Genomic DNA, 72,089 nt, shown 5'->3' on the forward strand with positions numbered 1-72,089 from the left:
AACAAATAGTCCAGTAAAGGAACTGATCTAAATGAGGGGTTTGGTGTGTTTGCTCACCAAGCCCTGAGTTCCTCAGAGCTGCAGCTCCCTGCTCTCTGTGCAGACAGAGGCTGGCTATGGGTGACAGTGCTGTGTCTGGCCTGGTGCACACCAGCTCCACACAGGAGCTAAGGGATTATCCTTGCACACTCCATCCTGGAAGAACCGAGTTCATTGATGAATCTGATACAATTTTATGGCATGGCAGCAAAAAAAAAAAAAGGTTAGAATTGATTCCATTCCAAACACTTTACATTTTGCTGTGTGTAATGCAGATAGGAACTACAAGTTTCCTATTCATGCACAATTTTCTCTCTGAGAGCCCACAGTCCTCAAAGTCGCAGGGCCTTGCAGAGCTGTGTGTGAGATGACTTTAAAAACAAAACCAACCTTTATATGCAATACCTGTCTTCAAAACTTGACAATCCAAATCACAAGCTGATTCCTACTGGTAACTGGAAAAAACCCCAACCAAATAACAAAACCAAAACTGTGACCCAACAAAACAGGCAAACAAAACAACCAGCAAGAAAAAATCCAAACCCATACAAAAACCCCCACAAATCCAGAAAAATATAAAAATCAGGTGAAGAAGGCAGCGATCAAAGAGCGACAAATGGCCAGAGGAACTACAGAAAGGACAGATAATTAGAAAGGACAGGTAATCAGTGGCTATGGCACCAAACTAGCCAGGGGATCTGAGATACAATTCTCACCCTTCTGAAAACAAAACAAACAGAAAATAAATGATGATGATTGTGAAATGGGACTCTGCCTGTTTAGCTTTAATATATCCATTGTGTGTAAATTCTGTTGCCTTGTTAAGTCACATCCTCTGGCAAAGTTGTTTTTCTGTTCAAAGAAAAACACTGCAGTGGAAGAAGAGGCCAGCTTGGAAAATATTAAAAGCAAGAGCTAAAAATAAAGTTTTTAATATGTTGTTTGGTTCTTTTCTGTTTGTTCATGGGGTTTTTTGTCTGTCTTTGAAAGCAACCCCTCGGATGTTAATGCAAGTAACAAGTCCTTTTTAAAGGGCTGTCTTTGCAAAACATCTGCCAATTTTGTGATGCAAGACAGAAACAGCTTCCCTTGGGCTACAGCTGGAAGGGCTTGAAAATGTGTTCCAGGAACTCGTGATATGACAGAGTCTGATTAACACAATTTACTGTCACGAAGTGCAAGATGTAAGTTATCAATAAAATACTCAGAGTGTACTCTAACTTTGGGGTCTGTGACTCGCACTGGTGCTGCTTGGGAACTGTTCCTCCTCCCCTCCTCCCTCATCTCCCTCATCTCCTCTTGGAGGCTCACAATTACAGCAGAGACATGAGCCTGCACTGGGCCATTGATCATACTCTCAAAATTTCTAAGCTTGTTGGTTGTTGGCAACAGAACCCACTGTCTCTGTTATTATCAGCATTAATTGTTGCAATGAAGGTGGTGTATTGAGATGGCCCCAGGTCTGTCAGATTCCACAACATCTGCCCTGTGCACCTGACCTTGTCAGGGTCATTGTCATGCTGTCCATCCCTCCCAAAGAGCACCTCCAGCACTGCCACTTCTCTCAGCTCTTGGATCCCTTCCTCAAGGGTCTTCCAAGGCATTCTATGATGGTGCTCCTGCATTCTCTCTCTGTGGACAAACCTCTCTCTCACACTCATTAAAAGCCACTCCCAGAGGGAAAGGGGCCCTGGCTCCCTTACAAATACCTGGTCCACACCTGAGTCCTGGGTCAAGAGTCCCAAATTCCTTGCCTCAGGACCATCCAGTTGCACACCTGTACCCATAAGGTCCCAGACCTGCAGTAACCAGGTGGTAAAAGCCTCACGGCCTCGTCACTCAATGTCTTTTTGCAGAGTATGGAGACTTTTGTACGACAGGGACTTGGTGATGATCTCAACCTCTGGCTCCCCTGCTGGTTGTGCGGGCCCTCCTTTCTTATCCTTATTATCTAGGTGCCTTGTTTTCATCTTAGACTTCTTTGTTTCCACAGGGCTGACTATTGCTGGCTACAAGTGCCCTTGCAGTTCAGCTGGAACCTGGACAGATGTAATGTCTGTGGGTTCCACTGCTGCACCATCAGACTCTCCCTCTTTAAGGCAGGGGGAGGGTTTCTCACCAGTTGGGGAAAGGTACTCCTTCAGCATCTGGCTCATCTCACACATCTCATTCACTGTAACCCCTACCCACTCTGGGTGGTTCCTTTTGGAAATGGGCTGTGGGGCAGGATCAAGCTCTGGGGCAGCAGCTCGATTTCCTGGGGTAGGTATCAGGGTTGTTATCCAAGTCAATGTCCCCTGATCTCTGACTGCTAAATAGAACAGGCATATCAGCAACACCAACCACTGTATGATATCATTAGCATTTAGAGTGGATCTCAAATCTTCAAAACTGGTGGAGAGGACTTTAAAAAGTGGGTGATGGGTTGGGAGTACATTTTCCCTGCTGACACTTCTTCACAGTAAGTACCATTATTGAAGTAAACCCCAAAACTACACTCTTAGAGAGCAAGAGCTCTGAATCCACGTGGCTGTCTTCCAGAGAAAGTTAAAAATCCATGAATTTCTCTGCTGATCAACCCACAGAATGAACTGGATAATAGCCACAGGAACCTCAGTGATAAGACCCATGTTCAAAAAAGGGCTTGCAAATGGGAGAGATATAGCAGTGACCACATGGAGCCCAAACCACGGTAAGCTGGACAGCATGGTGTCACCTACCACAAAACTTAGGTAACTCAAGAGAACTGTTATTCCTTTTTCACCCTCCTCTCAATGCCCTCAGGGCCAAATATCTCTTGGCTTGGAAGACAAGTATTTGCCAAAAGAGACAGCAGCCTCTCTTTGAAATGGAGAGTATAAACCCCCCTCCCTTCACTTTACTATAATTTTGAAATCAAGGGGCTCTCAGGCAAAGATATGGGGGGTAGGAATAGCAGTTCTTTACTAATATATCTAACAAGACAAACAAAAACAACAGCTATGAAATTAACAGCCAACAGAACAATAACTCAGTTCTAGTCCTTTTTTGGCCGCAGACACCCTCTCCTTGCCCTGCAGTTACCGGGGCTGTGGGCAGGTCCCGTCCCCGCAGCTGCGGGAGGACCGGGGCAATGGCTGCGGCCTCGTCCCGGGTGGGAGAGGGATGGGCAGAGACTTCTCTGCTCACGGTGTCGGTCACGGTGCCCAGCAGGGTGTCCGGAGCTGGGAGACCGAAAGCGGGAAAGGGAGCAGTGCGGTGTCCCACAGCAGAGAACGCGGCTCCCGGCGCTGGGATGGCGAGGGGGTGGCGACAGCAGCACCGGCGTCTTTCCTCCGACTCCACGAGCGAGAGAGAGAGAGCGACTCCCAAACCTCTCCTTTACCTGCTGCCTGCACATCGCGGTGTTTCCCCCTCTTCCCTCCCCCTCCCCTCGAGGGAAAACCAGCCGTCTGAGCCAGGGGGTAGCCACAGCTTCTTAGCATAACAATGGGGAAAATTCCACAGAGAGAAAAAGGGGAACACCCAACCTCCAACAAACAGTCATATTCACTTCATAATATTTGTATGTGTTATAGGGAAACAAAAGTATTTTGTCCATAGTTTAAAAAAAGAGAAATTTTAGTTCATGAGTTTTCTCCTTTCTTTATTTAGGATTTGACTTTTCTTTTTGTTTTATTTTGGTGTTTTTATATTGTTTCTGTGTGTATTACTATTTTGTCTTTGTTGTTGTTGTTGTTTTTTTCAATTTAGGAGCGAAAATAAAGTATCTCTAAAGTTTTATTCTGGGCATTGAAAGAGTTAATACCTTGCCCAGGCAGCAGAGGGATTTGTGATTTTTCCCAGGTGGGGCAGTCGGAGTTATTTAGGATAAAGAGTCTTTCAAGGCCACGCTGGGGGCTGGGTGAGGACTGTAGGGTTCAGTCAGAGGAGCCGTGATGAGTTTCTGGTTTCATGGCTGTTCTCCAGCGCCCACTGCACTCAATTCCAGCCAAGGGCTGGGGTTCTTCCTCCACCCTGCCCAGCAGGGCACCACCAGAAGATAGGATTGAACACAGAAGATTTTCTGGGGTTAAAAGTCAACAAATCCACTCTCCCTAAGGAGTTCCCAATGTCAGTTTGGGTCCCAATGGACGTTCCTGCCCCAGCATTCATCCAGGTGCCCACAGGGAGACAGGATGATGCAGAGCCCCCCCAGCCACGTGTCTTCCCAACACGGATCACCAGGACCACGGATCACCAGGGCTCTGCCCAACGGGGGTCACTGGGGATCATCCAACACCGATCCTCCCATGGGGGATGGAGCTGGAGCAGAGCACGAAGCTCTTCCCACACTCGGGGCACTCACAGGGCTTCCCTTAGTGGAGACTCCGTTGGTGTTTGGTCAAGGTTGAGCTCTGTGAGAAGCTCTTCCCACACTCAGGACACTCGTAGGGCCTCTCCCCAGTGTGGATGCGCCGGTGGACAGTGAGGGTGGAGTTTTGTTTGAATCCCTTCCCGCAGTCGGGGCAGTGGAAGGGCCTCTCCTCTGTGTGAATCCGCTCATGTCGGAGGAGATTGGACCTGGTCTGAAACCTCTTCCCACACTTGGGACACTCGTAGGGCCTCTCCCCAGCGTGGATGCGCCGGTGTTCCTTCAGGTAGGACATCCACCCAAAGTTCTTCCCACATTCCAAGCAGGTGTAGGGCCGTTCCCCTGCGTGGATCACCTGGTGCTGCATCAGATGAGAAATAGTCCTGAAGCTCTTCCTGCATTTCCCACACTCATAGGGCCGTTCTCCAGTGTGGATCCTCTGGTGCCGGATCAGGTGGGAGCTCCACCTGAAACCCTTCCCACATTCCGAGCACTCGTGGGGCTTCTCCACTCCATGAGGCTTCTCCACCAGCTCTGAGCTCTGCCTGGATCTCCAGCCGCCTTCCCGGCTCAGGGAGGGTCTTTGCTCCTTGCAGCTCCCGGGGCTGGGTTTGCAGTCCCTCCTCGAGAGGGATCTCCGGGGCTTTTCCTCGTCCTCCATCTGCCAATGCCTTGGGAATGAAAAATCCTGGTTTGAGGAAAGAACAAGAGAAGACAGCTCTTAGGACTGGGAGTTCCTCCTTGCCAAAGTGCAAATCACGAAGTCACTGTGCATCTTGTGTCTGTAAGAACCTCCAAAACATCAAGATTCAGCACAAAATCTCCAAACATCATGACAAAGATCAAAAACTCTCCAAACATCAAGACTCAGCCAAAACTCCCTGCAAAATATAAGGATTCAGGCCCAGCAAAAAAAACAAAGAATCAACTTTTAGGCTAAAAAAGCTCAGAAACACCAAGGTTCACCCCTCTGAAAATCGTGGATCCTCCACTCCAGTCACCTGCTGAATGCGTGTGTGGGGTGGGGGGCAATGCCCTGTGACTGGAGGGACGCTGTAGATACAGGGAGGTTTGGAATCTTCTGCTACTTCCCGTTTCAACTTCTCCTTCTCCTCCTGTGAACCTGCTCTTCCTCACATTCCTCTCCCTCCTATTCTTCTTCGACCTCCTGCACAATCCCACCTTCTCCTCCCTCGGGCATCGTTTGACCATTTGGTTCTTCAACCCTGCTTCTCCTTCCCTTCTGCTGCTGCCCCCAGGCCCAGCACCCACTGCCGGCTCCCTCTTCCCCCCAAATCCACAGCATCCCAGCGCAGGGGCAGCGATGGAGCTGGGGCAGCTCGGGCTGGGGCAGCGCTGGGCTCTCGGCCGCTCCCGCCCGCACTCGCTCCCCACTGCAGCCGCTGCCGCCACCACAGCGCGGGGGGGCCCGGCCTTGGCGCTCCCCCCCTCCCACCTCCCCAAATTCCCCTGCCGGGGGGCGCTGGGGCCAGGAGACAGACGAGTGACAGATCAGGGGGGCTGGGAAGAGTCGGCAGCCAGAGAGCACTGAAAATCTCAGCAGTGACTACAGTGGCATCTTCGGGGACTAAACATGGCAGGGCACCCGTGGAGGGTAGAAAGGGAAAGCCAGGAAGGGTTCCCGGAAAAAGGGATGATGATCCCAAAATATCTCTGAAGGGTCCCTGGGGAGCATGTGGAGGGAGTTTGCACATTCCCCAGAGGTAATCAAGGACATGGACACCCAGAGGGGCAATAAGGGAAGTCCATAAGGGATTTAGACAACAGGGGATAAATGGTGTTGGTGTGCTGGGAAGGGACTGGGTGAAGGGGAGAGTGTGCAGGAAGGAATATGGTTCAGGCAAGAAGCAGAAGGAGGAATCTATGTGGTAAGAAAATGGATAATGGAAAAGAGGAGAAAAATACTGAGGATGGGGATGTGTTTCAGCAGGCTCTCATCCTCAAGAGTTGCCAGCTGCTGCAGATCCTTTGTATCCCCGGTTGCCAGGACAGGCACACAAGGAGGTCAGGATTGCAGGGGGTTTCTCTGTGCTGGGCAGCGGCAGGAGCGGGCGCAGAGGGGCGGCACCGGGAGCACGGGCTGGGGGCCTGTGGGGAGCTGCGGGGCCGGGCCGGGGCTGTGGGGCAGCCGGGGCTCAGCGCCGGGCGCTGCCTGAGCCCAGCACCCCCCGGCAATTGCAGGCCCGGCAGTGGCCCCCGGCCCCCAGGAGGCTGCGGGACGCCCCGGCCGCTGCCCGGCCCCGTGGAGCTGCCGGCCCTGCCCGCCGGGGGGGCCGCGTTTGGACACTGCGGCAGGACAGGCACCGGCTCTGGGATACGGGCTGGCCACGGCAGCCACAGCACAAGGAGCAGCACGACAAAGGAACAGCTGGGAAATGGGCATTGGACGGGCAAGCATCGAAATCAGCTTTTAAGCATTTTCCTTGGGTCACTGCAGAAAGGAATGATTTAGCAGAAAGCTCAGCAGCTGTCAGAGGATGAGCACCCCCAGGCACTGAGGGGGCTGCAGGAGGGGCAGAAGAAGCCCCTGGAGCACTTGGTCACAAAGGCACAGCAGGGGAATGCAAGAAGGGATGAGGAAAAGGCCAAGGGGAAGGCAAAGGCCATGGCAGAGTTTCTACAGCCCCTGAGGGATGAACCCCAGGGCCCAAGGGGGCCCCAGCACCCAGGGGCTCTCACATCCTTACACCATCTTCAACCAGGTTCCCTCCTCACACTGACACCATTCAGTCCTTGATGGCAAAGATGCTTTCTGGGGATGCCCACTTACACAGGATGGTAAACTGGATTTTGCCTTTGAGTGGGAACAAGAGATAGAAGGGAAAATGGAAAAGACATGGACGGTCCTTCTGCAGGGATGCATGGAAGCACCGGCCTTATTGTGGCAAATCTTGCAGAAAATATCGTAAGAATTTTTCCCTAGGATTTACCTAGGAATTGGGTTAATGCAGGATGTGGATGACTTTCCCCAATCAGGAGGACAAGAAGTGGCAGAAGAAGCCTCTGTGAAATGGCTGAATGTTCAGGCTAAAAATAATCTTTGAGTATTTGAAATAAAAGAGGAAATGGTGGAGAAAAGGGTTAAAGATTTGGGACATATTTTAACTAAGGGTTTGAGGTGTATTGACCCAGAGAGGGACCAGGGAATCTCAGAAGTAATCCAGGACTAAAAAGCAGCTGTAAGAATTCTCAGGATTAATAGGAAATTGCAGGACCTGCATTGAAGATTCTCTGCTCTAGCCACAACATTGTATGACTTTTTAAACCCAAATATCCTCAGTGTTGTGCTATGGACAGGAGAAAAGTAAAAAAAACCTGAGAAAATGGAAAATAACAAAATGATTGGACCACCAGCTATGTCTCCTCCAGACTGCAAAAAAGAAATTTGAATTCTATGTGTGTTATAAGTGTACATTATACTATTGCCTTTTTGCAAATATTTAAATGAATGCTATATGTTGGAAAACATTGCTGTATGCATATAGTTTCTTTTAGTTCTGCAATTAAAAATACTTATAAATACTTGTGTGATAAATATATTTTTCTTGGAGTTTAATGTAAAAATCTTTTGTTCATGTAACTAACTCAGAAAATGGTAAAAAAGATAATCAGGAAATTCTTCACATTCCTGGATTATGGGACACCAAAACCCCAGGGAAGGAAAAAATAATGATTTACAGGTCAGAGGACAATGATTCTGAATAATGCATGAGGGTCTATGAATATGCAACATGTTGCTGCATTTAGGAAGTGTTTTCTGAGTCGGTGTGTGCCCTTGGCTGAAGGCCAAGCATCCGGCCATTATAACCTTTGGCCAGAGCCAGGGCAGATATTCAATTCTCTCCCTTGGAATTGATCTTTGCAATTCCTTACCCTGGGAATTCTCCACCTAGTGCGGGCTGGAGATAAGGGATGTATATTTCAAGCAGTCTGTGGCCAGAATCCTGTCTCTTGTGAAATCTCTGCCACAGGAAGCTGGGCTGGCACAGAGCCTGCCTTGGCACTTTGCTGTTCACAGCATCCACCCAGGACCCTGCCTCTCAATTACACTCACACACTGGGCTGCCTGCGATTCCATTGCTGGAAAATAGACCAAATTTAAATTTTTTTTATATTCCATTTTACTAGTCAGGCTCGGTTTGCCTTTCTCTCAGGAAAGAAATTTTAAAAGTTTTTTTTTAAGGGATGTGGCACCACTCAACAGAGATGAGTTTAACATCTCAACAGACTGGGAATAGCCCAAAAGATTCCCACAAAGATAACACATTCAACAAAACATCAAGGAAACATCAGCAAACATCAAGGAACACCCACCCCAGACACTGCCCCCGGCATAGATGGAGACACCTGGTCTGGAAAAGACTGAGAAGGAAATCCAGGAGCGGGACCTCATTAACATCACAGGAGTAGAAATCCAGGTCCAATCGGAAACCAAACACTAAAAACTACACAACCTGGAAGCAATAAACACTAAACCAATGGATTTCAATGGGTTCAGACTCTAAAACTTTTAGGAAAATTCTAGCAAAATTTACATCTCATGGAATGATTTTCTCTGCACACCCGGGCTATGTGTGGATGAAATTATTTCTGTTGCACATCCTGACCAGAATCAAGAAATGCCTTAACTCTCTAACACTAAAGATATTGTTGGAGAGATTTTTATTGTCCCTGCAGTTTCAGTGACAAGATTACACCATGAGAAAAATTTTTCACATTAATCCTACTTTTAGATTGTCAGTTAGGTTTGGGCCAGGGGTGTGACAAGCAATTTTTACTCCTAGGAGAAGAGGCAGAAAAGACTTGATTGCATTGGAATATTTTTCTATATATTTGTGGTGGCTTTTAATGACGGCAGAATTTCAGAATGGATCTTTAGAAGCTCAGCTTTAAGCTGCATTTTGCACACCTAGAAGAGTATTAATGGTGAGGCTTTAACGCATAAACTGTTAATAAAAAAGCGTTAAAAAAATAAAAAAGAAAAATAAAGCAGGTTGTGAGGGTGGACGTGTGAATCACCTAAAGGCTGCTCTGGAAGAAAATCCTAGTTCCAGGCAGCCAGGAGAGGAGTTTTAGAAATGCAAATTAACATTGCTCTGGAAAAGTGTGGACAATGCCCAAGGGCCTTCTTGCCAGGGGGAGGAATTTCCCTGAGTCCATCTGCCCCTCACCCCCAGCTCTGCCTGCTTGCACAGATGGAATTTGCACAACTAAAGGCAGAGCCCATAGTGAGGATATCTGACTGCAACAGAAACTGGTTAAGCTGCAAAGGGAAACAGCAAACGGAGAATATTGAGCAAATTTCATGAAAAAAAGTGGGGGGGGGGGGGGGGGAATCATCCCTCTCCCCAAAGCAATGAGGTGTTTTTGCTAGTCCAGAGAAATCAGTTGGGAATCCAAACATTTTATCATTTCATAAGATAAAAGTGGTCAATTGATGCAGCCGTGGCAGGAGGGAGCACCCAAAAAAGGGAAAAAGATGAACGGCCACCAGAACAAATCCTACAACACCATGGACCAGCCCCTGGGATCCCTAACGAATTCATATCAGGACACAGAAAACCCATCCATAATTTGAGTGGCATAATTAGGTTAAAAAGTATCCTTGAAATAATAACCAAGCAGACAGCTCCAGCTCCTGACCTTCCTGCTGACCAAGCCGCTGAAATGAGGAACGAGACATTTCACCACGGGATGGAATCAGATTATCTACTTACAGAAGAAGGAGGAGTTTGTGGAAAATTAAGTGCCGCAAACGGCTGTTTGCAAACACATGATAACCGAAAAGTGGTTAAACAGATAACAAAGGAAATATGAAAATATCTCGTATTCCGGAGAAACGATGGGAATGGGACAAATTTTCGTGGTTCCCTGGCAGACCATGGCTTAAACGAATGCTGCTCCTCCTCTGACGTGCTGCAGCAACTCTCAGCTTTTACCATGCACGACACCTTGCGCCAAAGAGGATGCAGGAAAAGAGATTGAGTCAATGGAAATTAAAAATTTGTAAAGGCAATTCTTGAGAAAATGAGAGAAGGAGGGATTGAAAGCAGTAAGATTAATATCGTAGTAGGAGTGAATATTAAGAGGGACATGCAGTAGGCGGATCGGGAACTCTGAACCTTCCAAGTACTTCAGCCAGTGGGGAAAGGGACAGGGAGATGCAGACGGGAAAATGAGGATGAAAAAGGAGGCTGCATTTTAGAGACCGCATGGCAAATGCCGCATGGCCTCTCTCTTTGTTCATCAATAAAGTCACTTTTACAGGACTCCTCTGTCTCCTTTGGGCACACAAGCCTCTGGCCACGGGAATTTTCCCGCACAGCCCCGGGCACAGGGCAGACACCTCTGTGCCACCCACAGCAACCGGGACGAGCCAGCGCTGCTCCGGCACCGGCTCCTGCCGAGGCCCCAGCGGGAAGGAGACCGCGGGCAGCCGCTCCCGCAGCGCCCTCAGCCCAGCGCCAACACGGGCCGGCACCGGCACAACCAACCCGCCAGAGCCCCCTGCCGCCCCCTCGGCCCGCAGCGAGCCCCGAGCCCCCGCACAACCCAGCGCGGCTCCCACCTGCGCTGGGGCCGCCTCCGAGCTCCGCCGCCGCCTGTGGCTGAGGAATTCGATGGGATGTGTTGCCTTAACCTTTCTGACCACTCCCAGCCCATCTATGCCAGCATTCAAGCCCTGAAAGAAGGTGTGAATAAACTTCGGGTAGATCATGGGTACGACTGGCTGAACTGGCTCTTAGGGAACTGGGGACTCACTGGCTGTGCTAGGAATTTAGTTAAAATAGGTTTGTATGTATTAGGCATCATATTATGCATTGTAGTAGTTATTCCTTGTATTTTACAGTGTGTTAAGAATTTAATAGACAAATCGCTTAAGAGTGTATTTTTAGTTAAAAGAAACGGGGAGATGTGGATATGGGTAATGCAAATGAGACTGATAGTACTGCAGATTTAATCAGCAAATGCAGCCTGACAACGAGGATGCCTGGCAAGAGCAAACAGAGATCTGACTGCAAGAGGACTGGATCAAGTCTGGGTTATGGGAAATAAGATTTTACTAAGTCCACGTGTAAAGTTTGTCTATGTGAGAGTTTGTCTATGTAAGGTTTGTCTATGTGATTGCAGGAAAATATTACCAGCCTTCCTGTAAATGGTATATAAGCACATGTAGTGCTCAGTAAAAATTGGATTTTGATCACCATTCAGTGTCCCCATCTCTCTCTCATAGTCGATAGTTCAAGTACTCCCAGTGGGTTCCTGGAAAGAGAATGGTGGCACATCTACTGCCTGCTACCCCCCTCTAGGCAATATTCAACTGTTTCGTTCACAGACTCATCTTCCAGCACTCTTAGTGGGGTCAGCAGAGCCACTTCCCACTGGTGGGGGCAAAGAGCACCCTCTGTGCCTTTGTGGTGGGAGCAGACAGTGTTGTCTCAAAGGAAAGGTCAAAGAGAGACCAAGCTGGACCTCTGCCTCCTGCCCCTCACCCCACAAGGGATGAAGGGCACAAAACTGAACACCTTTTTTTATTTTTTTCTGTCCTGTCTTTCCCAGCAGCTTGACTAGCTCGAAGGAGAGGATTAGAAAGATTTCTTGAGGATCACTGCCAGTGCACAGCACACATGGCATCCCTCACCCCTTACATCATCATGGCATGGAGGGGTAGGAACCAACAACAGCCCTACCCCACTGCTCCAGAGGCCAAAACCCCCATGCAAGCATTTCGTTATGGCCTTCTTAGAGAACCACATTCCCACCCAAATCTTCCCCTCTGCAGCAGCTCATTCCCACAGGAACTGGCAGAGCAGATGGGGTTTGGACATTGGCTGGCTTCCATTGCACTCCTTGCCCTGGAGCTGGCACGGCAGGAGAAGGGCTCTGGTGAACCTTCTCCTCCTCCCATGTAGGCTCTAACCCAGCTGCCAGAACTTCAAGTTCTCAGAGCACTTCTGGGCTCTGAGCAGCGGCCACGGGAGGAGGAGATGCAACTCCAAAGGCAGCAGTTCCCAGGCCCAGCTCCTGCCATCCCAGTGGGGCTGTTCGGTGGTTCAGGAGAGGAAGGGAAGGGCAAGTGCAGGTGGCAGTAGCTCATTTCAGACTGAACGAGGGAAAGGTAATTTATTCACTTGGAAATCACTGCATTCAAGCTCTGATCTTAACGTGAAAGAGAAGTAGCACCTGCTCGTGTTAAATTTGGGTGAAGAACAACTGTTGCACTTGATATGGTAAGCAGTTCAATTATCTGAGGGAAAATGTACAGCAAAAATTAGCATTCACAGAGAGACAGAAAACAGCAGGAGTTGGCAAAAGGGAGGAGGAAAAGAAAGCAAACCCCAAGCCAGTGTTTCACCCAAATCCAGGATTTTCTATTTGTAAGGAGTGGGGTCCCCCCAGGTCCTTCCCCAGTCCCTCTCCCCAATAAACGGGACCAGGGTGAACTGGGAAGCTTTATTGGGAACACTGGAGCAGCTGTGCTTGGGCAGAATGACAGCGGGGCTGGGCGTGGGACACAGGACTCCTCTAAAATCAGTGTGGGGATGTGTTGGAGTCAGTAAGTCAAGAGTTTCTCTGAATCCTTCAGAGAGCGATCATAGTGCAGGGATTGAATTAAAGTCTTGTGATGGATTGAAATATGTTAAGCCTCTCACACATAAAGCAGAGGTGAAGGTTTAGGTTGTAGCACAAGTGTTATTACACAACGGAGCAATAAGTAAGTAAATGGAATAAGTTTTAAGTGCTTTTAGTGAGTAAAAGGTCTTAGACGCCAGAGAAGTAGTACATGTTCTAGTGAAGGTTGAAAGACATGCTAGTGTTTCCTTCCAGGCTCCAAGAACCTCGCTTCAGACATAATAGAATTAGAGTTAAGAATATTGCTTGCATTTTTCAGTTAGAACAAGATAGGCCATGTACATAGTTTATATGTAGCCTGGCGTGCTAAGAAACTAGAATTCTAATAGGTTAAGAAGCAGTGGTCTGAGTTTGTGTCTTAGCTAGCTGGAAAGTTTCTATAAAAGAACATGCTTTAGGGAGAGCTGGTGCTCTATGCCATGGCTTTATGCCATTGCATTTTGCCACTTGCATTTTGCCATTGCCACTTGCTTTATGCCATTGCTTTTGCCATTGCTTTTAATGCCATGTGCTTTTTGCCATTGCTTTGCTTTGTTTTTGCCTTTGAGACTGATATGCTTCTGCAATAAACAGCTTTATAGTAACTATTAGCTGCTTGGCACATGACAGAAAATAACCCGACAGTTGGGTGCCTGAGAGCACCTGGAGGTTCAAAACCTCACAGTCCTCGAGCTCTGTGAGGACAGAGAAGAGAGAGAGCGCAGATGGGCAGGTCTGTCAGCAGGCGGGTTCCCCTTGGCTGCCCCTCGCCAGGCCTGGGTTGAGCCGGGAGCAGCTGAGCCGAGCTCCCCAGGCCCGTGCTGTGCCTGCCCTGCCCGTGTGGAAGCGCCTGCACCCATCAATAACCATCGATCCCGGCTGCGGCGGGCACTGCGGGCGCTGCGCCGCCTCTGCCGCTGCCCCTGCCTGGCTCCACTGCCCCAGCAGGAGGACTGGAAAAGGAGTGACAACAAGAAAAAAGAAAATGAAAGAAAAATAATAATAATAATAATTAGAATAAGAATAGGAAAAAGAATAGGAATTAAGAATAAGGAGAAAAACCCAAAAGTAATAAGAATAAGACTGTAAGAGTAAGAACAAGACTATAAAAATATAAGAATAAGAAATAGATGTAGAAATAGAAGAAGAAATAGAAGAAGCCCATAAGAAGAAATAGTTATAGTAAGAATTATAATAGGAAGAAGAATAATAAAAATCCTAAGTTGAAGAAGAAATAGTGGTAGCAGTAAATGTAATAATCATTATAAGTATAGACAGAAGAAAAAGAAGAAAAAGAGGAGGAATTGGAAGAAGAAGAAAGAGAGGAGGAGGAGGAGGAAGAAGTAATAGATGTAGTATTAAATAATAGAAGTTGTAGTAAATAGTTATAATAAAAATACAGTTATGATTATAATAATGATTTGTATTAATGTTATCAAGTTAAAATACATATCCAACATCTTCTAGAGTCAAAGCATAGTTTGGGTTGGGAAGGACCTCAAAAATCCTCTAGTGAATAAAGAGGCTGAGACCACCCCAGCCCAGCCCTCCTTCACCTGACTGCAGCTTTGGCCTGGGACTTGAGCGGCCTAACAGCACCTGAGGTACCATAAAGGTGACACAATTGATCAATTGCCTCTGGTCAAGGGACAAGGACACAAGACTGAGGCAGGAGAGTGTATCCAAAGAAAGCCAAAGCCAGCAGCTGTCCTGAAAATCAGCTTGGGCCAGGCTGGGGCTGGGGGAGGCCGTAGCCCACAGGCTCATCTGCTGAGGCCACGTTTGCACACACTGCCCACAGCCAGCCAGGGAGGAGGAGAGTTCTGGGGCTGTGGGGGAACCTCTGCCCACAGGCACTGAACACCCATCCTCCCTCACACAAACTGGCTCCGCTGGAAAATCCCCAGCCCGGGAAGGCCACATCCACGGCACATTGCCGTGAGGGGCAGCTGAGGAGGTGCCAGAATCCATCCAAGAGCCCCAAAGCGCTGCCCAGACTCACTGCTGAGGCCTTGCAGCAGAGCACTGCTCCTGATGCAAAGGGATGCAGCAGAGCCAGAGGCTGCTGCCAGAGCCTGTGTCAGACTTGTCCCTGCCAGGGGAGGAACCTGGGCCTTCCCACCTGCCCCCAGTGTGTATGGACGCCCTAAACTCCGTGTTTGTGGGGGACCCTGAGCACCAAGAAGACAAGAGATGTAGAGCATCCACAGGAAGCCACTGGGATCCACAGAGTGGTGAGGTTTTCTACTTAATGTATCTCTGTCACTCTCTTTCTCTCCCCACACCTCTATTCCATTTCTATTATTCTCTCTCTGTCATTCTCTCTGTCTCTCATTTACTCTTCAATAAAACCCAAACTATTGACTTTGCCACATGCTCTCATTTGCACCCTAATTGAGGCAGAGCCATTTCTGATCATTTTCATCAGTGGATCAGAACAAGGGGCTCGAAGCCCTCCAGGCTGGCTGCTGCTCCATGCCACTTCCAGGGGCTTGGGCTGCTGAAGGGCTGCTGGGCTGGGCCCTTTGTGACACAGGGCCGTTCTATCGGGTTCCTGGGTGCTGTTGGCCATTCTGTTGTCCTGGTGACATGGCACAGCCCCGCCCTGCAGGGGTATATACGGGGCACAGGGCCCTGCGCTGCCCAGGGCCAGGAGTGCCACTGGCTCAGGAGGAAGCAGCTCCTGGCACCTCTGTGCTCCAGACGACGTTACACATGGAGGAGGAAAAGGTGAACCCTGTTATAAATGAGAGACAAAAGTCTCGATATTCAGCAAAATTTAGATTGCTTTATTTGATATAGAAAGAGCGAGCAGCGCTGGGGAACGTGAGGGGTCACCGCCCACTCCACGCTCCACCCAACCTCGGTTTGCAGCCTCTTCTTATACTGTGGGTTCTCGTTGTACACAAATTCACAAAGCCTTTGGGTGATAATCAGTCACAGATAGCCATCCGGTCCTTGTAGTTAACCACCAGAGAAGTTCTGGGAGTCTGGTCCTTGAGATAGGCAGTATTGATTAGACAAAGGCAGGAAGGGCTTTTTGGGTAGTCCGATTTTGCAAGCTGGTAGTCGATACAACTTATTTGAAAAACATAACATAACATATTATAATGTAAGATAATACAACATAATATAACATAACAATGTGATTTTAAACAGAATTATGTTATCATATAATTTCCTTTATCTAGTGTCCATGCTTCATTTCAGAGCTTAGTATTCTGGTTTATAGAAACCCCTAATGCTTTTGTGATTAACACAAATCTTTTATCAATTGTCACAATTTCCCCACTTCTCTTTTATTATCCCATTGATTTGTGTTCTGGTTTCAAATTTTGTCAGTACCTCTTGTACTAGATTTAATTCATGTACTGTCATTAATTTTGTTGCCTTCTCAGGGTCTGTTGGTATTGTAGCAACTTGCATTTCTTGAACCACCGACTGGATTAGTCGAATGAAGCATGGAACAAGACAAGGGATGAACAGTAGTTCTAATAATGCACATGTTAACATAAACCCTAATTTCTTCCACCAAGCTCCCCCCCAACAGGTTATTCCACCAATTATCATTAATCATATTGTTTCAGTTTTGTACAGGTACATGGGCTATTCGTTTTATTTCTTCTGCAATTTTAGTAATTACTTCACTATTATCATAAATTTCTAATCAGTATTCAGAATTATTAAATTTCCCACACACTCCCCCTCGATATTTCTGTTTGATTTCACTCTAGCAACTGTTCTGGCCCTAATCCTTCACCCCACCTCCTTGGCCATTGTTCAGTCATCTGCATTCCTCTACAGATCCAACAGTGAGTTAAGATCAGTAGTAATTTCTTTCATTAATTCTACAAATAATTTTTTCCCGAGGTGGGTAATTCCCGTTCGCTGAGTTGTTGTTTTATTCTCTCATAGAGGTTAAAACTTCCCCCACGGTTTGTCCTTTTTCCCTTGAACATTTTAGTTTTTTTTTTTTAATCAATTCCTCCTTGTAGTGATCTTGCACTCCTCCCTGATCTGAATATCCCCACATACCTTCTTTTGTGAAGCAGAGGTGTGTCTCTCCTACTGGGCAACTTTGGTATGCCCATGGAGCCCACCCTCCTTTTCCCAAATTGGTGGCTACCCAATTTTTTCCATAATAGTCCATAATGTGTTTATTACAGCAGGCCGAATTGATGTGTGTGTGGAAGGCAAGGGTGGATACCGTGCATCCCCGTACCCAATTGTCTGGTGACACTTGGAACAAGCATCAGCATTATTTCCTTTTATCATCATTAGCAATGGGATGACTCCCATGACCATTTTCATCCCTCTGCCTCCCTCAAGGCCTACGGGGTTGCTGCCAGTAGCCGAGGTTTGTTTGATCTTCTGGCAGCAGGGAATATGTCCTGGGGTCTCCTACATCATCTTTCTCTTTTGGTAGTGTTTCTTAATTTTGTCCCAGCTTTTAGCTTTAACATTCCAGTATGAGGTACAGCAGTAACAGCACAGTATACACAACCCTTCTGACACTTTCTTGTCAATACCTCTGCTCTGGCTCTCTTTTTTCCTTATTCCTCCCACCAGTTATGATCATCAATTTCGATTTCTCCTTGTGCTGATAGGGTATTAATACTTTAATAGTTTCCTTATATTCATTTCTTCTACACTGGACACATAATGGGAATGGGGGATACCCACCCTAGGAATAACACCACAACAACTCAGTACAATATGGACACCTTTTCTTGATGAACAGGCTACACCCGGGTTTGGGGCAGGTGACTTTCAGTCCTGATTAGGAGACCTTTGAGACGAATTGATCCGATATTGACATCAAGTCTTCCCAATTCGCCCTTTGAGGTCTCCAGGCTCAGATGTCACTGTCCAACCTGCAGTAGGAGGGGTTACAGGACCCTTGACTCTACTCACATGTGTCCATCCCTTTCCAGCTGTCCTCACAGCTGTTTCAGTTGTTAACAGAACTAAATACGGTCCTTCCCATTTTGGATCTAGATTTTCTTCTTTCCATACTTTAATTAACACATGTTGTCCTCGCTTAATTTTATGTATGGCAAATCCTAGAGGGACAGTTTGAGCTAAAATCCCCTTCTCTCTTAATTCTTCCAAGTTTTTGCTGATTGTTATTATGTAATTCTGAAGAGAAGGGTCCTGAACTAAGGTCGGATCAAGGTGTACTCCTTTAGGGTCAGGCATACCATACAGCATTTCATATGGTGAAATCCCTGTTCTTGAATTTGGCATTGTTCGTATATTAGACAGGGCTAGTGGGAGGCACTTTGTCCATGGCATTTTAGTCTCAATCATTAATTTTGACAGCTGTTGTTTCAATGTTTGATTCATCCTTTCAACCCTGCCAGAACTCTGAGGGTGCCAAGGTGTGTGATACTCCCAGCTGATGCCCAGGGCCGGGGTCAGTGACTGCAGCACCTTTGATGTAAAGTGCGTCCCCTGCTCTGAGTCTATTGCTCGAACCAGGCCATACCTTGGGATTATGTGTTCCAACAATATTTTGGCTACCACTTGTGATGTGGCTCTAGCTGCAGGGTATGCCTCTACCCAGTGGGTTAATTGGTCTACTATCACTAGTAAGTATTTCCACCTTCCTATTTTTGGTAATTCTGTAAAACCTACTTGTATTCTTTTAAAGTGTCTGTAAGCAGTTTTCCATCCTCCTGACGGACCTTGTCACATACCTTTTTTATTAATTTTCTGACAAGTTAAACAACCTTGTACGCTCTGCTTTGCAATATCAAAAATGCCGATGCATCCAAAAAATTTTAAAAATTGGTCTGCTAGTGCTCTGGTTCCCCAATGTGTTTGTTGGAGTAATTGTTCAATAATTTGTCTGGCCTGGGTCTTAGGTAAAATTTCCCTGCCATCTGGTAAAACCCATTTGTTCTCATGCTGTTCTGCCTTTATTTTTTTATCGCTTCTTTTTCCTGAGGAGTAAATAGCTTCTGTAATTCCTGGTTGGGGCTGAGATCTTTAACTGTAGTACTTAATACAGAAACAGGTTTTTGCTCCAATGCTGCTTTTTTTGCTTCTTTGTCAGACAGATTATTCCCCCTTGTATGGCAGCTTGTTCCTTTTTGGTGCCCTCTTATATGGACCACAGCAATTTCAGTGGGGCCCCTAAGAGCCTCTAGTATTCTAACAATTAATTCTTGATGTATCAACCCCCGTCCTTGAGTGTTAATTAACCCCCTTTCTTCCCAAATTTTACCAAATGTGTGGACTATGCCATAGGCATACTTAGAATCCGTATATATCGTTCCTTTTTTACCTTCTAAATAAGACAATGCCCTATAAAGAGCAAATAGTTCACAAGCCTGAGCAGACCATGCTGCGTTTAAGGGTCCAGATTCTACTAATTTCAATTCTTCTCCTCCTACTATGGCATATCCCGATTTTTGTTTTCCTTCCACCACTCGAGAAGATCCATCTATAAACAATTTTACTCCATCCTTAAATTCAACTTCTCCCAAGTCAGGTCTAATTTTTGTTTGTAATTCTATAACATCCAAACAATCATGTTCTAAATTTTCTCCTGGTTCCCCATATAGGAATTGTGCAGGACTTTGAGCAGTTGTTGCTTTTAGCTCCAAATCTGGGGAAGTGATTAGAATAGCTTCATATTTTAATATTCGAGCATCAGTTAACCATTTCTCAGCTTTTTGATTCAGAATTCCCCTTACGTTATGAGGGGTGTGGACCACTAGGGCTGCCCCAAAGGTAATTTTTCGGGCTTCTTCAATTAAAAGTGCTGTGGCCACTGGGGCCTGGAGGCATGTGGGCCAACCCCGACTGACAGGGTCGAGCAGTTTAGAATAAAATCCCACTGGCTTTCGACTGCCTGCCCATTCCTGGGTGAGTACCCCATGTGCTGTTTGATCAGAGGTGTTTACAAATAACTGAAATGGTCTCTCCAAGTCTGGGAGACTGAGTACAGGGGCTTGAATTAAAGCAGGTTTGACCTTTTCAAAACTTTTATCATCCTCTTCTGTCCATTTTAGGCGATTAGTGGTAAGTTTTTCATATAGAAATTTTACTTTCTCACTAAATCCCCTCTATCTATTGATGACAATATCCCAGCAATCCCAAAATTTTCCTCACTTCTTTTTTGGTTTTTGGAGGTCCCAGACTTAAAATTCCAGAGATTCTATTAGGATCCAATTTCTTTTTCCCTTTACTTAGCCAATGTCCCAAATATTTTACTTCTGGTTCTGTGAACTGTAATTTGGCTTTGGATACCTTCAATCCCTATTGTCCCAAAAAGTTTAAAAGTTTTATAGTCCCATTTCTAGTAGATTTCTCGTCTTTTCCTGCTATTAATAGATCATCTACATATTGTAACAATATTGTAAGGTCTGGTGACTCAAAAGATTGCATTAATTCTTTTAGGGCTTGTCCAAAGAGATTAGGGAATTCTGTAAAGCCCTGAGGCAATAGTGTCCAACGCAGTTGCTGTTTCCTGCCCTTATCACGATCTTCCCATTCAAAGGCAAAGCAATCTCTGCTACTTTCCTCTAATGGGCATGCCCAGAAGGCATCTTTTAGATCTATTACACTATACCAAGTGTAGTCAGGGGACAACTGGTTTAAGAGAGTGTAAGAGTTTGCTACTACAGGAAATTTGGTAACAGTTCGCTGATTTATAGCCCTCAAATCCTGTACCAATCTGTAATTCCCGTCTGTCTTTCTGACAGGCAGAATAGGAGGATTATGTGGGGACATACATGGTTCCAAAGCCCCCTGTTGCAAAAGGTTTTCGATGAGAGGCTTAAGGCCCCGTCTCCCTTCCAGAGATATTGGATATTGACAAACTCGGATTGGCAAATCGGGATCAGTGATTTTCACTTTGATAGGTTTCATTTTTAACTTCCCTATTTCCCCAGGGGTGTACCACACCTCAGGACATATTTGCTCCTCGTCCTTTTGGGTTAAAGCAAAAATTTTAAGCTACCCTTGGGATACTTCAATTTTCAAATCCTATGCTATTATTAAATCCCTCCCCAATAAATTATTTTCTGCCTCTGGCTGTAACAGCAGATCTTTTAATTCAATTTTGATTTGGGTCTCAATTTGCACATTTTTAATAATAGGGACCCGAAATGGTTCATCTTTTGCTCCAACCACTCTCTACTAGGTTTACAGCCTTTTGGTAGGTGTTTAATTGTGGATTTTTCGGTTTCTGTATCTACTAAAAATTCCACCTCCTCTCCCTGGGGACCGATCCTTAATTTTATCAAGGGCTCTTTAGATGGTATGGTCCCTAATACATACAGCCCCTGACACCCCTATTCATCTTCCTGTAACTTTTTTTTTTCATCCTGTATCTGTTCCTTACAATTTTTCCTTATTTGACCTTTCTTGTTACATTAAAAGCAGGTTCGCCTTGGTGAATTATTTCCTGCTTCATTTCCTTGTTTTGGTGGGGGTTTCCGTGGTTTCCCTCCCCCTTTCTGCTGGGTTTCTTTCTGTGTTTCACGAACTGCAGCTATAAAGATTTTAGCTTTTGCTTTCTGCTTCTCTTAGCAATTCTTGTAACCCCCGATCTTGCCAATTGTCTAACTTTTCTAATTTCTTTCTAATATCTCCCCATAACCGAGCAACAAATTGGGTTTTGAGGAGTGCCTGACCCACTTGTGTGTCAGGGTCTATCCCGGAGTACATTTGGAGATCTTTCCTCAGCCGCTCCAACCACTCAGATGGGGATTCGTCCTTTTTTTTTTGTTTTTGTTCACTAAAGGCTTTATTAATATTTTGTCCTTTAGGAACTGATTCTCGGACACCTTTAACGAGTATCCATCTTAAGTCCATCATATTCTGGCGATGGACATCATTTTTATTATCCCAATTAGGATTATTTAACGGCCATTTCTGGTCTCCCCTAGGTCCAATCGGATGCTCCTGGTCCCATACCCTCATTCCAGCCTGTCTGATCATTTCCCGTTCCTCCGTGGTGAATAGGATACTTAATATAGATTGTAATTCCATCCAAGTATACATACTTGGTCCGAGGAATTGATCTAGTCTCTCTCTGACACTCCTATAGGATCTTCTAATAGTTTTCCCATTTCTTTTTTAAAGTTTCTCACTTCCCCTGTGTTCAAGGGAACATTTACAAATCCAATTAATCCAGCCTGTTGTCCTGCTAATGGCACTTCCCTCAGGGGGTAAAGGCGAGCCTTTGTGTTTATCTCCCTCCTCTCTGGTGATACCATCTCTCCTGGTATTCCTTTGACTGGAGCGAGTTCTTAGAGCTATGGGAGTACCAGGAGGAGAAGTGGGTGCGTGGGGGGGTCTCCTGTATTTTCTGTATTATACGGAGGTGGGAGATTATCAAGGGGTTCCCAGGTAACCTTATTTTTATCTTCATCCTCTTTTTCTTTTAAAGTATATATCAAGGATGGCTTGGACTGTTTTGCCCCCAGGGCAGCATACTCACATTTCTCTCTGTTAAATGGTTCTTTATGAGCCACATATGTGTTTAATGCCCGACAAATCCAACCTTCAAATGATCTGAACATGGGCCAGTATAGGTTATCTTTATGGATCATTTCTCTGGTCCATTCCACCATGCAATATTGAATCAATTTTTCTTTACTTTTTCTTCTGTATACCGCCCCTGTGTCCCAACATTTTAATATTACTCCCAAAGGGCTGCCTGGTGCTATTTCTGGCAACCTACTTGTCTTGTCTTTATTTTCCCGGTCTCCTTGTGGACCAAATGAACTTGAACCTCTTCGTGGGTCCTTGGGACTCAGAATCTTACTCCCTCTTTTGTCCCATTTTTACCTCAAGGGACTGTCTTGAGGTGTTTGTACTCCCCGATGTGTTCTGTCCGAACCCCTGTCTCTCCTCGGGTCAGGATGGACTGGAACCCGCCTCTACCTGGGCTGGGATGGGAAAAGCAGCTTTTCCCTTCTCCCTCCGTGACTGGTGTGTTGCCATCGGCTTTTCTTTTCCTCTCCCTTCCCCCTTCCCGGGTCCTGCCTCTGCCTGGGCTAGGATGGGAAGGACCCAGCCTCTACCTGGGCTAGGACAAGAAAAGCAGTCTCTCCCTTTGTGCTCACTCGCTTCGTCCGGTCACCGGCCAGGTCCCTCGCGGGATGCTGGAAACGCGGATAGAAGGACTCCACTCTCGCTTCGCAGCCAAGGCCACGTCTCATTCAGGCAAGCACACAGTCATCCCCACCAAACCACACAGATACTCACAGTCCGATGCTCCTGTCTGGCTCTTCGTGCACGAGAATTCCAGGTGATTTTGCCGCGGTCTCCCGGGGAGATTTTCCTTGCTCAGTCTCTATGGTGCGGGACGTCGATGGGTCCCGAGAATCACTGACGAACCGGGGCCACAGCAGTGGGGCGCCTCCCCGAAATCGCAGTGCCTCTCAGGGCTCCAAGGACGTCCCGGGTATCGGCACCAAATTGTTATAAATGAGAGACAAAAGTCTCGATATTCAGCAAAATTTAGATTGCTTTATTTGATATAGAAAGAGCAAGCAGCACGCTGGGGAACGTGAGGGGTCACCGCCCACTCCACGCTCCACCCAACCTTGGTTTGCAGCCTCTTCTTATACTGTGGTTTCTCATTGAAATCAATAATTTTTGGTTTTTTGTTGTCATAAGCTGTGGTGGTTGAATAAACATCCTTACACAAAGCCTTTGGGTGATAATCAGTCACAGATAGCCATCCGGTCCTTCTAGATAACCACCAGAGAAGTTCTGGGAGTCTGGTCCTTGAGATAAGCAGTATTGATCAGACAAAGGCAGGAAGGGCTATTGGGAAGTCTGATTTTGTAAGCTGGTAGCCGATACAACTTATTTACAAAATATAGCATAACATATTATAATGTAACATAATACTGCATAATATAACATAATAATGTGATTTTAAACAGAATTATTTAATCATATAATTTCCTTTATCTAGTGTCCATGCTTCACTTCAGAGCTTAGTATTCTGGTTTATACAAACCCCAATGCTTTTGTGATTAACATGAATCTTTTCTCAGTTATCACATACCACACTTAAAGGGTTAAAACACCTTTCCACGGCTACAAATGCTCAGTCGAAAAGAGGTGTGAAACTAATTTCAATGTGAAGCTGGGATAGGCAATGCATATGTATTAGGTGTATTGTGTAGTCCTAGTTTGTAGAGAATAAAAGGAGAGGCCAGGTCGCCAAAGGTGTGCATGTTTTTGGAAGAGCTATCCACCATGCACCTCAGCACGGAATAAATACACATCTACTCTCATAACTCATTTTGTGGGTTATTGAGTGTTTTTCCACGCTTCAATGGGGCCATGGTCAGTTCATCCCCAGTGGCTTCTCCCTCTGCTCAGGGACAGGAGTCGTTCCCCTGCTGCACCTTGGGGTGTCTCCCACAGGAGACTTCTCCTGGACTTCTCCAACCTGAGTCCATCCCATGGGTACCAGCCCCCTTCACTCTGCTGCAGCGTGGGTCACTCTGCCACGGGCTCAGTCCTTCAAGGACAGGCTGCTCCAGCGGGGGCCCCTCTGTCTGCGGGGTCACAGCCTCCTCTCAGGGGTCCCCGCGCTCCTGCGTGGCTCCTCCAGGGGCTGTGGGGGGATCTCTGCATCCCCATGGATCTCCAGAGGCTGCAGGGGGATCTCTGCATCTGGAACTGCTGTGTTTGGAGGCAGCAGGAATAGGCTGAGCTCTGCCTGAAGCTCTTCTCACAGCCCCCACACTCGTAGGGCCAATCCCCAGTGTGGATGTTCTGATGTTTCCTCAGCTTGTAGCTCCACCTGAAGCCTTCCCACATTCCAAGCACCCGTGGGGCTTCTCCATGGCCTGAGGCTTCTCCACCAGTTGCAAGATCTGGCCGGATCTCCCATTGCCTTCCTGGCACAGGGAGGGTCTTTCCTCCTCACAGCTCCCTGGGCTCAGTTTGCAGCCCCTCCTTGTGTGGGATCTCTGGGACTTTTCCTTCCCGTTGCATTTCAGTGCCACGAAGCCACTCAAAACGGCCTCTTCCACAAGGTTCTGTGCCAGGGATTTGTTGTCCCTGGTCTCTGTCTGCAGCTCAGTATCTGGGGGAGGAAGGACAAGGAGAGGGAGGGACAGCGAGAAGGGAAAAGGAAAAGGCAGGAGAGGAAAGAACAAGAAGGAGTAAGGGAGGAAGGAGAAGGGAAAGGAACGTGGATGGATGAAGGACAGAAAGAGGAGAGGAAGGAAGGTGGACAAGGAGAGGATGGGATTTGCCTCCATTGCAGATGGAAGGGGAAGGAGATCCCCCCCAATCCGTCCCTGGCAGGAGGTGTCGGCAGCGGGGTTGTCCTGCAGCCGGGGGTGATGCTGGGCTGGGAGATGGAGCAGAGGAGAGGAGGAAAGGGGCACCTGCCCCTTCACCTGCCTCCTACCCAGGGCATCTTCCTTTTCCTCGCAGCCTCCTCCTCCAACATCTGAACAAAGTTTGGGATTGACAGATCCTGGCTTGGGGGGGAAAGAAAGTGGTGAGCACCTTGGGTTTTGTGAGGAACCAGCCTCACTCTTTAAAATTTTTAAAAGTTTAATAAGAGATAAAAGGGACAATAACAGTGCTGGGTGCGTAGCCACAGCCAGAGGCACACTGGTTAACCATAACAACTTTTTCATTGCATTGGTCAAATACATATTTATAGGGATTATACATATTCAAACATTGCTTTGAATTAGTTTACATCTGGCAATTCTTTAGCTTGGTTCGACCCCTGTCCCCCCTTCTGTGCAGTTTAGAGGGTCCTGTGTCACTTGCTCACAAGGGTCCCCTGTTTGGTAATTTCAGTGACAGTTATTGACAGCCAGCAGCAGAGTCCTCCTTACATCTGTTCTCTCAATGTTATCTGCATGGTTCTTTCAATGATGTCTGAACATGCAGACGGTTTCAGCTATTTCCACTACTCTAAGTTTATTATAAGTACTTGGAATCAACATAGACATTTCACAAATATATTTGAGTTATTCTAAATATCGTCAGTTAGTTATAAAAATAAAAGTGTTATTTATTATTTCACAACTACATTTATTTCTGCAAATATTAATATTATAGTGCACAATACAAAGCCTCTACTTAAATATTTTGTGAAAGATTTAACTATAATAAACATTTATCATGTATTAGTGTGTCTCGACCCCCTAAACTCCGAGTTTTTGGGGGACTCTCAGCACCAAGAAAATGGAGATGTAGAGCATCCACAGTATGCCACTGGGATCCATCTCCAAGACATCTGTGGATGCTCTCCATCAGAGAGCAGAATTCCATTGGGATCCACAGAGTGGTGAGGTTTTCTACTTAATCTGGCTCTGTCACTCTCTTTCTCTCCCCCACCTCTATTCCATTTCTATTTTTCTCTTTTTTTTTGTTCTCTCTGACACTTGTTTACTCTACAATAAAATCCATACTGCTGACTTTGGCACATGCTCTCATTTGCACCCTAATTGAGGCAGAGCCATTTCTGATCATTTTCATCAGTGGATCAGAACAAGGGGCTCGAAGCCCTCCAGGCTGGCTGCTGCTCCATGCCACTTCCAGGGGCTTGGGCTGCTGAAGGGGTGCTGGGCTGGGCCCTTTGTGACACAGGGCCGTTCTATCGGGTTCCTGGGTGCTGTTGGCCATTCTGTTGTCCTGGTGACATGGCACAGCCCCGCCCTGCAGGGGTATATACGGGGCACAGGGCCCTGCGCTGCCCAGGGCCAGGAGTGCCACTGGCTCAGGAGGAAGCAGCTCCCGGGATCTCTGTGCTCCAGACGACGTTACACATGGAGGAGGAAAAGGTGAACCCTGTTATAAATGAGAGACAAAAGTCTCGATATTCAGCAAAATTTAGATTGCTTTATTTGATATAGAAAGAGCAAGCAGCGCTGGGGAACGTGAGGGGTCACCGCCCACTCCACGCTCCACCCAACCTTGGTTTGCAGCCTCTTCTTATACTGTGGGTTCTCGTTGTACACAAATTCACAAAGCCTTTGGGTGATAATCAGTCACAGATAGCCATCCGGTCCTTCTAGATAAGCACCAGAGAAGTTCTGGGAGTCTGGTCCTTGAGATAGGCAGTATTGATTAGACAAAGGCAGGAAGGGCTTTTTGGGAAGTCCGATTTTGCAAGCTGGTAGTCGATACAACTTATTTGAAAAACATAACATAATATATTATAATGTTGGGTAATACAACATAATATAACATAACAATGTGATTTTAAACAGAATTATGTTATCATATAATTTCCTTTATCTAGTGTCCATGCTTCATTTCAGAGCTTTGTATTCTGGTTTATGCAAACCCCAATGCTTTTGTGATTAACACGAATCTTTTGTCAATTGTCACAATTTCCCCACTTCTCTTTTTTTATCCCATTGATTCGTGTTCTGGTTTCAAATTTTGTCAGTACCTCTTGTACTAGATTTAATTCATGTACTGCCATTAATTTTGTTGCCTTCTCAGGGTCTATTGGTATTGTAGCAACTTGCATTCCTTGAACCACCGACTGGATTAGTCGAATGAAGCATGGAACAAGACAAGGGATGAACAGTAGCCCTAATAATGCACATGTTAACATAAACCCTAATTTCTTCCACCAAGCTCCCCCCCAACAGTTTATTCCACCAATTATCATTAAGCATAGAGTTTCAGTTTTGTACAGGTACATGGGTTAATCGTTTTATTTCTTCTGCAATTTTAGTAATTACTTGACCATTATCATCAATTTCTAAGCAGCATTCAGAATTATTAAACTTCCCACACACTCCCCCTCGATATTTCTGTTTGATTTCACTGTAACAACTGCTCTGGCCCTAATCCCTCCCCACCTCCATGGCCATTGTTCAGTCATCTGCATTCCTCTACAGATCCAACAATGAGTTAAGTTCAGTAGTAATTTCTTTCATTAATTCTACAAATAAATTTTTTCCCGAGGTCGGTAATTCCCGTTCACTGAGTTGTTGTTTTATTCTCTCATAGAAGTTAAAACTTCCCCCACGGTTTGTCCTTTTCCCTTGAACATTTTAGTTTTGTTTTTTTTTTTTTAATCAATTCCTGCTTGTAGTGATCTTGCACTCCTCCCTGATCTGAATATCCCCACATACCTTCTTTTGTGAATCAGAGCTGTGTCTCTCCTACTGGGCAACTTTGGTATGCTGATGGAGCCCACCCTCCTTTTCCCAAATTGGTGGCCACTTCTTTCCATAATAGTGCATCATGTGTTTATTACAGCAGGCCGAATTGATGTGTGTGTGGAAGGCAAGGGTGGATACCGTGCATCCCCGTACCCAATTGTCTGGTGACACTTGGAACAAGCATCAGCATTATTTCCTTTTATCATCATTAGCAATAGGATGACTCCCATGACCATTTTCATCCCTCTGCCTCCCTCAAGGCCTACGGGGTTGCTGCCAGTAGCCGAGGTTTGTTTCATCTTCTCAGCAGCAGGGAATATGTCCTGGGCTCTCCCACTTTGTCTTTCTCTTTTGGTAGTGTTTCTTAATTTTGTCCCAAATTTAGCTTTAACATTCCAGTACGAGGTACAGCAGTAACAGCTCGGTATACACAACCCTCTGACACTCTTTTGTCAACACCTCTGCTCTGGCTTGCTTTTTTTATCTCGTTCCATTCTCAAATAACTTCCACCAGTTATGATCATCAATTTTAATTTCTCCTTGTGCTGATAGGGTATTAAGTACCTTAATAGTTTCCTTACATTCATTTCTTCTACATATGACACATAATGGGAATGGGGGATACCCACCATAGGAATGACACCACCACAACTCAGTACAGTATGGGCACCCTTTTTTTTTTTTTTAATGAACGGGCTACAATTACATCCTTTTTGATGACTCAAAAGACTGCATTAATTATTTTAGGGCTTGTCCAAAGAGATTGGGGGATTCTGTAAAGCCCTGAGGCAATACTGTCCAACGCAGTTGTTGTTTCCTGCCCTTATCAGGATATTCCCATTCAAAGGCAAAGCAATCTCTGCTGCTTTCCTCTAACGGGCATGCCCAGAAGGCATCTTTTAGATCTATTACACTATACCAAGTGTAGTCAGGGGACAAATCCTTTAAGAGTGTGTAAGGGTTTGCTACTACAGGAAATTTGGTAACAGTTCGCTGATTTATAGCCCTCAAATCCTGTACCAATCTGTAATTCCCGTCTGTCTTTCTGACAGGCAGAATAGGAGTATTATGTGGGGACATCCATGGTTCCAAAGCCCCCTGTTGCAAAAGGTTTTCTATGACTTAAGGCCCCGTCTCCCTTCCAGTGATATTGGATATTGACGAACTCGGATAGGTAAATCGGGATCAGTGATTTTCACTTTGATAGGTTTCATTTTTAACTTCCCTATTTCCCCAGGGGTGTACCACACCTCAGGACATATTTGCTCGTCATCCTTTTGGGTTAAAGCAAAAATTTTATGCTGCCTTTGGGATACTTCAATTTTCAAATCCAATGCTATTATTAAATCCCTCCCCGGTAAATTATTTTCTGCCTCTAGTAGTAACAGCAAATCTTTTAATTCAATTTTGTTCTGGGTCTCAATTTGCACACTTTTAATAATAGGGACCCGAAATGGTTCACCTTTTGCTCCAACCACGAGTGCCGTTTCTCTACTAGGTTTACACCCTTTTGGTAGGTGTTTAATTGTGGATTTTTCGGCTCCTGTATCTACTAAAATTCCACCTCCTCTCCCTGGGGACCGATATTTAATTTTATCAAGGGCTCTTTAGCTGGTATGGTCCCCAGTACATACAGCCCCTGACACCCCTATTCGTCTTCCTGGAACTTTCTTTTTTTTTTTCATCGTGTATCAATTTTTTTAAATTTTTCTTTATATGACCTTTCTTGTTACAATAAAATCAGGTTCGCCTTGGTGAATTCTTTCCTGCTTCATTTCCTTGTTTCGGGGGGGTTTTCCGTGGTTTCCATCCCCCTTTCTGCTGGGTTTCTTTCTGTGTTTCACGAACTTAAGCTATAAAGATTTTAGCTACTGCTTTCTGCTTCTCTTAGCAATTCTTGTAACCCCCGATCTTGCCAATCGTCTAACTTTTCTAATTTCTTTCTAATATCTCCCCATAATCGAGCAATAATTTGGGTTTTGAGGAGTGCCTGACCCACTTGTGTGTCAGGGTCTATCCCGGAGTACATTTGGAGATTTTTCCTCAGCCGCTCCAACCAGTCAGTCGGGGATTTGTCCTTTTTTTGTTGTTCACTAAAGGCGTTTTTAATATTTTGTCCTTTAGGAACTGATTCTCGGATACCTTTAACGAGTATCCATCTTAAGTCCATCATATTCTGGCGATGGACATAATTTTTATTATCCCAGTTAGGATTATTTAATGGCCATTTCTGGTCTCCCCTAGGTCCAATCTGATGCTCCCGGTCCCACACCCTCATTCCAGCCTGTCTGATCATTTCCCGTTCCTCCGTGGTGAATAGGATACTTAATATAGATTGTAATTCCATCCAAGTATACATACTTGGTCCGAGGAATTGATCTGGTCCTCCGATACCCCTATAGGATCTTCTAGGAGTTTTCCCATTTCTTTTTTAAAGTTCCTCACTTCCCCTGTGTTCAAGGGAACATTTACAAATCCAATTAATCCAGCCTGTTGTCCTGCTAATGGCACTTCCCTCAGGGGGTAAAGGCGAGCCTTTGTGTCGTTATCTCCCTCCTCTCTGGTGATACCATCTCTCCTGGTATTCCTTTGACTGGAGCGAGTTCTCAGAGCTATGGGAGTACCAGGAGGAGAAGTGGGTGCGTGGGGAGGGTCTCCTGTATTTTCTGTATTATACGGAGGTGGGAGATTATCGAGGGGTTCCCAGGTAACCTTTTTTTTATTTTCATCCTCTTTTTCTTTTAGAGTATATATCAAGGATGGCTTGGACTGTTTTGCCCACAGGGCAGCATAATCAAATTCCTCTCTGTTAAATGGTTCTTTATGAGCCACATATGTGTTTAATGCCCGACAAATCCAACCCTCAAATGATCCGAACATGGGCCAGTATAGGTTATCTTTACGGATCATTTCTCTGGTCCATTCCACCATGCAATATTGAATTAATTTTTCTTTACTTTTTCCTCTGTATACCACCCCTGTGTTCCAACATTTTAATATTACTCCCAAAGGGCTGCCTGGTGGTATTTCTGGCAACCTACTTGTCTTGTCTTTATTTTCCCAGTCTCCTTGTGGACCAAATGAATTTGAACCTCTTCGTGGGTCCTTGGGACTCAGAATCTTACTTCCTCTTTGTCCCGTTTTTACCTCAAGGGACTGTCTTGAGGTGTTTGTACTCCCCGATGTGTTCTGTCCGAACCCCTGTCTCTCCTTGGGTCAGGATGGACTGGAACCCGCCTCTACCTGGGCTGGGATGGGAAAAGCAGCTTTTCCCTTCTCCCTCCGTGACTGGTGTGTTGCAATCTGCTTTTCTTTTCCTCCCCCTCTCCCCCCCGCCCCCTTCCCGGGTCCTGCCTTTGCCTGGGCTAGGATGGGAAGGACCCAGCCTCTGCCTGGGCTAGGACAAGAAAAGCAGTCTCTCCCTTTGTGCTCACTCGCTTCGTCCGGTCACCGGCCAGGTCCCTCGCGGGATGCTGGAAACGCGGATAGAAGGACTCCACTCTCGCTTCGCAGCAAAGGCCACGTCTCATTCAGGCAAGCACACAGTCATCCCCACCAAACCACACAGATACTCACAGCCCGATGCTCCTGTCTGGCTCTTCGTGCACGAGAATTACAGGTGATTTTGCCGCGGTCTTCCGGGGAGATTTTCCTTGCTCAGTCTCTATGGTGCGGGACGTCGATGGGTCCCGAGAATCACTGACGAACTGGGGCCACAGCAGTGGGGCCCCTCCCCAAAATCGCAGCGCCTCTCAGGGCTCCAAGGACGTCCCGGGTTTCGGCACCAAATTGTTATAAATGAGAGACAAAAGTCTCGATATTCAGCAAAATTTAGATTGCTTTATTTGATATAGAAAGAGCAAGCAGCGCTGGGGAACGTGAGGGGTCACCGCCCACTCCACGCTCCACCCAACCTTGGTTTGCAGCCTCTTCTTATACTGTGGGTTCTCGTTGTAATCAATAATTTTTTGGATTTTTGTTGTCATAAGCAGTGGTGGTTGAATAAACATCCTTATACAAAGCCTTTGGGTGATAGTCAGTCACAGATAGCCATCTGGTCCTGGTAGATAACCACCAGAGAAGTTCTGGGAGTCTGGTGCTTGAGATAGGCAGCATTGATCAGACAAAGGCCAGATGGGCTTTTTGGGAAGTCTGATTTTGCAAGGTGGTAGCTGATACAACTCATTTGGAAAACATAACATATTATATAATGTAACATAATACAACATAATATAACATAACAAGGTGATTTTAAACAGAATTATTTAATCATATAATTTCCATTATCTAGTGTCCATGCTTCACTTCAGAGCTTAGTATTCTGGTTTATAGAAACCCCAATGCTTTTGTGATTAACACGAATCTTTTATCAATTATCATACTGAGAACCCCAAAACTCCCCCTGGACCCTCACCTGGGAAACCCCAAATCCTTGGAAATTCTCACATGGGAAACCCCAAATCCTTGGGAATGCTCACCTGGGATCCCCCCCAAAAATCTCATTTGGGTACCTGGGAACTCCAAAACCCCCTGGAGCCTCATCTGGGAAACCCCAAATCCTTGAGAATTCTCACTTGGAACCACCCACACCCCACCCAAACCCTCCCCAGAACTCCCCAACTCCTCCCCCGCCCCCTAACCCCCATTTCCTGTCCCCAGCTGTCCCCCCCTGCCCTCCCCCCCGAGCTGGCCCAGGTGGACACCGCGTGGCACTGAGCCCTGGTGGCCCTGGTGGCCCTGGTGGCCCTGGCCAAGGCCTTGAGGACACCGAGCACCGTCCCCGCGGCACTGGCTGAAGCCAAGGTCACGCTGTATCAGGCCCAAGTGGCCCTGGAAGAGCTGAAGGAGGCCAGAAAGGCCGAGGTGGCCCCGGCAGTGGCCCGGGGGACACTGGGGGACGAGGACGAGCAGGAGCTGCGGGGCTCCAAGGGGTCCTGGCTGAGGCAGCAGTGATGATGATGCTGGAGCAGGAGGAGGAAGGGGCACAGCAGTGCCAGAGCTGGCTATGGGCTGGGCACAGGCTGGCCATGGGGCTGATGGTGCTGTGCACTGCTGTGTGTGAGTAAAAACCAGTATGGACCAGTATAAACCGGTATAGACCAGTATAAACCAGTATGGACCAGTATAGACTAGTTTGGGTGAACTGGGCTCTGGGCCAGGCACAGGCTGGCCATAGGGCTGATGATACTGTGTGTCAGTAAAAACCAGTATAAACCAGTACAGACCAGTAAAATCCCATATAGACCACTATAAACCAGTATGGACCAGTATAAACCAGTATAGAGCAGTACAGACCAGTTTGCGTGAGCTGAGCTCCAGGCTGGGCATGGGCTGGCCATGGGGCTGATGGTGCTGTGTGTGAGTAAAACCCTGTATAAACCAGTATAGACCAGTATAAACCAGTATAGAGTAGTATGGGCCAGTACAGACCTGTACAGACCAGTTTGGACCAGTAGAGACCTTCCCCTGTCCCAGGATGGGGACACTGGGCTGGCACTGGGAGCACTGGGAGGGAACTGGTTTGGTGACATTGAGATGGTGACATTGTTTTGGGGACAATGAGTTGGTGACACTGGGATGGGACTGGGATGGAACTGGTGACACTGGGACACAACTGGGAGCACTGGGACAGGGACACTGGGACAGGATGGGGGATACTGGGATGGGACAGGGACACAGGAATGGAACTGGGAGCACTGGGCTGGTGACACTGGGACAGGACTGAGGACACTGAGACTGAACTGGGGACACTGGGGTGGTGCCATGGGTGGCACTGGTGACGCTGAGATGGCACTGGGGACGCTGGGATGGAACTGGGAACACTGGGAGGGGACATTGGGATGGGGACATTAGGAAGGGACTGGTGACACTGGGGTGGTGACACTGGGATGGAACTGGGGACACTGGGATGGTGACACTGAGCTGGCACTGGGAACACTGGGCTAGTGGCACTGGGACAGGACTGGTGGCACTGGGCCGATGACACTGGTATGGGTCAATGATGGGGTGGCACTGGGCTGGCACGGAGACACAACTGGGAGGACTGGGACAAGAACACTGGGACAGGATGGGGGACACTGGGCTGGCACTGGGGACACTGGGCTGGTGATGACATTGGTATGGGGACACTGGGGATGTGGTACTGGGACAGGACTGGTGGCACTGGGATAGGACTGGGGACACTGGGCTGTAACTGGGTTAGTGATAGCAGGCTGGTGACACTTGGGTGGTGACAGAACTGGTGGCACTGGGTTGGTGACACTGGTATGGTGACAATGGGGCGGTGACACTGGAACAAAACTGGTAGCACTGAGACAAGAACACTGGGACAGGATGGGGGACACTGGGCTGGCACTGGGAGCACTGGGAAGGAACTGGATTGGTGACATTGGGCTGGTGGCACTGGGCTGACACGGGGGACATTGAGATGGAGACATTGGTATGGGGACAATGGGGTGGTGACACTGGGACACAACTGGTGGCACTGGGACACAACTAGGAGCACTGGGACAGGGACACTGGGACAGGATGGGGGACATTAGGATGGGACTGGAGACACTGGGAGGGAACTGGGAGCACTGGGATGGTGAAATTGGTATGGTGGCAATGGGGCAGTGACACTGGGCTGGCACTGGGAGCACTGGGAAGGAACTGGGAGCACTGAGCTGGTGACACTGGGACAGGACTGGGGACACTGGGATGGGAGTGGCTTGGTGGCACTGGGTTGGTGACATCTGGGTAGCCCTGGTGCCACTGGCCTGGTGCCACAGGGACAGGTCTGAGGACACTGGGATGACACTGGCTTGGTCACACTGGGCTGGTGGCACTGGGACTGAACAGGTGATACTGGGATGGTGACACTGGGGCAGCCCTGGAGACACTGGGCTGGTGGCTCTGAGGTGTCCCCAGTGCCACTGCTCAGGTGCCACTGTGCTGGTTGCCCTGCTGCCGTGTCCCCGGTGCCACCTGTGCGGTGTCCCCATGCCCCCGCAGTGTCCCTGGACTCGGCGCACGCTGCTCTGGGGGTGGCCGAGGACAGTCACCTGCTGCTGGCCCTGGGCACGGTGGCCATGTCCTGCCAGGTGGCCCTTGGCGACATCGTGGTGACACCTGGCCACCACCACCTGTGAGCACTGGGCCATGGCCCAGCACCTGTGCGACCGCGCCCAGCGGGTGGCGATGGCCAGGGCCAGCACTGAGGCCACCGCGGCCACCAGCAAGAAGACCAAAATGTCCAGGGGCGGCTGGACACGGTGACATGGCACCTGGGGTACTTGGTGAATGCTGTTAACCGGGACTTGGTGGTGACACGTGGGGGACACGGCGACAGGGGTTCCCCAGAACTGGCCGGGCCCTTGGGGACATCATGGTGGCCTTGGGGACAATGCTGGAGGGACACAAGGAGGTGATGCGAAAGCTGGAGGCGGCCCGGGATGCAGGCACAGGGTGGGGACACGGAAGTGACACTGTCACCCCGAGGGACACTGAGGACCTTGGTGTCCTTGCCTTGGGGACATCGAGGCCACCCTGAGGTGGCCTGTCCTGTTTTAGGTCACTACAATGTCCCTGCAGTGTCCCCACGTGACCACAGTTTGTCCCCTTGAGTCATTAAAAACCGGAATAATCACGGACAAAGGCGCTGTAACTAATTAAAGTTACAAAGTGGTGTGTTTATTCACCGGCACGGGAGTCACCTCCCAAAGGCGTGACCGCCCCGAACAAGGTTCTTTGCCCTCTATTTATTGCCCCAGATCTTACATACAATACATGTGCATAACCCCAGCACCTCCCATCCCCACCCCATATTAAAATGAGCCCATTCGTCCTTCACCCGTGCGCAGTTCTTCTCTTGAATTGGGTCGGTGGTCTCGAAATGGGTCAGTGGTCTCAAAGGATGAAGTCAGGAGAGTCTTCATCAGGTCTCTGTGATCCTCTGGCACGATCCAAGGCCTCGTGCTTCATGATTAACGCATTATTATTTTATTTATTATTTATGTTCTTCTATACCTAAGTTCATAATAGCAGATAATTATACCAATTAGCTCTTCCCTAAGCATCAAGTAATTACCTACCTAACTTACATCTTGGCCATGGAAACTCCTTCTACCCTTAGCAAAAATCTTAACTCTTTGAAACCATGATTCAACTCTCCATGTCTGTGCCCCACCATGTCTTTGTCCCTCTGTATCCACACCCATGTCTCAGTTCAGTGTCTTTATTTTCACCCGTGTTGGTTGTTTTAAAAGGATGAAGAGAAATGAAAAGCAAATCGAGTCTAAAAGAAAAGGATTTCCTTGTCTGTGTGAGCTGAGGACCAATGTGCTTGAGTGGGAGGGAAAAACATTTTTTGGAGGACTTTCCACCCCACTGGCTCCAAAATCTTGGTCATTGCCTCAGTTCATCACCATTTGGCTGCGGAAGACAACCTTGGGCAATAGGAAATGAAAATCCTGGAATCAGTGAGGTTGGAAAAGATCTCCAAGACCGTTCCTGGATATTCCTGGATACCACCAGGAGATAGGATTGAACACAGAATATTTTCTGAGCTTGAAAGTCAACAAATCTGCTCTCCTCAAAGAATTCCCAATGTCAGTTTGGGCCCTGATGGACGTTCCTGCCCCTGTGTTCATCCAGGTGCCCACAGGGAGACAGGATGATGCAGACCCCCCCAGCCAGGTGTCTTCCCAACACGGATCACCAGAACCAAAGACCACCAGGACTCTGCCCAACGGGGGTCACTGGGGATCATCCAACACCAATCCTCCCATGGGGGATGGAGCTGGAGCAGAGCACGAAGCTCTTCCCACACTCGGGGCACTCACAGGGCTTCCCTTAGTGGTGACTCCGTTGGTGTCGGGTCAAGTGAGAGCTCCTGGAGAAGCTCTTCCCACACTCAGGACACTCGTAGGGCCTCTCCCCAGTGTGGATGTGCTGGTGTTTTCTCAGGGCAGAGCTCCATCCAAAGCTCTTCCCACATTCCAAGCAGGTGTAGGGCCGTTCCTCTGTGTGAATCACTTGGTGCTGCATCAGGTAGTTGCTGTCCCTGAAGCTTTTCCCACATTTCCCACACTCGCAGGGCTTTTCGCCAGTGTGGATCCTCTGATGCCGGATCAGCTGGGACCTGTAGCTGAAACCCTTCCCACAATCCAAGCAGTTGTGGGGCTTCTCCCCTCCAGGAGGCTTCTCCATCAGCTCTGAGCTCTGCCTGGATCTCCGGCCGCCTTCCCGGCTCAGGGAGGGTCTTTCCTCCTCGCAGCTCCCTGGGCTCGGTTTGCAGCCCCTCCTCGTGAGGGATCTCCCCGGCTTTTCCTCCTCTTCGCTCTGCCAACGCCTAGGGAATGAAAAATCCTGGTTTGGGGAAAAAACAAGAGGGTAGTGCCTTGAGCTGGCGGTTCCCCCTTGCCCAAGTTCATCTCAGAAAATCATTGGGCATGTTGTGTCTGTAAGAACCGCTAAAGCACCAAGATTCAGTCCAAAAATCCTCCAAACCTCAAGATACACATCAAAAACACCCCAAAAAGCAAGATTCAGACAAAACCCCCTCAAAATACAAAGTTTCAGCCCCTGAAAAAAAATAAAGCACCAAGTTTTACCCCAATAAAGCTTTCAAACACCAAGATTCACCCTTCAGAAAATCATAGATCCCCCTCTCTGGTCACCTGCTGCATTTGGAGAGGGGCAATGCACCTGGGGTTGAGGGGGGAAGGCTGTAGGTACAGGGAGGGATGGAAACTTCTATTGCTTCTCCTTTCGGCTCCTCCTTCTCCCGTGTCCATGCTTTTCCTCACATTTCTCTTCCTCCTATTCTTCCTTCTCATGCACAATCCCACCTTCTCCTCCGATATGCATCGTTTGATCATTTTGTTCTTCAACTCTGCTTGTCCCTCCCTTCTCCTGCTGCCCCCAGGCCCAGCACCCACTGCCGGCTCCCTCTTCCCCCCAAACCCACAGCATCCCAGCGCAGGGGCAGCGATGGAGCTGGGGCAGCTCGGGCTGGGGCAGCGCTGGGCTCTCGGCCGCTCCCGCCCGCACTCGCTCCCCACTGCAGCCGCTGCCGCCACCACAGCGCGGGGGGGCCCGGCCTTGGCGCTCCCCCCCTCCCACCTCCCCAAATTCCCCTGCCGGGGGGCGCTGGGGCCAGGAGACAGACGAGTGACAGATCAGGGGGGCTGGGAAGAGTCGGCAGCCAGAGAGCACTGAAAATCTCAGCAGGGACTACAGTGGGATCTTCGGGGACTAAACATGGCAGGGCACCCATGCAGGGTAGAAAGGGAAAGCCAGGAAGGGCTCCTGGCAAAAGGGATGATGATCCCAAAATATCTCTGAAGGGTCCCTTGGGAGCATGTTGAGGGAGTATGCACATTCTACCAGAGGTAATCAAGGACATAGAAACCCAGCAGCACAATAAGGGAAGTCCAGAAGGGATTTAGACAACAGGGGATGGATGGTGTTGGTGTGATGAGAAGGGATTGGGTGAAGGACAGTGTGCAGGAATATGGTTCAGGCAAGAAGAAGCAGGAAGAATCTTGTGGTAAGAAAATGGAAGATGGAAAAGAGGAGGAAAGGAAAACACTGAGGATGGGGTTGTTTTTCAGCAGGGTTTGATTCTCAAAAGTTGCCAGCTGCTGCAGATCCTTTGTATCCCCGGTTGCCAGGACAGGCACACAAGGAGGTCAGGATTGCAGGGGGTTTCTCTGTGCTGGGCAGCGGCAGGAGCGGGCGCAGAGGGGCGGCACCGGGAGCACGGGCTGGGGGCCTGTGGGGAGCTGCGGGGCCGGGCCGGGGCTGTGGGGCAGCCGGGGCTCAGCGCCGGGCGCTGCCTGAGCCCAGCACCCCCCGGCAATTGCAGGCCCGGCAGTGGCCCCCGGCCCCCAGGAGGCTTCGGGACGCCCCGGCCGCTGCCCGGCCCCGTGGAGCTGCCGGCCCTGCCCGCCGGGGGGGCCGCGTTTGGACACTGCGGCAGGACAGGCACCGGCTCTGGGATACGGGCTGGCCACGGCAGCCACAGCACAAGGAGCAGCAGGACAAAGGAACAGCTGGGAAATGGGCACTGGACGTGCAAGGATCCAGATTCGCTTTTAAGCATTTTCCTTGGGTCACTGCAGAAAGGAATGATTTAGCAGAAAGCTCAGCAGCTGTCAGAGGATGAGCACCCCCAGGCACTGAGGGGGCTGCAGGAGGGGCAGAAGAAGCCCCTGGAGCACTTGGTCACAAAGGCACAGCAGGGGAATGCAAGAAGGGATGAGGAGAAGGCCAAGGGGAAGGCAAAGGCCATGGCAGAGTTTCTACAGCCCCTGAGGGATGAACCCCAGGGTCCAAGGGAGCCCCAGCACCCAGGGGCTCTCACATCCTTACACCATCTTCAACCAGGTGCCCTCCTCACACTGACACCATTCAGTCATTGATGGCAAAGATGCTTTCTGGGGATGCCCACTCACACAGGATGGTAAACTGGATTTTGCCTTTGAGTGGGAACAAGAGGTAGAAGGGAAAATGGAAACGACATGGACGGTCCTTCTGCAGGGATGCAGGGAAGCACCAGCCTTATTGGGGCAAGCCTTGCAGAAAATATCACAAGAATTTACCCCATGCCCAGGGATTGGGTTAATGCAGGATGTGGATGACTTGCTGCAGTCAGGAGGACAAGAAGTGGTAGAAGAAGCCTCTGTGAAATGGCTGAATGTTCAGGCTAAAAAGCATCTTTGAGTATTTGAAAAAAAAAGAGGAAATGGTGGAGAAAAAGGTTAAATATTTGGTACATATTTTTGACTGAATATTTGTGGTGTATTGACCCAGAGAGGGTCTGGAGAAGCTCAGAAGTAATCCAGGACTGAAAAGGAAGTGCAAGAATTCTGAGCATTAATAGGAAATTTCAAGACCTGGATTGAGGATTCTTTCTTCTACCCATAACATTGTATCACTTTCTAAACCCCAACAGCCTCAAGGCTGTGGTATGGCAGGACGAAAGGAAGAAAACCTGAGAAAATGAAAAATAACAAAATGATTGGTGCCCCAGCTATGGCTCTTCCCGACTCAGAAAATAAATTTGAATCCTAGGTGTGTTTTAAGTACATATTATATTATTGGCTTTTTCAAATATTAAAATGAATGCTATATGTTGGAAAACTTTGCTGCATGAACACAGTTTCTTTTAGCTTTGCTATTAACAGAACTTATAAATAATAGTGATAAATACAGTTTTTGGACTACAAAATTTTGATGTAAAAAGCTTTTCTTCATGTAACTAACTCAGAGAATGGTAAAAAAGATAATCAGGAAATTCTTCACATTTTTGGACTCTGGGACACCAGAACCCCAGGGAGGGAAAAATTAATGATTTACAGGTTGGGGAGAATGATTCTGAATAATGCATGAAGGTCTATGAATATGCAACATGTTGCTGCATTTAGGAAGTGTTTTCTGAGTCAGTGTGTGCCCTTGGCTGAAGGCCAAGCATCCGGCCATTATAACCTTTGGCCAGAGCCAGGGCAGATATTCAATTATCTCCCTTGGAATTGATCTTTGCAATTCCTTACCCTGGGAATTCTCCACCTAGTGCGGGCTGGAGATAAGGGATGTATATTTCAAGCAGTCTGTGGCCAGAATCCTGTCTCTTGTGAAATCTCTGCCACAGGAAGCTGGGCTGGCACAGAGCCTGCCTTGGCACTTTGCTGTTCACAGCATCCACCCAGGACTCTGCCTCTCAATTACACTCACACACTGGGCTGCCTGCGATTCCATTGCTGGAAAGTATACCAAATTTAAATTTTTTTTACATTTCATTTTACTAGTCAGGCTCGGTTTGCCTTTCTCTCAGGAAAGAAATTTTTAAAGGTTTTTTTTAAGAGATGTTGCACCACTCAACAGAGATGAGTTGAACATCTCAACAGACTGGGAATAGCCAAAAAGATTCCCACAAAGAGAACGACATTCAACAAAACATCAACGAAACATCAGCAAACATCAAGGAACACCCACCCCAGACACTGCCCCGGCCCAGATGGAGACACCTGGTCTGGAAAGGAAATCCAGGAATGCGGACCTCATTAACATCAGAAGAGGAGAAATCCATTTGCAATAGGAAACCAAATACTAAGAACTACACAACCTGGAAGCAATAAACACTAAGCCAATGGATTTCAATGGGTTCAGACTCTAAAACGTTTAGGAAAAATCTACTAAAATTCACGTGTAATCGAATGATTTCTCTGCACACCCGGGCTATGTGTGGATGAAATTATTTCTGTTGCTCATCCTGACCAGAATCAAGTAATGCCTTGACTCTAACACTAAAGACATTATTGAAGTTTTTGTTTTTCCTGCAGTTTCAGTGACAAGATTACATCATTAGAAAATTTTTTCACATTAATCCTACTTTTATTTTATCAGTTAGGTTTGGAGCAGGAGTGTGACAACCAATTTTTACTCCTAGGAGAAGAAGTAGAAAAGACTTCATTGCACTGGAATATATTTCTATATATTTGTGGCTGGCTCTTAATGATGGCAGAATTTCGGAATGGATTTTTCAAAGCTCACCTTTAAGTTGCATTTTGCAAACCTAGAAGAGTATTAATGGTGAGGCTTTAACACATAAACAGTTAGTACAAAACCGTAAAAAAAAAAAAAAAAGGAAAAGAAAAAATAAGCAGATTGTGAGGGCGCACATATGAATCATCTAATGGCTGCTCTGGGAGAAAATCCCCAGTTTGGGGAGCTCTTTGTGTCACCCAGAGGAATTTTGGGGCTCCTCGTGTCACTGAGAGCCCCGCGAGTGTCACCAAGAGCTCCTCGAGTGCCACCAGGAGGAACGGGGGGATTCCTCGTGTCACCGAGAGGCCTGCGAGTGACACCGAGAGCCCTGTGTCACCAAGAGCCCCTCAAGTGCCCCCAGCTCTTTGTGCCACCAGGAGCCCCTGGAGTGCCACCAGCTCCTCGTATCACCGAGAGCACCAAGAGCCCCTCGTGCCACCAGGACCTCGTGCCAGAGAATTTGGGCAGAGTGTCTGTGCCACCCGGAACCCCTGAGTGTCACCAGCCCCGTGCCAGGGTCCCCAGTGTCACCGGGGTCACTCTCTGTGTCACACACCAGGAACCGACCCCCCCTCCGAGCACCAGGACCCCCGAATTTAACCGTCCTCGTGCACCGGGACCCCCTCAGGACCCTCGAGTTTCCTCTCTCCCCTCCTCGTGCACCGGCATCACCGGACCGCCCCCCCCCCTTCCCCGAGGAATCGCCGGAGACCCCCTCCATCAATCACCGGGCACCGGGACCACCAGAGGACCTCCCCCATCAATCAGCACCGTCACCGTGCACCGGGACTCCCCCCACCCATCGAGCAGTGACACCCCCTCATCGTGCACCGGCACCGCCGGACCCCCCCTCAAACATCGCCAGCCTCGGGCACCGAGATCACCGGAGACCCCTCCATGAGTCACCGGGACCCCCCCGTCATGCACCAGGACCACCGGAGACCTCCCCAGGAATCACCGGACACCCCCTCACGAGTCACCGGGTACCGGGACGCCCCCTCGGGCACCGGGACTGGACCCCCCCCTCGTGTACCGACCACCCTCTGGTGCACAGGGCCCGGACCCCCCTTTGTGCCCCCCCTGCCCATCCCGGGGATTCCGCCCCTCCCCTTTGACTTCCCCCGGGAACAGGAGCGGGAATGGGGGGGGGGGGGGGGGGGCCGTGCGCTGGGGGGACACCGGGGTGTCCCCAGCACCGGGGGGCGTCCCTTGGGGCTCGCTCCTTTCCCTCCTCTACTCCTCCGGTTATCACCAGGGACCCCCCCAATTTACCGGGGCTCCCCCTATTCACTGCCCCCCCGTTCACCGACCGCCCCAAAGCGCTGGGACCCCCCCGGATACTTGGGACCACCCCAGGGCGCCAGGACCCCCCCTCACTCACCGCCCCTCCCCCATCCATGGGACCCCCCCACTCACCGCTCCCCCCCGTCACCAGGACCCCAAAATCCATGGGACTCCCCCCACACTCATCAAGACTCCCCCCAAATCCATGGGACCCCTCCCTCCCCCCCACTCCCCACCCCCTTCTCAGCACTCCCCGGGCCCTCCCCATTGATCGAACGCCCCCATGGCCCCCCCAGCCCCTCGCCCTCGCATTGGGCCCCCCCGGGGCCGAGGCAGAGCCCTCCCTGAGGGACACCCCTCATCCCCGGCCTGCAGCCGCCCATGGAGCCGCTGACCACAACTCCCTGCCTGCGTCCATCCGGCCAATTCCTCTGGCCCCGCACAGCCCAGCCTGCAAAGCCAGCACCTGCTGGGCACCTGCTCCATGACACTTCCAGGGGCTTGGGCTGCTGAAGGGCTGCTGGGCTGGGCCCTTTGTGACACAGGGCCGTTCTATCGGGTTCCTGGGTGCTGTTGGCCATTCTGTTGTCCTGGTGACATGGCACAGCCCCGCCCTGCAGGGGTATATACGGGGCACAGGGCCCTGCGCTGCCCAGGGCCAGGAGTGCCACTGGCTCAGGAGGAAGCAGCTCCTGGGACCTCTGTGCTCTAGACGACGTTACACATGGAGGAGGAAAAGGTGAACCCTGTTATAAATGAGAGACAAAAGTCTCGATTTTCAGCAAAATTTAGATTGCTTTATTTGATATAGAAAGAGCAAGCAGCGCTGGGGAATGTGAGGGGTCACCGCCCACTCCACGCTCCACCCAACCTCGGTTTGCAGCCTCTTCTTATACTGTGGGTTCTCGTTGTAATCAATAATTTTTGGTTTTTTGTTGTCATAAGCAGTGGTAGTTGAATAAACATCCTTACACAAATTCACAAAGCCTTTGGGTGATAATCAGTCACAGATAGCCATCTGGTCCTCGTAGATAACCACCAGAGAAGTTCTGGAATTCTGGTCCTTGAGATAAGCAGCATTGATCAGACAAAGGCAGGAAGGGCTATTGGGAAGTCTGATTTTGCAAGCTGGTAGCCGATACAACTTATTTGGAAAACATAACATAATATAATGTAACATAATACAACATACCATAACAAGGTGATTTTAAACAGTGATTTTATCATATAATTTCCTTTATCTAGTGTCCATGCTTCACTTCAGAGTTTAGTATTCTGGTTTATACAAACCCCAATGCTTTTGTGATTAACACGAATCTTTTATCAATTATCACACTGGGAACTCCAAAACTCCTCCTGGACCCTCACCTGGGAAACCCCAAATCCTTGAGAATTTTCACTTGGAACCACCCAAACCCCACCCAAACCCTCCCCAGAACTCCCCAACCCCTCCCCCACCCCCTAACCACCCTTTCCTGTCCCCAGCTGTCCCCCCCTGCCCTCCCCCCCGAGCTGGACTAGGCGGATACCATGTGGCACCGAGTCCTGGTGGCCCTGGTGGCCCTGGTGGCCCTGGTGGCCCTGGCCAAGGCCTTGAGGACACCAAGCACCGTCCCTGCAGCACTGGCTGAAGCCAAGGTCACGCTGTATCAGGCCCAAGTGGCCCTGGAAGAGCTGAAGGACTCCAGAAAGGCCGAGGTGGCCCCGGCAGTGGCCCAGGGGACCCTGGGGGATGAGGACGAGCAGGAGCTGCGGCACCAAGGGGTCCTGGCTGAGGCAGCAGTGATGATGATGCTGGAGCGGGAGGAGGAAGGGGCACAGCAGTGCCAGAGCTGGCTATGGGCTGGGCACAGGCTGGCTGTGGGGCTGATGGTGCTGTGCACTGCTGTGTGTGAGTAAAAACCAGTATGGACCAGTATAAACCAGTATAGACCAGTATGGACCAGTATAGAGCAGTTTGGGTGAACTGGGCTCTGGGCCAGGCACAGGCCGGCCATAGGGCTGATGACACTGTGTGTCAGTAAAAACCACTATAAACCAGTATGGACCAGTATAAACCAGTATAGAGCAGTACAGACCAGTACAGACCAGTTTGGGTGAGATGAGCTCCAGGCTGGGCATGGGCTGGCCATGGGGCTGATGGTGCTGTGTGTGAGTAAAACCCTGTATAAACCAGTATAGACCAGTATAAACCAGTATAGAGCAGTATGGACCAGTATAGAGCAGTATGGGCCAGTACAGACCTGTACAGACCAGTATGGACCAGTAGAGACCTTCCCCTGTCCCATGATGGGGACACTGGGCTGGCACTGGGAGCACTGGGAGGGAACTGGTTTGGTGACATTGAGATGGTGACATTGTTTTGGGGACAATGAGTTGGTGACACTGGGATGGGACTGGGATGGAACTGGTGACACTGGGACACAACTGGGAGCACTGGGACAGGGACACTGGGACAGGATGGAGGATACTGGGATGGGACAGGGACACTGGAATGGGACTGGGAGCAGTGGCCTGGTTACACTGGGACAGGACTGAGGACACTGAGACTGAACTGGGGACACGGGGGTGGTGCCATGGGTGGCACTGGTGACGCTGAGATGGCACTGGGGACACTGGGATGGAACTGGGAACACTGAAAGGGGACGTTGGGATGGGGACATTAGGAAGGGACTGGTGACACTGAGGTGGTGACACTGGGACAGAACTGGTGGCACTGGGATGGAACTGGGAACACTGGGATGGTGACACTGGGACAGGACTGGTGGCACTGGGCTGGTGACACTGGTACGGGTCAATGACGGGGTGGCACTGGGCTGGCACAGGGACACAACTGGGACAACTGGGACAAGAACACTGGGACAGGAAGGGGGACACTGGGATGGCACTAGGGACACTGGGCTGGTGATGACATTGGTATGGGGACACTGGGGATGTGGTACTGGGACAGGACTGGTGGCACTGGGATAGGACTGGGGACACTGGGCTGGAACTGGGTTAGTGACACCAGGCTGGTGGCACTTGGGTGGTGACAGAACTGGTGGCACTGGGTTGGTGACACTGGTATGGTGACAATGGGGGGGTAGCACTGGGATGGGACTGGGAGCACTGGGATGGTGACACTGAGAGGGAACTGGTGGCACTGGGACACAACTGGGAGCACTGGGACAAGAGCACTGGGACAGGATGGGGGACACTGGGCTGGCACTGGGAGCACTGGGAGGGAACTGGTTTGGTGACATTGAGATGGTGACATTGTTTTGGGGACAATGAGTTGGTGACACTGGGAGGGAACTGGAGACACAGATTGAACTGGGAGCACTGGGATGGTGACACTGGGACACAACTGGTGGCATTGGGATGGAACTGGTGACACTGGGACACAACTAGGAGCACTGGGACAGGGACACTGGGACAGGATGGGGGACACTGGGATGGACTGGAGACACTGGACACTGGGATGGACTGGAGACACTGGGAGGGAACTGGGAGCACTGGGATGGTGAAATTGGTATGGTGGCAATGGGGCAGTGACACTGGGCTGGGAAGGAACTGGGAACAGTGAGCTGGTGACACTGGGACAGGACTGGGGACACTGGGGCAGCTCTGGTGGCGCTGGGGTTGAACTGGGGACACTGGGATTGAACTGGGGACACTGGGCTGGTGACACTGAGACTGAACGGGTGGCACTGGGATGCTGACACTGGGGCAGCCCTGGGCTGGTGGCTCTGGGGTGTTCTTGGTGCCACTGCTCAGGTGCCACTGTGCTGGTTGCCCTGCTGCCGTGTCCCTGGTGCCACCTGTGCAGTGTCCCCATGTCCCCGCAGTGTTCCTGGACTCGGCGCGCGCTGCCCTGGGGGTGACTGAGGACAGTCACCTGCTGCTGGCCCTGGGCACAGTGGCCGTGTCCTGCCAGGTGACCCTGCAGGCCTCGGTGACATTGTGGTGACACCTGGCCAGCAGTGCCCGTGAGCACCGGGCCATGGCCCAGCGCCTGCATGACTGTGCCCAGCGGGTGGTGAACACCAGGGTCAGCGCCGAGGCCACCGCAGCCACCAGCAAGGTCACCACAATGTCCAGGGGCAGCTGGACACGGTGACATGGCACCTGGGGTACTTGGTAGACACTGTTAACAGGGACATGATGATGACACATGTGGGACATGGCGACAGGGGTTCCCCAGAGCTGCCCAGGCCCTTGGGGACATCGTGGTGGCCTTGGGGACCTCGGTGGAGGGACACAAGGAAGTGATGCGAAAGCTGGAGGCAGCCCGGGATGCAGGGACAGGGTGGGGACATGGGGGCGGCACTGTCACCCCAAGGGACACTGGGAACCTTGGTGCCTTGCCTTGGGGACATCAGGGCCACCCTGAGGTCGCCTGTCCTGTTTTGGGTCACTACAATGTCCCTGCAGTGTCCCCACGTGACCGCAGTTTGTCCCCCTGAATCGTTAAAAACCGGTATAATCACGGACAAAGGCGCTGTAACTAATTAAAGTTACAAAGTGGTGTGTTTATTCACCGGCACGGGAGTCACCTCCCAAAGGCGTGACCGCCCCGAACAAGGTTCTTTGCCCTCTATTTATTGCCCAAGATCTTACATACAATACATGTGCATAACCCCAGCACCTCCCATCCCCATCCCATATTAAAATGAGCCCATTCGTCCTTCACCCGTGCACAGTTCTTCTCTTGAATTGGGTCGGTGCTCTCGAAATGGGTCAGTGGCCTCAAAGGATGAAGTCAGGAGAGTCTTCATCAGGTCTCTGTGACCCTCTGGCATGATCCAAGGCCTCGTGCTTCATGATTAACGCATTATTATTTTATGTTCTTCTATACATATGTTCATAATAGCAGATAATTATACCAATTAGCTCTTGCCTAAGCATCAAGTAATTACCTACCTAACTCACATCTTGGTCATGGAAACTCCTTCTACCCTTAGCAAAAATCTTTACTCTTTAAAGCCATGATTCAACTCTCCATGTCTGTGCCCCACCATGTTTTTGTCCCTCCGTATCCACACCCATGTCTCAGTTCAGTGTCTTTATTTTCAACTGTGTTACTTGTTTTAAAAGGATGAAGAGAAATGAAAAGCAAATCGAGGCCAAAAGAAAAGGATTGCCTTGTCTGTGTGAGCTGAGGTCCTATGTGCTTGAGTGGGAGGGAAAAATATTTTTTGGAGGACTTTCCACCCCACTGTCTCCAAAATCTTGATTTTTGCCTCAGTTCATCACCATTTGGCTGCGGAAGACAACCTTGGGCAATAGGAAATGAAAATCCTGGAATCAGTGAGGTTGGAAAAGATCTCCAAGATTGTTCAGCATTCCTGGATGCCACCAGAAGATAGGATTGAACACAGAAGATTTTCAGGGGATCAAAGTCAACAAATCTGCTCTCCTCAAGGAATTCCCAATGTCAGTTTGAGCCCTGTTCCTGCTCCTACATTCATCCAGGTGCCCACAGGGAGACAGGATGATGCAGAGTCCCCCCAGCCAGATGACTTCCCAACAGGGATCACCAGGACCACGGATCACCAGGGCTCTGCCCAACGGGGGTCACTGGGGATCATCCAACACCGATCCTCCCATGGAGGATGGAGCTGGAGCAGAGCACGAAGCTCTTCCCACACTCGGGGCACTCACAGGGCTTCCCTTAGTGGAGCCTCCGTTGGTGTCGGGTCAAGTGAGAGCTCTTGGAGAAGCTCTTCCCACACTCAGGACACTCGTAGGGCCTCTCCCCAGTGTGGATGCGCCGGTGGACAGTGAGGATGTCGTTGCGATTGAATCCCTTCCCGCAGTCGGGGCAGCGGAAGGGCCTCTCCTCTGTGTGAATCCGCTCATGTAAAAGGACATGGGAGCTGGTCTGAAACCTCTTCCCACACTTGGGACACTCGTAGGGCCTCTCCCCAGTGTGGATGCGCTGGTGCCTTCTCAGGTGAGAACTGTGCCCAAAGCTCTTCCCACATTCCAAGCAGGTGTAGGGCCGGTCTCCTGTGTGGATCACCTGGTGTTGCATCAGATGAAAAATGGTCCTGAAACTCTTCCCACATTTCCCACACTCATAGGGCTTCTCCCCAGTGTGGATCCTCTGGTGCCGGATCAGCTGGGAGCTGTAGTTGAAACTCTTCCCACATTCCAAGCACTTGTGGGGCTTCTCCCCTCCAGGAGGCTTCTCCACCAGCTCTGAGCTCTGCCTGGATCTCCGGCCGCCTTCCCGGCTCAGGGAGGGTCTTTCCTCCTCGCAGCTCCCTGGGATGGGTTTGCAGCCCCTCCTCGAGAGGGATCTCTGGGGCTTTTCTGCCTCCTCCATCTGCGCACACCTGGGGAATGAAAAATCCTGGATTAGGGGGAAAGCAAGAAGACAGCTCCATAAACTGGGTGTTCCTCCTTGCCCAAGTTCATCTCTGGAAGTCATTGAGCATCTTGTGTCTGTAATAACCTCACAAACACCAAGATTCCCACCCAAAATCCTCCCAACTTTAAGACACGGATCAAATCTCCCCAAATAACAAGCTTCAGCCAAAATCCCCTCCAAAATTGTGCTTGTTTGAAAGCAAAACCAGTGAGAGACTCCAAGTCAGAAATACAATTTTATAGGAAAAAAGAGAAGAGAATTAAAATACATGCAACAGTAGAAAAGAAAACAACTGACAGAATCAGAATACAACCTGACACCCTGCTAGTTAGGGTGGTGGTAGCAGTCCCGATGAAGTGGTCTTCTTGAAGCAGTGATGCTGTAGAAAGGTCTGGTAGCTCTTGTCCTCTGGAAACCAGTGGGGAAGGGCTGCCTTGGTGTTCCAAATCTCAGATTTTATCTAGGTAGGAAAGGCTTGGCTCCTCCCCGTGGCTGGAGCATCTCCCAATGGGATGATGGAATTTTATCAGTCATGCAGTGGCACTCAATGGCCCATTAACAGAAGATATCTTCCTGGAGGAAGGATGGGTTGTGGAAAAGATAAAGAACACTGCCCCACCTGGTTTTAACAGATGGCCCATTAGCAGAGGATATCTCCCACAGAGATAAGGATCACTGCCCCACAGATGGTGATAGAATTTGTACTTTTGGTCACATCCTGTGACCTAAAACACATCCCCTGCTCGCCAGGGCCTTGAGGGGCAGCTGTCCAGCTGGGCCAAGCTGTGCCAGCACCTCCAGCCGTGCTGGAGAGCCTTGCCAGCTCTGGGCCCTGCTGTGCAGGAGGGTCCCTGTGTGAGCTGGGGCCTCAGCCACTCCTCTCTCCACACTCGCCCTGCTGCAGCTCCCTACTCTTCCTCCTATTATTCCTCCTTCTCCTGCACAATCCCACCTGCTCCTCCCACGTGCATCCATGGCTGCTTTAGGAATACAATGGGACCTTCACAAGCCCTTGCACCCCCAGAGCTCAGGTCAGGTAGAAAGAACAAACGGGAAATAAATAAACACCTTTGGAAGCTGGTGATAGAAGTCAAGATGCCATGGCTATGGCTTTTGCCATTGGCTTTGGGCAGAAAAAGTGCCAGGTCCAGGCAGATATTCCATTATCTCCCTTGGAAATGGTGTGTGAAATTTTTTACCCCAGTAATTCTTCATCTAGTGGAGAATAATTCTACTTTTGTGTTGTCAGTTAGGTTTGGGCCAAGGATGTGACAAGCAATTTTTACTCCTTGGAGAAGAAGTAGAAAAATCTTGATTGCATTGGAAATTTTTTGTGTATATTTTTGAGTGGCTCTTAATGATGGCAAAATTTCCATATGGGTTTTTCCATGTTCATGTTTAGGGTGGATTTTGCAACACCAGAAAAGCTTTAAAGGTGATGCTTTAATGCATAAACATTTAAGAAAATATTGTTAAAAAGAAAAAAAAAAAGGCAAAAAATAATGCAAATTGTGGGGGGTGCACCTGTGAATCACGTAAGGGCTGCTCTGGAATAGAAGCATCGGTTTCAGGCAGCAGGAGAGGAGCTTTAGAAATGCAAATTAACACAGCTAGGGCAAATTGTGCACCATGTACCAGGCTCTTGTTGCCTGGGGGAGGAATTTCGCTGATTTCCTCTGTCCTTCACCCTAAGCTCTGCCTGCTTGCACAGATGGAATTTGCACAACTAAAGGCAGAGCCCATAGTGAGGATATCTGACTGCAACAGAAATTGGTTAAGCTGCAAAGAGAAACAGCAAAGGAAAACGTTGTGAAAACTTCATGAAAAATGGGGGAGGGGGGAATAATCCCTCTCCCCAGTCCAACATGTGCTGTCACTGTTCAGAGAAATCAGTTGGGAATCCAAGTATTTGATGATTATTTAGAGAAAAGTGGTCAATTGATGCAGCCCTGGATGGAGGGAGCACCCAAAAATGGGAAAAAGATGAACGGCCACCAGAACAAATCCTACAACACCACGGACCAGCCCCTGGAAGCCCTAATGATTTTATATCAGGAGACAAAAAATCATAATCATAATTTGAGTGGCATAATTAGGTTAAAAACTGTCCTCGAAATAATAACCAACCAGACAGCTCCAGCTCCTGACTTTACTGCCCACCAATCCAAGGAAATGAAGAATGAGACATGTCACCATGGGATAGAATCAGATTATCTATTAAAAGAAGGAGTTTGTGGAAAATTAAATGATTGAAACTGCTATTTGCAAATAGATGATAACCAAAAAGTGGTGAAACAGATAACAAAGGAAAGAAGAAAATAGCTCATATTCCAATCCAAATGTAGAAAGGATGAGAATTAGACAAGTTTTTGGGGTTCCCTGGCACACCATGGGTTAAACGAATGCTGCTCCTCCTCTGATGTGCTGCAGCAACTCTCATCTTTTTACCATGCACTGAGTGCAGCTCATTCAGCAGGTGAGCAAGGGGACGCAGGTGGCAGCCAGGCCTCCTGATCCAGAAACGGCTACAAAAGGACAGGGAATGAGGTCACTGAGAATAATCCCAAACCAAAGAGGATCCAGGAAAAGATACTAAGTCAATGGTAATAAAGTTAGTGAAGATAATTATTGAGAAAATGAGAAGAGGGTTTGAACAGAGTAAGATGAATGTGCCCGGAGACAGGGCCAGGAATTTGTACAAAAGGAAGTAACAAGACAAACCATCAGTTTCAGAAAACTAATTGGCACGGACAACTGCTCAACCAAGATCCTTCTCAATTCCTGAACTTCGAGAAGGAGAAACACTTAACAGAGCCAGGAATATCGGATGTTATACAAAAGGAGGGGTGCATATTAACGAGGGCATGAAGTAGGCGGATCGCGAAGTCTGAACCCTCCAAGTACCTCAGGCAGTGGGGAAAGGGAGAGGGAGATCCGGCCGGGAAAATGAGGATAAAAAGGCGGCTGCGTTTCAGAGACCGCATTACAAATGCCGCATGGCCTCTCCCCTTGTTCATGAATAAAGTGACTTTTACAGGACTCCTCTGTCTCTTTTCTGCACACAAACCTCTCGCCACGTGAATTATCCCGTAGAGGGATTTCCCCTTCCACCCCCCTTCCCCAGGGCAGCTACCTCTGTGCTGCCCACAGCAACCGGGACGAGCCAGCGCTGCTCCGGCACCGGCTCCTGCCGAGGCTGCAGGTGGGTCTGGGCTCCATCCCGGACTCACCCCCAGCTCCCAGCACCCTCAGCTCCCGCTCACCCCGAGCTCCCGGCGGTTCAGGGCAGCAGCGGTTCCTTGGCCTCCTGCCCGCTCCTCAGGCGAGGTTTCCGAGAAATGGCGGAGCTCGGGCAAAGGGAGCAGAGTCCGTGCCGCGTGCAGAGCCCGCCCCTCGCGGCGATTGGCTGGTTCCGCTGTCACTCCTCGAATTCGCGCGCTGATTGGGCAGAGCCGGGGAGAGCCCGGCCCCGGGGCCGCCGCCACCAGGAGACAAAGAGCGAGCGAGGGGGACGGGGCTTGTGTGACTTAGAGCAAAGGATAAATCCATCTCAAACAAAAGATGTTCTTAACAAGCAAAAAGATTTTCACAGACAAACAAGAAAGCTGGCGTGGCAAGTAGAGAAAAGATCTCAGAATTTTCCAATGCAAGAAAACTGAAAAAGTACTTCTAGCTTAAAGTGTGTCATACTAACCTTTGGTGATTGGACAATAGTAACATGAATATGGTAATGTTAGTAGTAAGGATAGGATATGGGTAATAGTAAAGGATGCTCTGTAATGGAAAGTATAGAATGCACTGTAACCAGAACTAGAGAAGCTTCAGACGAACCTACAGCTGTGGCTGAAAAGGCTCCATGACCTGTGAATTGCGGTATCATCTGGATACAAAAACCAGCATCTTAAAGAGCCGTCTGGAGCCCCACATAGCTCGTTTTGGCTCTTACAGACGGGCACACACAGACACACAGACACACAGACACACACACACAGACACACACAGACACACACACACACACACAGACACCCCCCAGCACATCCGTGCTACACACACACCCACCTAGGCACAGTCTCCACTAATGCTCACCTGCCCACAGGCACAAGACCTGTTGTCCTTAGAGAGCTCGTGCACACGAATACGTGCAGTGTCATTGACACACGGATGTCCCACACAGAGCCGTGCTCACCCTTGCGGAGCTGTGCACACCTACAAGCACAGAGCTGTGCACAGACTCCACACACGTGTACACAGCAGTGCACAGATGTGAACAGTGCTGTGCACACCCGCACACATGGACACTGTGCAAAGCAGGACGGGCACTCTTACATCTGGACACGCTAGAAAATATCCGTGTGTGCAGCTGTGCACACTGACACACGTGTGCACTTCGGTGTCTGTGTGTGCACACAGAGCTCTGCACACTGGCACACGTGTGCACTGCACTTTTCTAGAGCCCTCCTGGCCCCGACCCCCCTGTGGGTCTCTCTGTGGGATCATGACACGGTGGGGATGGGGACAGGAGAGTGGAGTATGGGTGGCACATTGTGGCACCGTTGATGCTTACAATTAGTTAAAATATGTCCCTAGAACTTCTGCTTACTTCCCCAACCCTCCCCCACACACATACTCGAAGACAGGTCCTGCATGCATTCCTGCAGGCAGCACAAGGCTGCACAAAACCCTGTGTTTGGGGACAATTTCTTGGTCATTTCACTCTGGCGAGGCTCGGGGGGGGGGGGGACAAGGGGACTGTTCCTCTCCTCTCATGTTCTTAGGGGCAACCAACCCTGTTCCTTTCTTCATCTCACTCTCTGCAGAGCTCTGCCCACCATCATTCGCCTTTAATGAAGAAACAAAAGACAACCTAGAAATCTCCTTCCCAGTGCAAACAACACGCAGAGAATCTGTGCTGGAAAGAGAACACCCGTGGTGAACAGTGAGCTTGTTCTGCACAAACAGGAAAGGCCAGGCCAGTGCCCACATGAGACGAGTCACATCCAGTGCTTGCCACCCTCCCAGGCAATATTCAACCTCTCAGCCTCACAGACCTCTGTTCTAGTACTCCCAGTGGGGTCCTGGAAAGAGAATGGTGGCACATCTACTGCCTGCTACCCCCCTCTAGGCAATATTCAACTGTTTCGTTCACAGACTCATCTTCCAGCACTCTCAGTGGGCTCAGCAGAGCCACTTCCCACTGGTGGGGGCAAAGAGCACCCTCTGTGCCTTTGTGGTGGGAGCAGACAGTGTTGTCTCAAAGGAAAGGTCAGAGAGAGACCAAGCTGGACCTCTGCCTCCTGTCCCTCACCCCACAAGGGCAGGAGGGCACAAAGCTGAGCTTTTTTTTTTCTTTTTCTGTCCTGTCATTTCCAGGAGCTTGACTAGCCCGAAGGAGAGGATTAGAAGGATTTCATGAGGATCACTGCCAGTGCACAGCACACATGGCATCCCTCACCCCTTACATCATCCTGGGATGGAGGGGTAGGAACCAACAACAGCCCTACCCCACTGCTCCAGAAGCCAAAACCCCCATGCAAGCATTTAGTTATGGCCTTCTTAGAGAACCACATTCCCACGTGAGAGCCCTCCCGCACAGCCGGGCTGGTTCTCCACCCTCGGCCGCGCTGTCCGCGCCACCTCTGGGCTGGCGAACGCCGGGAGTTGCTGGGCTGGGTTTGATGGCCCCGCTCAGCGCTTTCGGCCGCTGCTCACGCCGCACCCTCGCGATTTTCGCTGGCAATCAATGCAGATTGGCCAGGAAAGTCCAGAAAGCAAAAAATAGAGACCAAGGGCATTCCAGAAGGGGTTTCCTGCAGCCAGACACACAGCAGAAGTTTCCAGGAGCTGTCACTTGCTAGTCCACAGCTTTAAGGATGCTGTGGTGGTGCCACAGGAGAAGACCCTTGGGTGTTGTGCTAGAACAGGTTCCTGCAGAAGAAAAGGTGATGTTCCTATGTGCAGGGAACTCTGTGGTATCAGCAGTGGAGGAGCAGGGTGAGGAAGATCTCCAGCCTTGGGATATTTCTGAAAGAGCCTTCACCCCTGCCAAAGCCTGGGTGAGAGCAGCCAGAGTGCAGAGGGAGGCAGCCCTTTGGACAGGCGTCCCTGCTCCCTCTGAGCCACGGCTATGAGACAAACAGCCTCATCCCTGAGGATGCAGATGGGCAGGAAATGCCTGGAAGTAAAAAGGGGAGCCCAGCCATCTCCAAGAAGCTGTTCCCAGAGGCAAGTGTCCCAGCAGGAAGTGTCCTGGAGCCACTTGTGTTCAGCCTACAGTCAGTTCCCAGAACGCTGTCCCTGTTCCAGTGGGGAACCCCCCACGCTTTGCAGCGGGAAAGATTCACATGAAACCAAGGAGGTTTTTCCATCTGCAGGAAGCTTCTCCCCTCTGCTAGTGAGATGGCCTCTGACTACCAGGAATGTGTTTACAGATTAAGATCTGATCTTCTTCGGAGCATTAGTGTTAAATACATTAGGATTTTCTCGGAGACCTGTCAGAATGTTCCCACTGTTTTGGATTTGAGTGGTGTGATAATTGACAAAAGATTCGTGTTAATCACAAAAGCATTGGGGTTTGTATAAACCAGAATACTAAGCTCTGAAGTGAAGCATGGACACTAGATAATGGAAATTATATGATAAAATAATTCTGTTTAAAATCACCTTGTTATATTATGTTGTATTATCTTACATTATATAATACGTTATGTTATGTTTTCCAAATGAGTTGTATCAGCTACCACCTTGCAAAATCAGACTTCCCAAAAAGCCCTTCCTGCCTTTGTCTAATCAATGCTGCTTATCTGAAGAACCAGACTCCCAGAACATTTCTGGTGGTTATCTACAAGGATGTTTATTCAACCACCACTGCTTATGACAACAAAAATCAAAAAAAATTGTTGACTACAATGAGAACCCACAGTATAAGAAGAAGCTGCAAACCAAGGTTGGGTGGAGCGTGGAGTGGGCGGTGACCCCTCACGTTCCCCAGCGCTGCTTGCTCTTTCTATATCAAATAAAGCAATCTAAATTTTGCTGAATATCGAGACTTTTGTCTCTCATTTATAACAATTTGGTGCCGATACCCGGGACGTCCTTGGAGCCCTGAGAGGCACTGCGATTTCAGGGAGGCGCCCCACTGCTGTGGCCCCGGTTCGTCAGTGATTCTCGGGACCCATCGACGTCCCGCACCATAGAGACTGAGCAAGGAAAATCTCCCCGGCAGACCGCGGCAAAATCACCTGGAATTCTCGTGCACGGAGAGCCAGACAGGAGCATCGGACTGTGAGTATCTGTGTGGTTTGGTGGGGATGACTGTGTGCTTGCCTGAATGAGACGTGGCCTTTGCTGCGAAGCGAGAGTGGAGTCCTTCTATCCGCGTTTCCAGCATCCCGCGAGGGACCTGGCCGGTGACCGGACGAAGCGAGTGAGCACAAAGGGAGAGACTGCTTTTCTTGTCCTAGCCCAGGCAGAGGCTGGGTCCTTCCCATCCTAGCCCAGGTAGAGGCAGGACCCGGGAAGGGGGTGGCGGGGGGAAGGGGGAGGAAAAGAAAAGCAGATGGCAACACACCAGTCACGGAGGGAGAAGGGAAAAGCTGCTTTTCCCATCCCAGCCCAGGTAGAGGCGGGTTCCAGTCCATCCTGACCCAAGGAGAGACAGGGGTTCGGGCAGAAAACATCGGGGAGTACAAACACCTCAAGACAGTCCCTTGAGGTAAAAATGGGACAAAGAGGGAGTAAGATTCTGAGTCCCAAGGACCCACGAAGAGGTTCAAGTTCATTTGGTCCACAAGGAGACTGGGAAAATAAAGACAAGACAAGTAGGTTGCCAGAAATACCACCAGGCAGCCCATTGGGAGTAATATTAAAATGTTGGGACACAGGGGCGGTATACAGAAGAAAAAGTAAAGAAAAATTGATTCAATATTGCATGGTGGAATGGACCAGAGAAATGATCCGTAAAGATAACCTATACTGGCCCATGTTCAGATCATTTGAAGGTTGGATTTGTCGGGCATTAAACACCTATGTGGCTCATAAAGAACCATTTAACAGAGAGGAATGTGAGTATGCTGCCCTGTGGGCAAAACAGTCCAAGCCATCCTTGATATATACTTTAAAAGAAAAAGAGGATGAAGATAAAAATAAGGTTACCTGGGAACCCCTTGATAATCTCCCACCTCCATATAATACAGAAAATACAGGAGACCCCCCCCCACGCACCCACTTCTCCTCCTGGTACTCCCATAGCTCTGAGAACTCCCTCCAGTCAAAGGAATACCAGGAGAGATGGTATCACCAGAGAGGAGGGAGATAACGACACAAAGGCTCGCCTTTACCCCCTGAGGAAAGTGCCATTAGCAGGACAACAGGCTGGATTAATTGGATTTGTAAATGTTCCCTTGAACACAGGGGAAGTGAGAAACTTTAAAAAAGAAATGGGAAAACTCCTAGAAGATCCTATAGGGGTATCAGAGAGACTAGATCAATTCCTCGGACCAAGTATGTATACTTGGATGGAATTACAATCTATATTAAGTATCCTATTCACCACGGAGGAACGGGAAATGATCAGACAGGCTGGAATGAGGGTATGGGACCGGGAGCATCAGATTTGACCTGGGGTAGACCAGAAATGGCCATTAAATAATCCTAACTGGGATAATCAGAATGATGTCCATCGCCAGAATATGATGGACTTAAGATGGATACTCGTTAAAGGTATCCGAGCATCAGTTCCTAAAGGACAAAATATTAATAAAGCCTTTAGTGAACAACAAAAAAAGGACGAATCCCAGACTGACTGGTTGGAGCGGCCGAGGAAAGATCTCCAAATGTACTCCGGGATAGACCCTGACACACAAGTGGGTCAGGCACTCCTCAAAACCCAATTTGTTGCTCGAATAGGGGGAGATATTAGAAAGAAATTAGAAAAGTTAGATGATTGGCAAGATCGAGGGTTACAAGAATTGCTAAGAGAAGCAGAAAGCAAAAGCTAAAATCTTTATAGCTGCAGTTCGTGAAACACAGAAAGAAACCCAGCAGAAAGGGGGAAGGAAACCACGAAAACCCCCACCGAAACAAGGAAATGAAGCAGGAAATAATTCACCAAGGCGAACCTGATTTTACTGTAACAAGAAAGGTCATATAGAGAAAAATTGTAAAGAGTCGATACAGGATGAAAAAAAAAATGTTCCAGGTAGATAAATAGGGGTGGCAAGGGCTGTATGTATTAAGGACCATACCATCCAAAGAGCCCTTGATAAAATTAAAGATTGGTCCCCAGGGGGAGGTGGTGGAATTTTTAGTAGATACAGGAGCCGAAAAGTCCACAATTAAACACCTACCAAAAGGGTGTAAACCGAGTAGAGAAACAGCACTCGTGGTTGGAGCAAAAGGTGAACCATTTCGGGTCCCTATTGTTAAAAATGTGCAAATTGAGACTCAGAACAAAATTGAATTAAAAGATCTGCTGTTACTGCCAGAGGCAGAAAATAATTTATTGGGGAGGGATTTAATAATAGCATTGGATTTGAAAATTGAAGTATCCCAAGGGCAGCTTAAAATTTTTGCTTTAACCCAAAAGGACGAGGAGCAAATATGTCCTGAGGTATGGTACACCCCTGGGGAAATAGGGAAGTTAAAAATGAAACCTATCAAAGTGCAAATCACTGATCCCGATTTGCCTATCCGAGTTTATCAATATCCAATATCTCTGGAAGGGAGACGGGGCCTTAAGCCTCTCATAGAAAACCTTTTGCAACAGGGGGCTTTGGAACCATGAATGTCCCCACATAATACTCCTATTCTGCCTGTCAAAAACACAGATGGGAATTACAGATGGGTACAGGATTTGAGAGCTATAAATCAGCGAACTGTTACCAAATTTCCTGTAGTAGCAAACCCTTACACTCTCTTAAACCAGTTGTCCCCTGACTACACTTGGTATAGTGTAATAGATCTAAAAGATGCCTTCTGGGCATGCCCGTTAGAGGAAAGTAGCAGAGATTGCTTTGCCTTTGAATGGGAAGATCCTGATAAGGGCAGGAAACAACAACTGCGTTGGACAGTATTGCCTCAGGGCTTTACAGAATTCCCCAATCTCTTTGGACAAGCCCTAAAAGAATTAATGCAGTCTTCTGAGTCACCAGAAGGGCTGTGATTGTAGCCCGTTCATTAAAAAAAAAAGGGGTGTCCATATTGTACTGAGTTGTGGTGGTGTCATTCCTATGGTGGGTATCCCCCATTCCCATTATGTGTCCAGTGTAGAAGAAATGAATGTAAGGAAACTATTAAGGTACTTAATACCCTATCAGCACAAGGAGAAATCGAAATTGATGATCATAACGGGTGGGAGTTATTTGAGAATGGAATGAGGAAAAAAACGAAAGCCAGAGCAGAGGTATTGACAAGAAAGTGTCGGAAGGGTTGTGTATACCGAGCTGTTACTGCTGTACCTCGCACTGGAATGTTAAAGCTAAAAGCTGGGACAAAATTAAGAAACACTACCAAAAGAGAAAGACAATTTGGGAGACCCCAGGACATATTCCCTGCTGCCAGAAGATCAAACAAACCTCGGCTACTGGCAGCAACCCCGTAGGCCTTGAGGGAGGCAGAGGGATGAAAATGGTCATGGGAGTCATCCCATTGCTAATGATGATAAAAGGAAATAATGCTGATGCTTGTTCCAAGTGTCACCAGACAATTGGGTACGGGGATGCACGGTATCCACCCTTGCCTTCCACACACACATCAATTTGGCCTGCTGTAATAAACACATCATGCACTATTATGGAAAGAAGTGGCCACCAATTTGGGAAAAGGAGGGTGGGCTCCATCAGCATACCAAAGTTGCCCAGTAGGAGAGACACACCTCTGCTTCCCAAAAGAAGGTATGTGGGGATATTCAGATCAGGGAGGAGTGCAAGATCACTACAAGGAGGAATTGACAAAAAAAATTATAACTAAAATGTTCAAAGGAAAAAGGACAAACCATGGGGGAAGTTTTAACTTGTATGAGAAAATAAAACAACAACTCAGCGAATGGGACTTACCCACCTTGGGAAAGAATTTATTTGTAGAATTAATGAAAGAAATTACTACTGAACTTAACTCACTGTTGGATCTGTAGAGGAATGCAGATGACTGAACAATGGCCATGGAGGGGGGGACGGATTAGGGCCAGAACAGTTGCTACAGTGAAATCAAAGAGAAATATCGAGGGGGAGTGTGTGGGAAGTTTAATAATTCTGAATACTGTTTAGAAATTTATGATAATAGTGAAGTAATTACTAAAATTGCAGAAGAAATAAAACGATTAGCCCATGTACTGTACAAACCTGAAACAATATGATTAATGATAATTGGTGGAATAACCTGTTGGGGGGAGCTTGGTGGAAAAAATTAAGGTTTATGTTAACATGTGCATTATGAGAACTACTGTTCATCCCTTGTCTTGTTCCATGCTTCATTCGACTAATCCAGTCGGTGGTTCAAGGAATGCAAGTTGCTACAATACCAAGAGACCCTGAGAAGGCAACAAAATTAATGGCAGTAGATGTATTAAATCTAGTACAAGAAGTACTGACAAAATTTGAAACCAGAACACGAATCAATGGGATAAAAAAAGAGAAGTGGGGAAATTGTGACAATTGATAAAAAATTCGTGTTAATCACAAAAGCATTGGGGTTTGTATAAACCAGAATACTAAGCTCTGAAATGAAGCATGGACACTAGATAAAGGAAATTATATGATAAAATAATTCTGTTTAAAATCACATTGTTATGTTATATTATGTTGTATTATCTTACATTATAATATATTATGTTATGTTTTTCAAATATGTTGTATTGGCTACCACCTTGCAAAATCGGACTTCCCAAAAAGCCCTTCCTGCCTTTGTCTAATCAATACTGCCTATCTCAAGGACCAGACTCCCAGAACTTCTCTGGTGCTTATCTAGAAGGACCGGATGGCTATCTGTGACTGATTATCACCCAAAGGCTTTGTGAATTTGTGTACAACGAGAACCCACAGTATAAGAAGAGGCTGCAAACCAAGGTTGGGTGGAGCGTGGAGTGGGCGGTGACCCCTCACGTTCCCCAGTGCTGCTTGCTCTTTCTATATCAAATAAAGCAATCTAAATTTTGCTGAATATCGAGACTTTTGTCTCTCATTTATAACAGGGTTCACCTTTTCCTCCTCCATGTGTAACGTCGTCTGGAGCACAGAGGTCCCAGGAGCTGCTTCCTCCTGAGCCAGTGGCACTCCTGGCACTGGGCAGCGCAGGGCCCTGTGCCCCGTATATACCCCTGCAGGGCGGGGCTGTGCCATGTCACCAGGACAACAGAATGGCCAACAGCACCCAGGAACCCGATAGAACGGCCCTGTGTCACAAAGGGCCCAGCCCAGCAGCCCTTCAGCAGCCCAAGCCCCTGGAAGTGTCATGGAGCAGGTGCCCAGCAGGTGCTGGCTTTGCAGGCTGGGCTGTGCGGGGCCAGAGGAATTGGCCGGATGGACGCAGGCAGGGAGTTGTGGTCAGCGGCTCCATGGGCGGCTGCAGGCCGGGGATGAGGGGTGTCCCTCAGGGAGGGCTCTGCCTCGGCCCCGGGGGGGCCCAATGCGAGGGCGAGGGGCTGGGGGGGCCATGGGGGCATTCGATCAATGGGGAGGGCCCGGGGAGTGCTGAGAAGGGGGTGGTGAGTGGGGGGGAGGGAGGGGTCCCATGGATTTGGGGGGAGTCTTGATGAGTGTGGGGGGAGTCCCATGGATTTTGGGGTCCTGGTGACGGGGGGGAGCGGTGAGTGGGGGGGTCCCATGGATGGGGGAGGGGCAGTGAGTGAGGGGGGGTCCTGGCGCGCTGGGGTGGTCCCAAGTATCCGGGGGGGTCCCAGAGCTTTGGGGTGGTCGGTGTGCTGCCCGAAACCCCAAGTAAAACACAAACTAACAGAGTGTCAGTTTATGCAGTGCTTTATTCAGGGCCCGGGGACCTGCGGACTCGCGTCCCAAGTCAGGATCCCACTGGTTCCCTTTTTAGAGGGTTTTTTATACCCTTTTTACAAATGGTTTATGTGCAGAAGTACACATTCTTCTGTAGATACATTCACCTTGAAGATAGCATTTTGGCGTCATAAATCCTACATGGTTGCTTATCTTAGGACTATAGTGTTCTCCCCCTCAATCTCTCTCTTACACCACTGCCCACCACCAGTACTTTATTTATGTTTATACTTTAACCTTATCACTAACGGTTCTGCATGCTCTTAGCACAGCACATTCTTAAGTTAGTTTCCCAGGGCCTACTCTGGGGACTGCAGTCTTCAAGCCTTAGCATTACTACTACTATTATGGTTTATACACTTTATATTCTAATATTCAGGATTTCTAGTCCATACGGTAACAACTCCCCCCTTTTGAGCATTCTTTAGAGTCTTCTGCAAGGATGCTCAATTCTTCCAAGTGATAGTTTCCAGATATGATGGTGGAGGGTTGTTTCAGGAAGTTGGTTGAATCACTTCTTTGCGAGTCAGGGCCTTCATGATTTGCCGTGTATGTGTTCCTTCTTTAGCAATTATTCCTAAAAGACACCTATACATAATCACAATTACTACAATGATTATTACAATCATTATTCCATTTTGAATAATTGAGGATAACCAACCAGAGACCTGGATTCCTAAAGAACTGAATAAAGCTCCAACCCAATTATGTTCTGCATTCTTTTGTACTTCATGTATGTTTAGTTCAATTCGCTCCAATTGACCTATATCCTTTTCTACTTCCTTCGTGACATTTGGGATATGTACACAACAGTGATCATCCCTTCCTTGTAAATATCCACAAACTCCGTGTTCCTTTAATAAGAGCAGATCTAATGCCATTCTATTCTGGATTGTCATCCTGGTTGTGGCTTGTAATTGTATATTAAGATCTCTAAATCCCTTTTTTGTTACTGCTGCCAATCTTTCTGTCTGCTCTAGTAATTTATATAACATTTCCCGGTTTCTATATGTAGATACAGGTGCAAATAAAGATTCAAGCATCCAACCGAATTTTACACTTTCCCCTGGCTCGTGCCATTCATTCTCTAGATTTACTGCTTCGACTGTCTCAGGGCTTAATCCTCTTTTCGTCCTTTTCTCTTGGTCTTCCTTGGTTAATTTGGACTGTTTCCAAAATGGACATAAGGTTGGTATCCCTAACGTTATTTGAGTAATCGGACCACCTATCGGTAAATGTGTAGTCCATTGGCCATGTCCCGTTACCCAGACTGAATTTCCGGGGCTTCGTACTGTGGTTGATTGACAATCTTTCCGAGCTCCTTTTAATTCTCCCGTTATTGTATGGTTGTATCTCTGACATTCACATCCCCATTTCAACAACACCCGAACGGGTACTAATCCAATTTGGGATTCTGGGGTATCACAGGTTATGACTTTACTACAGTTCCAACCTGATATTTGGGCTAGTCTGTTGTGGTGCACTGTTTCAGCTTCGAGGGCCCCTGGATGTTCCTGTTTTCTTGACCACTCGATACACCAGTGTATTGATCTGATATAACTATAGGGTTCTAGTAGGCTAGGACCCCAAATTGCTTTCCATTGCTCCCACTCTTCTTTCCCTTCTTGACACACTATCTCATGATAATAATCTACTACAGGTTTTCTTCTTTTCTGATTTACTTCAAATGTGCACCACCCAACATTTTTGTATTGACCTATTTCAGTGAATACAGAATTTGGTAATTTTAAACATTCCGATCTTTGCCCTGGGGTTGACCACCGTCTTCCATAGGTATAAACCTCTTCTACTATTCTAGTGCGATTTCGTAGCTCTCTGTGGCATTTCCTCGTTCCATTTACTATTTTTGGGGGCATTTCTCCTAATGGGATGATTCCCCACGGTATAGGGTCACTTGCTGCCTTTGGCAAGGGCAAACACGCTGTTATCGCTGTTACATTTTGCATTTTCCCAAAATCCCTAATTAATCCCACTACCAAATTCTCTTGCCCCAATTCCTGTTTCTCATTTTCCATTTCTTTTGCTTGTTGGACCATTCTAGTTTCTCTCATCCTGCAAAGATTCCCTAATTTGAGAGTGCAATTGATTCTCAATGAAGGACCATCCCACATGTCAACTCTCATACTTGTGGGTGTTACTTGTATTGGATAAGAATGCCCTTCTGTCTTAAAACCCTCCACCAAAATTTTTACATCTAAGTTCCCATAATCGAAACTTTCCCTAATCCATACCATGCATGAAAATTGACCAACCTGGGCTTTTTGCAAGTGTGAGATCATTAGGGTAGTATTACCTTTCTGCTGTTTCATATCCCAAATTGTCACAATTTCTTCTGAAAATACCTTATTTGTAGTGATCAATTTCCATTTCGTCTTTACTTCATCGAATCCAGCTCCCTGGTTATCAGAAAACAAACAGGTTAGATTTACATTTGCCCCTTGTGGTACAATCACTGTTGGTTTAGGGACAGTAACTTTAACAAAGGCATCTCCGATACAAGCAATGCTCAACATTAACATCGCAATCAAGGCCTTGCCCTGAACACCAGTTTTGTGTCGGTTAAAGGTTGGACTTCCCATCGTGACGGGACTTTCTTGATTCGGGTGTAGTGTATCCAATTGTCGATCCCTTGGACCTTTACGGCTGTGTATGTAGTCATAATCACTTGTCGGGGGCCGTCCCATGTTTCTTTTAGTGGTTCCACATTCCAGTTTTTAATGTAGACTTGGTCTCCAGGCTGTATATCGTGGACGGGATTCTCCAGAGGCAAAGGTCGATTCCACTGCAACGCCCCCCGTAGTGCTGTAAGAGTCTTATTGAGAGACAAAATGTAATTTACCAGTACCTGATCTCCCACCACATTAGGGTCCCCTTTGTAAGTTGCAGCATGATAGGGTTTGCCGTATAAAATTTCATACGGACTTACTCCTACCTTGTCTCTAGGTTTGATTCTGACCCTTAACAGAGCTAAAGGTAATGCTTGAGGCCATTGTATCTTTGCTTCTTGGCAGATTTTCTTAATTTGGCCTTTTAGTGTCTGATTCATTTTTTCTACTTGTCCACTAGACTGAGGTCTCCAAGGTGTATGGAGATTCCATGTTATCCCAAGTACCTTAGCCACTTCTTGCACTATTCCTGCCACAAAATGAGGTCCCCTATCAGAGGACATCCCTAGTGGGATTCCAAACCTAGGGATGATTTCTCGAAGTAAAGTTTTAATCACTTCTTTTGCTTGGTTTGTTCTACATGGGAATGCCTCTGGCCAGCCTGAGAAGGTACATACATAGACTAAAACATACTTATACCCCTGTGCTTTTGGTAATTCTGAAAAATCTATCTGCCAATAATCTCCTGGCTGTGGGCCTATTTGCAATTTTCCCATTTGCACTTGCCTACGTGTCATTGGGTTGTTCTTAATACAAACTGGACACATTGCATTGATCCTTTTGGCCATTGTTAACATCTGATTGGAGATTATTTCTTGTTTTAGAAATTGCACTAAAGCTTCTGCTCCCCAATGGCATTTGTTATGTTCAATTTCTAATATCATTCTCATTATTTTTGTTGGCAATATCACTTGTCCTACGGCAGTTACATACCATCCAGCCGCATTCTTCTTAGCTTGTACTAGCCGTGCTAATTTTTCGTCTTCTGGTAGGTATACTGGTACTTCATCCATGAAAGCTTCCGCGGGGTTGGTACGTGCTGGTAGCAACGCCATTTGGGTCCATACCTCGCGAGCAGCCTGTCTGGCTGCTCTGTCAGCCAGACGATTTCCCTGGAATGCTCTTTCTTCTCCCTGCTGGTGTCCTTTTACATGCATTACTGCTACCGCCTGGGGCTTATGTACTGCTTCCAGTAGTTGCACAATTTGTTCTCGGTGTTTGATTGACGAACCCTGTGAATTTAATAGTCCTCTCTCCTTCCATAATGCCCCATGTACATGTATTACCCCAAATGCATATTTAGAATCAGTCCAAATATTTACTCTTTTCCCTTGACTCAATTCCAAGGCTCGGATGAGGGCTTGGATTTCAGCTTGTTGTGCTGATGTTCCGGGAGCCAAGGCTCTGGCTTCTATAACCTGTCTTAGAGTTACCACTGCATACCCGGCGTACCTGGTTCCATTCTCCACGAAACTAGATCCATCGGTATACAGCTCCCATTCAGGTTCGTCTAAGGGCTCATCCTTTAGATCCTTGCGGGTAGCGTATACCTGTTCGATGGTCTCCACACAGTCGTGTACCAGGTTGCCTTCTTCTTGGGTGGCTCTAAGAAATTCGGCTGGATTGAGATGGTTAGTTACCTTCATTTCAACATCATCATGTTCCCTAAGGATTGCCTGGTATTGCAGCATACGGCTGGAGGAGAGCCAATGCCCCCCTTTTTGTTCCAACACTGCTATTACCATATGTGGGACAAACACTTCCATTTTCTGCCCCATAGTTAGTTTTCTAGCTTCTTGTATCAGAAGCACTGTTGCAGCAACAGCTCTAAGGCAGCCAGGCCATCCAGCGCTTACTGGATCCAGTTGTTTTGAGAAGTATCCCACTGGGCGCTTCCATGTTCCCAATTTTTGTGTCAACACCCCAATCCCCAGTCTTTGCCTCTCATTTACATATAGCTGAAAGGGTTTTGTGAGATCTGGCAACCCTAATGCAGGTGCCTCTTTTAGGGCTTGCTTCAAGTTCTGAAATGCCTTTTCTTGTATTTTATTCCATTTAAATTCAGGATTCTTGACTGCCTCATACAGAGGTTTTGCTTTTAGTCCAAATTCTGGAATCCACAACCGACACCACCCTGCCATTCCTAAAAAGGACCTTAACTCTTGTGAATTTCGAGGTGTTGGTATAGCACATATGGCCTGGATCCGGTTCACCCCTAATTTCCGAACTCCTTGTGATATCTCGCATCCCAAATAAATGACTTGTGTTCTTACCAGCTGGGCCTTTTCTTTTGACACTCGGTATCCAGCTTGTCCGAGCATGTTGAGGAGTTCAATGCTGAGTCTGCGACAGATGTCTTCTTCTGTTGAGGCTAGAAAAATATCATCTACGTACTGTAAAAGAATAAATGAGGAAGGTGACTCCTTTACCTGAGTTAGTCTCCATTCTTCTAGTTCCCGGGCTAATTGGTTTCCGAAGATGGTTGGAGAATTCTTGAATCCTTGTGGTAAGCGTGTCCAGGTGAGCTGTCTTTTCCGTCCTGTAGCAGGATTTTTCCCATTCGAAAGCAAAAATTTTCCTACTTTCAAATGCCAAAGGGATACAGAAGAATGCATCTTTCAAGTCAATTACTGTGAACCATTTAAATATCTCCGAGACAGCTGTTAGCAATGTATATGGATTTGCTACTACTGGATGAATATCCTTTGTTATATTATTAATTGCCCTCAGATCTTGAACTAACCTGTACTTACCATTGGACTTCTTTACCGGAAATATGGGGGTATTGAATTCTGATTCACATTCCTGTAATATCCCTAAACTGACAAACTGATCTATTAAGGGTGCTACTCCTTTCCGAGCCTCCAGTTTCAGAGGGTACTGCCTTATCCGTACGGGTTGTGCTCCTTCCTTCAATTCCACAACTACCGGTTGTGCTGCTTTTGATTTTCCAGGAATCCCTATTTCCCATACCCATGGTACCACAGCCTGTTCTATTTCTGTGGGGATTTCTGTTGCCTCTACTTCTTTCACTGTAAATAATTTGGCTATATTATCTTCTGGAATTTCTAATTTTACTCTTCCTTTTTCAAAGATTATTTTTGCCTCTAACATTGATAACAAATCCCTCCCTATTAATGATTCTGGGCTATTTGGCATATATAAAAATTGATGATCAAATTCTTTCCCCCCAAACTTTATATCCAACGGACGTAAAAATGCCCTTTCTTCCACCTGTCCTGTAACCCCTACCACCCGAATGGTAGAATCACTTAGAGGTCCTAATTTGGTGTTAATAGCAGAATATGTAGCCCCCGTATCTACTCTAAATTCCAATGGTTCCCCGTCTACTTCTAAGACTACCTTCAGATCCCGATCCAGTCAGCTTTGATTCTGGTAGCTTCCCATCATAAAGGCTTGGGCGACACCTTGTGGCCCTCCACGAACTGCACGTGAATTATTTATCAACCCCTCCCCGCTATTCAGCCCGAATCCCATACCTTGATTAAGTGGACATTCGTTTTTCCAGTGTCCTCTGTTCTTGCACAAGGCACACTGATCCAATCCCAATCTCATTCTTCCTTGTCCCATTTGTAATTGGTTTGGGAATCCCCTTCCACCCATCGAAATTCCTCCCCTAGCCATTCCTCGCCCCCGTCCGCGCCCCCGGCCACCTCCCCACATACCATTCCCCGTTATCTGCTGTAGTACTGCCAACATACTAGCTTGTTGCTTCTTAGCAGTCTCTTTTTCCCTATTATTATATACCTTCCACGCAACTTCTAAAAGTTTATCCAAATTCCGTGTATCTTCCCCTTCTAATTTTTGCAACTTTTTCCGAATATCCTCTTGGGATTGTCCCATAAAAATTAAAGCTAGCTGCAATTTCCCTGATTCCCCTTCAATTTCCAAACTGGTATATTTTCGAGCAGTTTCCTTAAGCCTTTCTAAGAAAGCTGACGGGGACTCATTTTTCTCCTGCTTTACTGAATACAGCTTGGACCAGTTTAACGTCTTAGGTATCCCGCTCCGTATTCCTTCTATCAACAATTCTTGATAAGCCTTAAGTCTATGGTAACCCCCTGTTGAATTAACATTCCACTCTGGATCCTCCCGCGGCACCAAATCGTTGAATGTACCATCCGCTATTTGCAACCTAATCATTTCTCGTGCCTTTTCCCTCATAGCTCTAAACACCATCTCTTTCTCAGTAGAGTCCATTATTGTATCCAGTAAAACCTGTAAATCATTCCAGTCTGGATTCTGTGTTTTAATCACCATTTTCACTACCCTTGCCGCCCGTTCAGGATCCTCCCGATAAGCCCCCACAGACTGCTTCCAAATTAACAAATCATTAGGAGAAAAAGGAACTTTCACCATTACTCGTTCCCCGTGGGGTCCGACCGCTTCCCGCAACGGAGCCATCAATTGTGCATCCCTTTTTCCCTTCTTCTCCCGCCCGCTACGGGTCCTTTCACATAGAGGAGTACGCGGCTTATCAACGACTTTTCCTTTCTCTAAATCCCCCCCTTTTTCTTCCTCATTCACCTCTTCGTCCGACTCACTCAATTCACTCTCTTCCGGGGGGGGTGCACTAGGTGCTACCAACAGAGAAACATCCTCCTCAGGGTCTGACAACTTAACAGAATACTCCTTCCCTTTCTGCCACCCTTTGCAGCCCGCACAACCATCTGTTGCTGTTTTTAAGACCATGATGCCACACTCCTTCTGCCATTCTCGCTTATTTTTCAAACAATAAAACAAATCAAGATAGGGAATTTCTTCCCATTTCTCATTATTTTGTAAGAAGTGCATAAGAGGACTTATAATATCAGGATTTAGAGTACCATTTCGGGGCCATTGCATACCCTCAGGTTCGCAGTGGGGCCACACATGATTACAAAAATCAATCAATTTCTTTTTACTCAGTTCTTGACCAAAATTCCCCACCTTCCAATGTTGCAACAGCCCAAGGGTGAATCATTCGGAATTTCCATCCCCGAACTAGCCAGAGCTTTAAAGGTTTTAAAAGGCATCATAACACTCACACTCACACACTTTACTATTATTTCCACACTCACACACCCTTTACCACAATTCTTGCCTTTCTCGTCGCTGCGAGTGGCAAGTGCTGGATCTGCGCAATCACTGTTGCGTCTGACGACCAGCGCCTAGGCTTCCTTTTCCACAACCTTTAAGACGTCCTTTGCCCCTGGTGTGGGATCACCGTCCCGTCTTAATCAGCGGGCTTTCCCTTTCAATAAAGAATAAAGCACCTTGCGGGCTTACCTCACAGTCGTCCGTCAGGCGCGGGGTCGGGCACGGGTTGATGTCTCCCCAGAAATCACCTGGTGCCGGCGTGGAGTAGATCAGCTCGCGAACCGCCCCTGCCGCCTCCGGAGTCCTGCCGCGGTCGCCAAAACTGCTGCCCGAAACCCCAAGTAAAACACAAACTAACAGAGTGTCAGTTTATGCGGTGCTTTATTCAGGGCCCGGGGACCTGCGGACTCGCGTCCCAAGTCAGGATCCCGCTGGTTCCCTTTTTAGAGGGTTTTTTATACCCTTTTACAAATGGTTTATGTGCAGAAGTACACATTCTTCTATAGATACATTCACCTTGAAGATAGCATTTTGGCGTTATAAATCTTACATGGTTGCGTATCTTAGGACTATAGTGTTCTCCCCCTCAATCTCTCTCTGGCGCCACTGCCTCAGGACTATAGTGTTCTCCCCCTCAATCTCTCTCTTACGCCACAGCCCACCACCAGTACTTTATTTATGTTTATACTTTAACCTTATCACTAACGGTTCTGCATGCTCTCAGCACAGCACATTCCTAAGTTAGTTTCCCAGGGCCTACTCTGGGAACTGCAGTCTTCAAGCCTTAGCATTACTACTACTATTATGGTTTATACACTTTATATTCTAATATTCAGGATTTCTAGTCCATACGGTAACACATGGGCTAATCGTTTTATTTCTTCTGCAATTTTAGTAATTACTTCACTATTATCATAAATTTCTAAACAGTATTCAGAATTATTAAACTTCCCACACACTCCCCCTCGATATTTCTCTTTGATTTCACTGTAGCAACTGTTCTGGCCCTAATCCCTCCCCCCCTCCATGGCCATTGTTCAGTCATCTGCATTCCTCTACAGATCCAACAGTGAGTTAAGATCAGTAGTAATTTCTTTGATTAATTCTACAAATAAATTCTTTCCCAAGGTGTGTAAGTCCCATTCGCTGAGTTGTTGTTTTATTTTCTCATACAAGTTAAAACTTCCCCCATGGTTTGTCCTTTTTCCTTTGAACATTTTAGTTATAATTTTTTTTGTCAATTCCTCCTTGTAGTGATCTTGCACTCCTCCCTGATCTGAATATCCCCACATACCTTCTTTTGTGAAGCAGAGGTGTGTCTCTCCTACTGGGCAACTTTGGTATGCTGATGGAGCCCACCCTCCTTTTCCCAAATTGGTGGCCACTTCTTTCCATAATAGTCCATAATGTGTTTATTACAGCAGGCCGAATTGATGTGTGTGTGGAAGGCAAGGGTGGATACCGTGCATCCCCGTACCCAATTGTCTGGTGACACTTGGAACAAGCATCAGCATTATTTCCTTTTATCATCATTAGCAATGGGATGACTCCCATGACCATTTTCATCCCTCTGCCTCCCTCAAGGCCTACGGGGTTGCTGCCAGTAGCCGAGGTTTGTTTGATCTTCTGGCAGCAGGGAATATGTCCTGGGCTCTCCCACTTTGTCTTTCTCTTTTGGTAGTGTTTCTTAATTTTGTCCCAGCTTTTAGCTTTAACATTCCAGTGCGAGGTACAGCAGTAACAGCTCGGTATACACAACCCTTCTGACACTCTTTTGCCAATACCTCTGCTCTGGCTTTCGTTTTTTTCCTCATTCCATTCTCAAATAACTCCCACCCGTTATGATCATCAATTTCGATTTCTCCTTGTGCTGATAGGGTATTAAGTACCTTAATAGTTTCCTTACATTCATTTCTTCTACACTGGACACATAATGGGAATGGGGGATACCCACCATAGGAATGACACCACCACAACTCAGTACAATATGGACACCCTTTT

This window comes from Sturnus vulgaris, unplaced genomic scaffold (assembly GCF_052056855.1).
Source record: "Sturnus vulgaris isolate bStuVul1 unplaced genomic scaffold, bStuVul1.hap1 Scaffold_195, whole genome shotgun sequence".
NCBI lineage: Eukaryota > Metazoa > Chordata > Aves > Passeriformes > Sturnidae > Sturnus > Sturnus vulgaris.